General features: G+C 42.6%; 1 protein-coding gene across 1 annotated transcript; it reads left to right on the top strand.

The window, feature by feature from the left end:
• Positions 1 to 3,056: 3,056 nt before the first annotated feature.
• On the top strand, positions 3,057 to 33,139 carry angel1 (angel homolog 1 (Drosophila)). The gene is made up of 10 exons (XM_060829477.1): positions 3,057 to 3,148; positions 6,259 to 6,951; positions 18,098 to 18,315; positions 19,575 to 19,644; positions 21,116 to 21,558; positions 21,674 to 21,800; positions 24,210 to 24,320; positions 24,665 to 24,734; positions 29,201 to 29,364; positions 29,776 to 33,139. The coding sequence occupies exons 1-10, from the start codon at positions 3,085 to 3,087 to the stop codon at positions 29,931 to 29,933; spliced, it is 2,118 nt and encodes a 705-aa protein (XP_060685460.1). The 5' UTR covers positions 3,057 to 3,084; the 3' UTR covers positions 29,934 to 33,139.
• Positions 33,140 to 52,714: the final 19,575 nt, after the last annotated feature.

Here is a 52,714-nt window from a genome sequence, read left to right on the forward strand (position 1 = left end):
TAACCTTCCTGTGATCCAGTATGATCAGGCTGTGATCCGGTGTGATCAGATTGTTATCCCAGTGTGATCAGGCTGTGATCCCAGTGTGATCAGGCTGTGATCCTGGTGTGATCAGGCTGTGATCCTGGTGTGATCCCGGTGTGATCCAGTGTGATCAGGCTGTGATCCAGTGAGATCAGGCTGTGATCCTGGTGTGATCAGGATGAGATCCAGTGTGATCAGGCTGTGATCCCGGTGTGATCAGGCTGTTATCCCAGTGTGACCAGGCTGTGACCCCGATGTATCATCAGTGTGATCAAGCTGTGATCCCGGTGTGATCAGGCTGTGATCCCGGTGTGATCAGGCTGTGATCCAGTGTGATCAGGCTGTGATCCTGGTGTGATCAGGCTGTGATCCCGGTGTGATCCAGTGTGATCAGGCTGTGATCCCGGTGTGATCAGGCTGTGATCCAGTGTGATCAGGCTGTGATCCTGGTGTGATCAGACTGTGATCCCGGTGTGATCAGGCTGTGATCCTGGTGTCATCAGGCTGTGATCCCGGTGTGATCAGGCTGTGATCCCGGTGTGATCTGGCTGTGATCTCGGTGTGATCAGGCTGTGATCCTGGTGTGATCTGGCTGTGATCCTGGTGTCATCAGGCTGTGATCCTGGTGTGATCAGGTTGTGGTTGAGTGTGATCCGGCTGTGATCTAGTGAGAACAGGCTGTGATCCAGTGTGATCAAGCTGTGATCCTGATGTGATCAGGCTGTGATCCCAGTGTGATCAGGCTGTGGTCGAGTGTGATCCGGCTGTGATCTACTGAGAACAGGCTGTGATCCCAGTGTAATCTTGCTGTGATCCCGGTGTGATCAGGCTGTGATCCAGTGTGATCAGGCTGTGATCCCGGTGTGACCAGGCTGTGCTCCCGGTGTGATCAGGCTGTGATCCAGTGTGATCAGGCTGTGATCCCGGTGTGACCAGGCTGTGCTCCCGGTGTGATCAGGCTGTGATCCAGTGTGATCCAATGTGATCAGGCTGTGATCCCGGTGTGACCAGGCTGTGATCCCGGTGTGATCAGGCTGTGATCCAGTGTGATCAGGCTGTGATCCAGTGTGACTAGGCTGTGATCCCGGTGTGATCAGGCTGTGATCCCGGTGTGATCAGGCTGTGATCCAGTGTGGTCAGGCTGTGATCCCAGTGTGACCAGGCTGTGATCCCGGTGTGATCAGGCTGTGATCCAGTGTGATCTGCCTGTGATCCCGGTGTGACCAGGCTGTGATCCAGTGTGATCAGGCTGTGATCCCGGTGTGATCAGGCTGTGATCCTGGAGTGATCAGGCTGTGATCCAGTGTGATCAGGCTGTGATCCCGGTGTGACCAGGCTGTGATCCCGGTGTGATCAGGCTGTGATCTAGTGTGATCAGGCTGTGATCCAGTTGACCAGGCTGTGATCCCGGTGTGATCAGGCTGTGATCCAGTGTGACCAGGCTGTGATCCAGTGTGACCAGGCTGTGACCCCGGTGTGATCAGGCTGTGATCCCGGCGTGATCAGGCTGTGATCCCGGCGTGATCAGGCTGTGATCCAGTGTGATCAGGCTGTGATCCCGGAGTGATCTGGCTGTGATCCCGGTGTGATCAGGCTGTGATCCCGGCGTGATCAGGCTGTGATCCAGTGTGATCAGGCTGTGATCCCGGAGTGATCAGGCTGTGATCCCGGTGTGATCAGGCTGTGATCCAGTGTGGTCAGGCTGTGATCCCAGTGTGATCAGGCTGTGATCCCGGTGTGATCAGGCTGTGATCCAGTGTGATCAGGCTGTGATCCTGGTGTGATCAGGCTGTGATCCCGGTGTGATCCAGTGTGATCAGGCTGTGATCCCGGTGTGACCAGGCAGTGATCCTGGTGTGACCAGGCTGTGATCCCGGTGTGATCAGGCTGTGATCCAGTGTGATCAGGCTGTGATCCCGGTGTGACCAGGCTGTGATCCCGGTGTGATCAGGCTGTGATCCAGTGTGATCAGGCTGTGATCCAGTGTGATCAGGCTGTGATCCCGGTGTGACCAGGCTGTGATCCATTGTGACCAGGCTGTGATCCAGTATGATCAGGCTGTGATCCCGGTGTGACCAGGCTGTGATCCCGGTGTGACCAGGCTGTAATCCCGGTGTGACCAGGCTGTGATCCCGGTGTGACCAGGCTGTGATCCGGTGTGACCCAGTGTGATCTGCCTGTGATCCAGTGTGACCAGGCTGTGATCCAGTGTGACCAGGCTGTGACCCCGGTGTGATCAGGCTGTGATCCCGGCGTGATCAGGCTGTGATCCAGTGTGATCAGGCTGTGATCCCGGAGTGATCAGGCTGTGATCCCGGTGTGATCAGGCTGTGATCCAGTGTGGTCAGGCTGTGATCCCAGTGTGATCAGGCTGTGATCCCGGTGTGATCAGGCTGTGATCCAGTGTGATCAGGCTGTGATCCTGGTGTGATCAGGCTGTGATCCCGGTGTGATCCAGTGTGATCAGGCTGTGATCCCGGTGTGACCAGGCAGTGATCCTGGTGTGACCAGGCTGTGATCCCGGTGTGATCAGGCTGTGATCCAGTGTGATCAGGCTGTGATCCCGGTGTGACCAGGCTGTGATCCCGGTGTGATCAGGCTGTGATCCAGTGTGATCAGGCTGTGATCCCGGTGTGACCAGGCTGTGATCCAGTGTGATCAGGCTGTGATCCAGTATGATCAGGCTGTGATCCCGGTGTGACCAGGCTGTGATCCAGTGTGACCAGGCTGTGATCCAGTGTGACCAGGCAGTGATCCCGGTGTGACCAGGCTGTGATCCCGGTGTGACCAGGCTGTAATCCCGGTGTGACCAGGCTGTGATCCCGGTGTGACCATGCTGTGATCCTGGTGTGACCCAGTGTGATCTGCCTGTGATCCAGTGTGACCAGGCTGTGATCCGGTGTGACCCAGTGTGATCTGCCTGTGATCCAGTGTGACCAGGCTGTGATCCTGGTGTGACCCAGTGTGATCTGCCTGTGATCCAGTGTGACTGTGCCGTTGCTGTCAATAAAGTTGGTTGTGTAGGAGCTGGAGCGGCGCGTGCGCGCGGCCCCGGGCGGGATGGTGGGCTCCCTGCTCTGTTTCATCCTGGCGCCGCTGGCCCGGCTCCTCGGCCGGATCACAGGTCAGGTCTGGGTGCGGGGGGCAGCGCGGCCCTCTCTGAGGGCGGCGGGGGCGGTGTGGCATGGAAGCGAGTGCAGGCTCCGCCGGGCTCTGAGGCGGCCAGTGCCCCCCGCGAGCAGAGCGCGGGACCGGGGGGCGTGAGCGCGAGACCGCGGAGACCTGGCGCCCCGTTACCCGGAAACGGGGGCAGGCGGTTACCCCGGGCGCTGAGCGACTCCCTGGCCCCAGGGCCTTTCCCCGCCCAGGTGTAATTGGGTGTCTTTCTGTCGTCCCTCAAGCTTCAGCTTCTCTGTCACTGGGTCATGACATCTCCCCTGTCCAGGTTGTGTCAGGCCCAGTGTTTGTGGGCATGTCCCTAACACCACCCCAGGCTGCAGTCTGAGCCAGCCTCTCTCGCCTGTGCCTTTTTACACCTGCCCATGTCAGTGAGGTGGAAACTTGGCTGGCACATGGCTCACAGGGGAGCACGGAAATGAGCAAGAGAGCCACTGCTCAGCCATCCCCACAGTGGACAGTGTTCTTTATCCAAAGGTTTGCAGACTCAACTCCTAACATGGAGGATGTATTGTGGGCCAATGCTTCTGTGTGGCTGGAGAGGAATGTTATATTGTGGGAGTTTGAGCTTTTTGGATAAGCTGCAACCCTGTTAGTGCTCACCTGGCCAAGGAAGGGTCAGGAGAACTCTCTCTCTGGTGTCCTGGCCATCACATCTGACAATCCATGCCTAAAACCAGTGGTCACTTAAGTTATTGTGTTTATGGGGACTTTATTTCACGTTTCTAACATCATAAAAGTGACTCTTTCATGAGTGCTTTGGGATATCCTGAGGTAGTGGAAAGTGCTATAAAAATGCAAGCCCATTTTTATTTGCTTGCAGGGCATGATAGTAGCATGGCAGTAGTAAAGGGCTGGGCTGGTGATCTGCCATCCTGGCAGTTAGAGTACAAAAATTGTTCACAAATCTGGAATGGAAAAACTTCGTGTGATGGTTGTTTAGCTACAGAGTGGTGGGTATGTGGAATGAACTGCCAGTGGTGGTAGTAGAGTCTGAGAAATTAAGGACATTTAAGCAACCGCTGGAGAAGCACAGGGGTGACAGTAAGTTGAGGGGTGTGTAGCTTTGATTGATCTTAGATTAAGTTAAATGCTCAGCACACCATCGTAGGCTAAATGACCTATACTGTGCTGTACTGTTCTATGTTCTAACACTGTCAGTAAAATGAAATCAAGCTCACCTATATCCTTTAGAAAAGAAATTCTGCTGCCCTTATCATCTTTGCTTAGAAGTGTTTCCAGATTTGTGGTACTTGGTTGGCCTTAACTGCCATTTGACGTGACCTAGAAAGTTACTCAGTTGTATTTTAATGATTATTAAATATGAATTTCACTGTCATGTTTTCAAGGGCAATTGGGGATTGGCAATGAATATTGACTTTGTTAGGAATGTCATATGTTGTGAATTAATTTAAACAAAAACACTACTAAGCCAGTTTCAGGACAACATCATTGTGTTGATTGCTAACATGCTAAATTCCATAACATAGTCAGGGGGACGTCATGACCCCAGGAACTACAGCAGTTGAAGAAGTAGATTCAGCACTTTCTTTAGACAGTTACACTGGCTAGAGTTGTGATCTTGCAACATTAAATGTATTTTGTTTAACAGAGTTACCTTTACCGAAGGGTGATAGAAATGAATACTTGTCAAACTGAGAGGCAAGAGTTAGAGGATATCTTTGCCAAAAAGGCAGATTTTAATAAGATTTTAAAGGTGTTGGGGTTGAGGATTGTAAGTTCCAAGTTTAGGATTCCAGGCTGATTCGGTAACCTCTACTAAAGGTGGAGTGAAAGGAAACGTTCACACACAAAGCCATTAGTTTTAAAAGCTGCCGATTACAGTCTGGAGAAAACTGGGTCTCCCTCTCCAAGATTTATTTCTTTTCATTATGTCAGCATACAAGGATGCACTGTAGGTCAGTGAGGATGCAGGTGATGCATGAGAATTGGAAGAGTGCAGGGTGACTAGAATTTGAACATACAAGGAGAAGTGTTGGAGGCTGCAGTTGAGAACAATGGCAAAAATTTTTCACCCAGGTATTAGTGGCTTTGTTTGTGAGGCAAAGGCAGTGGATGTCTTTGGGTGAAGGGGTAGTGGTTAGGAGATCGCAGTCCGGGTGGAGTTGGAAATGCAAGTACCCAATATTCTGGTGGTATTTTGCATGTCTTTGATTCATTCCAAAGTGGCAGGGAAAGAGGTAGAATCACTGGGAAAATGGTGGGTGTTTTCTTTTGCAAGACCTGAAGTGATGGTTTTGGTACATGTCAACTTTGCATATCTTTAACACTCCTGCCTTTGAATTGGAGCCTGTGGCTTCAAAACCCAAAGAGAGTAGAGCAGAGATACTGGTTAACCATTATCACTGGCCTCTCTGGGATTATAGATATGGGTGTGTGGAACAAGGTTTTCTGAATGGAGAGCATTAAATGATGAAAAAGCATAACACTTTTTAACTTTATACTAGTCTGCAGTGAGGGAATATCGCATTGTTAAAAGTGTTGTCTTCAAGGTGCTGTAATGTGGAGGTGCCAATGTTGGATTGGGTTGGATCAAGTTTAAAAATTGCACGTAACCAGCTTATAGTCCAACAGGTTTATTTGGAAGTATAAGCTTTCGTAACGCTGCTCCATCATCAGATAGCTGGTGGGACAGGATCTCAAGACACAGATTTTATAGTAAAAAATCAAAGTGTCATGCAATTGATGCAAAGTATTGAACAAACTTAGAGTACCGTTAAGTCTTTAATCGCTTAGAATGGGAATCAAGGTTTCGAGTGGTCAATATGTAAATCCCAGAACTTCTTTAAAGAGGTAACTTAGGTTTATTTTTTTTAAAAGTGACATCTCAGTTCAGATAATGTATTAAAGACACAAGGTTACAGTCTGCCTGTATTCCATGCTTGAGTCAGACTGGTTTTATTTCCAAAATAGGAATTTATAAAATTCACGTGGACTGACTGCCTACAGATTATGTGCTTTTGGAACAAAATGAATCTGCAAATGCAGAATGTTTATATAAATACAGCAAGTTATTTTAATTTTTTTTTCTGTCAGGCCCTTACATTGAGGATGACTCTTCAGGGGAATGTTCAACAGCATCATTATTGGAAAGTGACAGACTATCTGATGGAGATTCTGCTCCACGGCTACCACTTAGCAAAGACCAGACTGCTTTGCTTCAGGATTGGTTTCGGGAGAAGCCAGGTGAACCTTCAAAAGGGGAATCAACAGGGGAGACACCAGTGAGTGTTGACATGGAGAAAAAGACCCAGGATCAACCATCAGAGAGCTGGGAGGTGGAAGAGGCCACCATGGCATGGCAGCAAACTAAAAATGTGCCAACATTGTCCCAGCAGTCAGAACAGTGGCAGGCTGCTGCTGTAGAGGGTATCAATCAGGACCAGAGTATTGTGGGATGGCAGTTGACCTCTACATCTGAGACTGTCACAGGCTGGCCCACATTGTCAACCCAAGGACTGAAGGCTGAAACTGCAGGTTGGACACCATCACCTGCTCAGAATATGGGTGGGTTTGAGCTCCCAACAGGCTGGCAGTTTCAACCTCGGCAGCATGATAGCCAGCGTGGTGGTATTATGGAATGGCAATTGATGCCAGCACACATGAATGAGCCAGTTGCAACTACAGGGTGGCAGTTTCCCACTCTGTTGGATGTGAATGCAGCAGCAAACGACCTGTGGCAGTTTCAAAGTGAAGGCAATCTTGAAATGGGCACAGACCCGTATCAAGGTAAGGACAGTGAATGATTGAATAATGCCTCTCAACTAGAGACCACTTTTATTGAATCACCAAAGTACCCATGTAAGTGAGATTGTTGTAGGATACTGCTGCTGTTTCATAATTTTGGTGTAACTAGAGTCCGTTTATGGTGGATATTCATATTCCATCAGGCCACCAATATTGCAGTTCTTTTATCTTTTTATGTTAGCTATTCTGCTCAGATCCCACATTATGGAGTCATACAGCACGCTAATCTCACTTGTGTCCCCTTTGCTTTTGCCTACCCTATACCAATATAAATGATTTCAAATACCAGTAGACTGGTATCTTGCTGTGCACTCCCAGAACATACATTACTGTTGAGGCAAATTCAATTTGTATTCTATCAGAGTGAGTCTTGGGTTCGGAAGCACCAACTTATTTCAATGAAATTTTTTAAAAAAATGCTTAGTACTTAGACGTGGTACAGATAGTTCTTCTATAATGCAATGGTTACATTCTTGTGCAACCCTGCATTATAAAAAAGTTACATTTTAGAAACAGTGCTTCAAGTGGTGGTGATGTAATCACATTACAGCCAACACACATTTTAAAGGTTCATGCTTTAGAAGCAGTATCCCCAATTAATGAATTGCATTACAGCAAATTCACGTTAACAAAATGTACGTTATAGCAAAACGACCTGTATATGTAAACTTTGCATGCTTCGCAATAGATGTGAAAACACAACCAAAATACATGCCCCATGGGGAGGCGATGGCCTAATGGTATTATCACTCAACTGTTAATCCAGAAACTCAACTGATGTTCTGGGGATGGGGGTTCAACTCCCACCATGGCAGATGGTGGAATTTGAATTCAATAATAATCTGGAATTAGGAATCTACTGATGATTATGAAACTATTGTCGATTGTCAGGAAAAACCCATCTGGTTCACTGATACCCTTCAGGGAGGAAACTGCCATCCTTACCTGGTCTGGCTTTCATGTGGTTGATTCTCAACTGCCCTTTGAAATGGTCTAGCAAGCCATTTGAAGGCAACTAGGGACAAACAATAAATACTGGTCAGCTAGTGATGCCCATGTCCCGTGTGAATAAAAATAAATTTCCCCAAACTACCCTCAAAATATACTAGATTTTTGAAGCAACACATTCAAAACAATCTGAGTCTTTACTGACTGGACATTGAATGTAGGCTATGATCTCCGTGTGAGTATCCCAATAGAAACTGTAATTGGAACCTCCGATGACAGCTGTCCAAGAAAATGGTCTGTAGGATACGATGCCCTGCTCAGACTAAACTTGTGTCTTCATGTTTGATGCAGCTGTTAAAGCATCAATAACCCTGGCTGGTTTGATTCTTTGACCTGATGCCAGGTAACTAAGACCAACTTGCTTCGAGATCCTATGAAAGTCTGTCAGAATAAAAGACCTAAATGCACTTGCCTCCTTCTCCTACCATAACACAAAGAAGCAGAAATTAGGCCATTCAGCCCATCGAATCTGCTCCAACATTCAATCATAGCTGATAAGTTTCTCAATCCCATTCCCCCACTTCCGCCTCGTAGTCCTTGATCTCCTTTACAATCATGAACCTATCTATCACATTCTTAAATGTAGTCAATGATGTGGTCTTCACAGCCTACTGTGGCAGTGAATTCCATAGATTCGACACTGTCTGGCTGAAGAAGCTTCTCCTTATCTTTGTTCTAATAAAAGGTCTTCCCTTTCCTCTAAAGCTGTGCCCTTGAGTCCTAGCCTCTCCTACCAATGGAAATATCTTCTCAACATTCACTCTGTCCAGGCCATTCAGTATTCTGTATGTTTTCAATTAGATCCCCCCTCATTCTTCTAAATACTATTGAGTATAGCCCCAAAGTCCTCAAATGTTCCTCATGTGTTAAGTTTTTCATTCTTGGGTTTAGAGATGCCGATGTTGGACTGGGGTGTACAAAGTTTAAAAAATCACACAACACCAGGTTATAGTCCAACAGGTTTAATTGGAAGCACTAGCTTTCGGAGCGCCGCTCCTTCATCGGGCGGTTGTGGAGGACACAATTTTAAAACACGTAATTTGTAGCAAAAGTTTACAGGATAATGTAACTGAAGTTATGCATTGAAAAATACCTTGATTGTTGAGTCTTTCATCTGTTTGAATGCCATGATAGTTTCACTTCTTCTTTCATATGTAAATCACAAAACTTTCTTTTTAAAAGTCTCCATTAACCTGAGAATGTAACCTGTTGGTAAAAGGTGAGGTCTGCAGATGCTGGAGATCAGAACTGAAAATGTGTTGCTGGTTAAAGCACAGCAGGTTAGGCAGCATCCAAGGAACAGGAAATTCGACGTTTCGGGCCAGAGCCCTTCATCAGAGCCTGATGAAGGGCTCTGGCCCGAAACGTCGAACTTCCTGTTCCTTGGATGCTGCCTAACCTGCTGTGCTTTAACCAGCAACACGTTTTCAGCAATGTAACCTGTTGGACTATAACCTGGTGTTGTGATTTTTAACTTCATTCTTGGAACCATTCTTGTGAACCTCCTCTGAACACAGTTCAGGGCTAATACATTGTTCCTGAGATATGGGGTCCAAAATTGTGCACGGCATTCCAAATGTGGTCTGACCAGAGCCTTAAAAGCCTCAGAAGTATATCCCTGCTTTTATATTCAAGTCCTCTCGAAATAAATGCCATTATTGCATTTGCCTTCCTAACTACCAACTCAACCTGCAAGGTTATTTGGGAGTTCTACTTCAAGATTCTCTCAGGTCCCTTTGCACTTCAAACTTCTGAATTTTCTGCCCATTTAGAAAATCGTCAATGTCTCTATTCTTTCTACAAAAGTGCATGACCTCACACTTTCCTATGTTGTAATTAGCTTGCCACTTCTTTGCACACACTCCTAACCTGTCCAATTCCTTCTGCAGTGTCCCCGCTGCCTCAATCCCTCTACCTATCTTTGCATCAAACTTAGCCAGAATACCCTCCGTTTCTTCATCTAGATTGTTAATGTATAAACTGAAAAGTTGCCCCAGCACTAAGCCTTGTGGAACACCACTTGTCACCGGCTGCCACCCTCCGAAGGACCTTTTTTATCCACACTCCCTACTTTATGCCATACGGAAAAGCTTCTATCCATGCTAGCACCTTGCCTATTATACCATGAGCCCTTATCTTACTCAGTCGCCTCCAATGTGGCACATTGACATAGGCCATCTTGAAGTCCAAGTAGATAACATCTATTGGTTCTCCTTTGGTCTAATCCACCCGTGACTTCCCTCAATGAAACCATGCTGAATTTTACCATACACTTCCAAGTATTCAGAAATCCCATCCTTCACAATGAATTCCAGGATCTTATCCACGACCGAGGTCAGTAATTTTCTGTCTTCTGCCTTATTCCCCTTAGAATCGATTCTAACTTTTCTCTGTCGCTCTCTCTGTCGCTCTCTCTGTCGCTCTCTCTGTCGCTCTCTCTGTCGCTCTCTCTGTCGCTCTCTCTGTCGCTCTCGCTCTCTCGCTCTCCTCTCCCTGACACTAGTGATTCCTGAAACATTACCACTAACATCTCCACCAGCTCTGCAGCCTACACCCTGGAGTTCTAAGGGAGACAGCTATCTGGTCTAGGTGATTTATTCACCTTCAGCATTCAATTTTGCTAGCACCTTCTTGGTGTTGGCCCTCGTACTCAGCTCTGCCCCTTCACTGTCTGGAATGTTTTGGAAATTACTTGTGTCATCCACTGTGAAGACTGACACAAAATAATTATTCAGTTCCTCATCCATTTTTTTGTTTCCCACTACTATCTCTCCTATGCCACTTTCCAGTGGCCCAATGTCGACTTTTGCATCTGCCATTTTATATATCTAAAAAAGCTCTTATAGTCTTCCTTTTTTATTACTGGCTAGCTTACCATCCTATTTAATCTTCTTCCTCCTTATTTCTCTTTTTGTTGCCCTCTGTTGATTTTTGTAAGCTTCCCAATCCTTTGGTTTCCCACTCTTCTTTGCTACTTTACATGCTTTCTCTTTTGCTTTTATGCTGTCTCTGACTTCCCTCATCAGCCTTGGTTGCCTTATCCACCCTGCACCATGCTTCTTTTCCCTTGGGATGAATCTCTGCTGTGTCTCCTGAATTACTCCCAGAAACTCTGGCCACTGTTGTTCCACTGTCCTTCTTGCTAGACTCCTCTCCCAGTCAGTTCTACCCAGCTCCTACCTCATGCCTCCAAAGTTGCCTTTATTCAGCTGTAATACCATTACCTCTGATTCTGTCTTCTCTGTCTCAAATTGCAGAGTAAATTTGATCATGTTATGATCGCTGCTTCCTCAAGGTTCCTTCATTTTAAGCTGCCTTATCAAGTCTGCTTCATTGCACAACACTAAATCCAGTATTGCCTGTTGCCTAATGAGCACCATCACCAGCTGCTCCAAAAATTAGTCTCTCAGGCGTTCCACCAATTCCTTTTCTTGTTAATTACTACCAACCTGATCTCCCCAGTGCACCTGTATATTGAAATTCCCCATGATCACTGTAACTTTGCTTTTCCTACACATTGTTTCTATGTGCTGATGTATCTTGCTACCCAGTTCCTGACTACTGTTTGGAGGCCTGTACATGACTCCAGCTCTGCTTTTTTATAGAACATAGAACATAGAAAAATACAGCACAGTACAGGCCCTTCGGCCCTTTTTTTAACCTTTTGCAGTTCCCTAATTCTACCCACACAGATTCTGCACCATCTGACCTTATTTTGTTTCTTACTATTGATTTAATTTCACTTCTTACTAATAAGGCAATCTCAACCCCTCTCTCCACGTGCCCATCTTGTTGATAGGATATATATCCTTGAATATTTGGCTCCCAGTCCTGATCCTCTTGCAGCCACGTATCTGTGATGCCCACCACATCATACCTGCCAATTTCAATCTCTACCACAAGCTAATTTCTTATATTTCATGCATTCAACATCTTGACTCCTGTATTAACCATCCCTCCTCTCACTGTCATTCTCTTGTCCAGTGTACTTGACGTTTGATTGCTAACCCAGCCAGACACATGGTTCTATTCATACATGCTGGAGATTTTTAATAACCTCTCCTGAGTTCTGTATCTTACCTCCTTTTTAATTCAGGTTTTCTAATTTTCCCTTTTAGAGAAGCCTCTGCCCCCCCCCCCCTCCCCAATTTAAAGCCCAGTCTACAGCCCTGGTTATGTGATTTGCTGGGACTCTGGTCCCAGCACAGTTCAGATGAAGACTGTCCCATCGGAACTTGTCCCTTCTTCCCCAGTACTGGTGCCAAGGTCCCATGAATTTGAACCCATTTCTCCCACGCCAATCTCTGAGCCACGCATTTACCTGCTAAATCTTATTGACTCTGTGTCAATTAACTCATGCCTCAGGTAGTCTTCCAGAGATTATTCGGTTTTTGGTCCTGCTTTTAAATTTAGATGTTAGCTGTTCATGCCCCCTGAGCAGACCCATTGCTCTAGTATTATCTGTGTCATTGGTATCCTCCCATTCCAAGTTTCTCTGCAGCCCAGATGAGGTGTCCTGAGCTCGAGTACCAGGCAGGCAACGTAACCTTCAGGACTCTGTAATCTGGTCATAGGACAGTGTCTGTGCCCCTAACTATACTATCCTCAATTAAAACAACATTTCTCTTCTCTCCCCCTACTGGAATGGCTCCTTGCACAGTATTCCAACAATGCAATAGAAAGATGGGCATCGAACTGGCACTTAAAGTTTTATGTATTCATCCACCCAGCAGTAAAATTAAGTTGATCTTTTTACATTTGAATTAATATTGGCATACACTTTTCTCTTTGTCAAAAACCAAGTCCCCAGCCAACTACTAAAACAACTGCACATTTCTGCACCTTTCAGCGATAACTCTGAAACCAACAATTAACCTGCTATGTATTGTTAACAGTGAAAAGAATTCAAAACAGTAATATAAAAGTCAAAAATACATTGTCTTCTGAGTAGTAACAAATCAGACTGTCAGTAAAGTGTGCAGGTTGGTTTTTAAATTTATGTAGTTTAGTGCCGTAAACGCCAATCACGCTCCCAGCAATACAGATATGGTTATTTGACCTTGAAACTTGAGATAAATCCAAATACTTCATGTGAGCACTTGAGTGATTTGCTGGTCATGATAGAAACTGTTCGGTAATAGATTAGGGCTGCATGCTAATCTTATCAGTATTGTTTTTCCCCATACATGCAGTAAAACCATAAGACATAGAAGAGCAAGCACAGGTTATTTGGTCCATTGAGTCTGCTCTGCCGTTTGTGATGTGGCTGATCTGATAATCCTCAATTCCACTTTGCTGCCTTTTTCCTCATATCCCTGATTTTCTTCAAAAATTAAAAGTCTGCCTATCTGATTCTTCAGTGTACTTAATGAATCAGTCTCAAGAGTCCTGTGTTCCATAGATTCACTACTTGTTGGGCGGCACGTTAGTTCAGTGGTTAGTACTACTGCCTCACAGCATCAGGGACCCAGGTTCGATTCCAATCTTGGGTGACTGTGTGGAGTTTGCACATTCTTCCCGTGTCTGCATGGGTTTCTGCACAGATGCTGCGGTTTCCTCCCACAGTCCAAAGATGTGCAGGTTGGGTGAATTAGCCATGGGAAATGCAGGGTTGCTAGGATTGGGGGGATGGGGGTTGTTGGAGGCAGAGCACGCTGAGGGTGGGATGCTCTTCGGAGGGTCCGTGTGGACTTGATAAGCCAAATAGAATACCTAATGGAAGTAGGTTATGATTCTATACTTGGAAGAGAAGAAATTCCTCCTTATTTCTCCTTCATGTACAACCCTTTATTCTGAGATTATGCCCTCCATTTATAGACTCTCTCACAAGTAGAACCAACTTTTCTGCATCTACACTGTCAAATCCTCTAAGAGTCCTGCATATTTCAACAAGGTCTCCTCATTTTTCTATATTTCAACAAGAATAGGCCCAAATATATTCCACCTCTCCTCATGAGACAGTCTGTCTATACCTGGTATCAACCCAGTGAACCTGAAAACAACAAATGCTCGAGATCACAGTGGGTCAGGCAGTATCCGTGGAGAGAGAGCAAACTAATGTTTTGAGACCAGATGACTCCTCACCAGAGCTCTGATTTGCTGATAGATAAGATATACATGCATTTGGAAAGACCAGGGTTTGATTAGGATTTGTTTGCAAAGCTTTGTGCATAGGAGATCATGCCTCTAATGTTTGTTAGAGTTCTTTTGATGAAGTGACCAGGAAGGTTGATGAGGACAGGGTGGTAGATGTAAAATGTGTTGCTGGAAAAGCACAGCAGGTCAGGCAGCATCCAAGGAGCAGGAGAATCGACGTTTCGGGCATACGAGTCGATTCTCCTGCTCCTTGGATGCTGCCTGACCTGCTGCGCTTTTCCAGCAACACATTTTTCAGCTCTGATCTCCAGCATCTGCAGTCCTCACTTTCTTCAGGGTGATAGATGCAGTTCATATGGATTTCAGTAAGGCCTTTGATAAGGTTCCACATGGTAAGCAGCTCTGGAATGTTAGATCTCGTGATCCAAGGGAGCTGGCAAATTGAATACACATTGGTTTGATGGTACAAAGTAGAGGATAACAGTGGGAGGAGTGAAGGCTTGTCTCGGGGATTGGTGCAAGGCTCATTGCTGTTTGTTACCTGTATAAATGAAAACATACAAGGCATGACTAGTAAGTTTGCAGATGACACTAAAGTAGGAGGTACTATGTACAGTGAGTAAGGTTATCATAAATTGCAACAGGGCCTTGATCAGCTGGAGAAGTGGGGTGAGAAATGGCAAATGGAGTTTAATATAGGTACGTGTGGGGTCTTGCATTTTGGAAAATCAAATCAAGACAAGAGTTTCATGGTGAATGGGGAGGCCTTAAGGAGTCTAGCAGAACAGAGAGACCTTGGAGTTCAGGTGCACTGTTTTCTGAAAGTGGAGTCACAGGTAGACAAGGCAGTGAAGAAGGCTTTTGGCACATCGACCTTTATCAGTCAGGGCATTAAATATAGAAGTTGGTATGTTGAAGTCGTACAGAACACTGGTGACACTACACTTGGAATATTGTGTTCAGCTTTGGTCACCTTGCTGTAGGAAGAATATTATTAAACTGGAAGGAATGCAGAAGAAATTTACAAGGATGTTGCCAGGACTCAACAGCCTGAGTTATAGGTTCAGGTTGAACAAGCTAGGACTTTTTTTTCAGAGCGTAGGAGACTGAGAAGGGATCTTAAAGAAGTGTATTATATCATGGCAGGCATGGATAGGATAAATGCACTGTATTTTTTTTCCAGGGTTGGGGAATTGAGGATTAAGTGCCATCAGTTTAAGGTAAGGGGGGGGAGAATGGAAAGGAACCTGAAGGGCAACGTTTTTACAGAGGGTGCTACACACGGAATGAGCTGCCAGCAGAAGTGTTTGAGGCAGATACATTAACAACATTTAAAAGGTATTTGGACAAATATATGGATAGGAAAGATTTGAAGGATATGGGTTAAGAATGTGGTGCTGGAAAAGCACAGCAAGTCAGGCAGCATCCAAAGAGCATGAGAATCAACATTTCATGTAAAAGACCTCGATGAAGGGCTTTGGCTTAAACGCCGATTCTCCTGCTCCTTGGATGCTACCTGACCTGTGTTTTTCCAGCACCACACTCTCGACTCTAATCTCTAGTATCTGCAATCCTTACTTTCTTCTTCGAAGGATATGGGCCAAGTTCAGGGAAATGGGGTTAGTGTTGATGGGCATTTTGATTGACATGCACCAGTTTGGGCCAAAGACCTGTCTCCATGCTGTCGGACTTTGTGACTAAGTCACCTAGACTCTAAACGTTAGCTTGCCTTGTCTCAATGGACGAGGAGAAAGTGAGGACTGCAGATGCTGGAGATCAGAGCTGAAAATGTGTTGCTGGAAAAGTGCAGCAGGTCAGACAGCATCCAAGGAACATCCTGAAGAAGGGCTTATGCCCGAAACGTCAAGTCTCCTGTTCCTTGGATGCTGCCTGACCTGCGCTTTTCCAGCAACACATTTTCAGCTCTGTCTCAATGGACACTGCCTGACCGGCTGGGATTTCCAGCACCTGTTGTTTTCAGTACAGATTCCAGCATCTACAGTAATTTGTTCGTACTAGTGAACCTTTTTTGGATAGCCTGCAATGCCTTTTTATCTTTCCACAGATAAGGGAAGCAAAACTGTTCAAGTTAATAGTTTCAAGTCAGAATGGTGCCTGCTTTGGAGGGAAACTTTTTAGATGGTGTCAGGAGCCTACTTCCTTTGCAAACCTTGAACTCTACCACTTAGAAGAACAAAGTGCTGTCAGAGGTTCCTTGGTGCAATGCTGTAGCGCATCTTGGAGATGTTACACATGGTGTTGCCGTGCAACCCTGGCGGATGGTCTGGCAGTCAAGCAATTGTTTTATCCTAGCTGACGTGTGTTTGAGTATTTTTCAAGTTGTACTCATCCAGGCAAATGGGGAGTATTCCATTGCACTCCTGCTTATACTTTGTAAACATTGGTAGGCTTTGTGAATGAGAAAATGTTGTACCACAAAACTCCCAGCCTCTAACCAATGCTTTTAGCTACAATATTTATATGGCTTGTCCAGCTCAGCTTCTGATTGATAATTGTCATTAGCTGTCCCTTGATTGAAGGATGAGATTTATTCATAGTGGTGAGTTTCTTTCATGGGGCTTCACATCACTGACAGGTTAATTCTCAAACTTGGGCACATGGGACAGGATATCTCATGAGGTAGTGGAATCCAGAGTGCGGGTTTTATTTTGTTTTGCTTTTTTTCTATGCCTCATCATTAAGACATTAGTATTCAAATCCAATGCAGCTTGTCAGACTATCTTTCATCATTCTGTATGATTTGCAGCAGCTTGTCCCAGTCATTAATGTCAGTGCTACTGTGTTTCAAAGATAAAAGTCACATAACACCAGGTTATAGTCCAACAGGTTTATTTGGAAGCACTAGCTTTCAGAGCACTGCTCCATGGGATGGTTGTGTCCAGAAAGCTAGTGTTTCCACATAAGCCTTTTGGACTATAACTTTATACATCCCAGCCAATTTCTGCATTTCCAAATCGTGTTTCACAGAGACCTTTTAGAGTCTATAATGTACCTGATAGTGGATATCCAACTCATCAAAGATCATTAGTCTTCTTTTAAATACCATCTAATTAGAAATCTCTTTACTTTCAGTTGCCAAAAGTAAACTGATATACATGATGACTGTTTGCAATGAATTTATTGCTCACTGTTTACAAGAATTTGTCATTTCTTGATTTCTGCAATTCTATGAAGAAGCGGACTCTGAAAGCTAGTACTCCTGAATAAACCTGTTGGACTGTAACCTGGTGTTATGTCATTTTTAAATCTGTGAAGTTGGCCATGTGGGACTTGGGATAGGCAAAGTTAGAAGTTACACGACATCAGGCTGTAAAAATCGCAAGCTTTCAGAGTACTGCTCCTTCGTCAAGTGAAGTGCATAAGAGAAGTTTGGCCTGGCCTTGAATTTTGCTGAAACAAAACCCTTGAAATAACTCTGACCTGGTCAGTCAAATATTTCACCTCTTGTATACGTTGAAAGAAGAGACTCTCAAATTTTTTAAGCACTTCCCACCCAGCAGACACCTCTCTGAAAAAACTGGTCTGTTGTAAGGAAGTAGATGATGCAATGATGGTAATGTTGAAAAATAGATGGAGCTTGTTGTAAATGGTCATTGCCTAATATTTTAAACTTGAATGTGGAAGAGAGAAAGTGCATATCTATTTGGAAAAATAAACCTATGTCCAAGATGCTTTTCAACCATTTGATCTTATTGTATACAGTTTCTGCCCAGAAGGACTAATGGGTGACCCATTGTTTCCAGGTCTCTGCTGTGTTTGTGTCTATCCAGCTGATATGAATTCCTTGTGAGTAATGCAGAGTAAGGAGCTCTGATTCACAGCCTGTGTGAATCTACTATGGAATTAAGACTGAGATATGTGTTGCCAATTACAAAATCCCTCTCTCCAAACCCCAAAGTGACAAATTACAACTGGCCAACAAACAGCAGCTCACTCTTAAACACCTCTCCTATCTTAATTAATATTTGCTTATGTATTCTTGTTTACTTTTTCTCCCTCCTAGGTCTTCTTGCCAGAGTATGGGAGGATTTGTCAAGATCCCAAGTGGATGGCAGTGATGTCAACAAGTCATTTGAGTTTACCATAATGTCGTACAATATTCTGTCACAGGACCTTTTGGAGACAAATTCTGATTTGTACTCTCATTGTCAGCCTGAGTTCCTGAAATGGGAATTCCGATTTCAGAATATTCTGCAGGAGATTGAGACCTGGCAACCTGATGTGAGTACAGTCCAAATGAACCAACATTTTGTTAAAACTAATTAAATGTCTGATTAAAAAGTCAGTATGACTCTCAAAATACTGGATTGTTGTACTCCCCATTGTGTTCTGTAGGAAAGAAAATTATCTTCCTGAGTCCATTTTTTTTCGTTGTCCCTCCCACCCACATGATTCCAACCCGTGCTCATGATATTGACTACTAACTATCCTCTGAAGTGGTCTCACAGGCTGTTGAGTTGAATTCAAGAAAGTCACCATCTTTTCAACCGCTATTTGGAATGGTCTGCACATGGGGCAATTATCAATGAGCATCCCCACTTTAGACCTTTATGATGGAAGGGAAGCCGTTGTTGAAACAACTGGAGATGATTGGGCCAACATCCCATAGAGAAATGACATTCTCTGTCAAATGGCCTAATCATTGGTTGCTGTCTGCCTCACAAAAGAATGGTAAATATTTAGTCAGTGAGTTATCGTAAATCAATATCCTGTCGACCCTGCAATCTGCTATGATTGGGTCCTTTGATGTGTTTTGATATGCAGAATTACTCACTAACTTACAGCAAAAGTCGGTTATTTTTTGGGCAAGAAAATGGAAAGAAAACAATGCTGAATCTCACTGTGGGGAATCCAGGTTAAATTGTAAAATTTGTACAGACAGTTGAGAGATTTTCATCAACTCAATTCTCCTGCCTGAAGGTTCACTTGGATGGCTTGTTTTCTCTGATCAGCGGTGTCAGTGAGCATACCTGTTGCCATAGTTCCCCACACCGAACAGTGTATTTGACTTGATGTTCTGACTGTTAGTTAGAAATAAGAGCATTGCAAAACATGGCTTAATGTTTGCGCTGCATAAAATGAGGGAATCTTTTTGAACTGAAAGGATTCTGAATTAAATGATTTGGTCAGCTTCATCCAAATCCTTGGTTATGTTCATTTAAGAGATCAATTGAGAGTGAATTGACTATGTAATTCAGGTATACTACCTGCTGTGTGAAATGTGTAACTTTTTCTGAAGCAGCCTTTTCTGAACTTAAGTCTGTAGTTGATTTGTACACCTGATCTTAAATATTTCACACTAGAGCTAGGTTATATTCCAGGCCATGTATTCTGACTATGACATTACTGCCAGATCAAATGGGTGTCTTTTCATTTCTGTGCAGTTACTGTGTTCAACTAAATATGAATAAATATTTTTAAAGTGCAAACCAGGTACTAATAGGTCGTGACAGCCTGACACCTTGTGGATCCTGTTTCAGATTCTGTGCCTCCAGGAAGTTCAGGAGAATCACTACCATCAGCAATTTCGACCAGCTCTCCAACTGCAGGGTAAGTGTTGTAGAAACAATGAGGAATGAAGTGTCAGCATTAACTTATTTATTTTTCCTTTTGTTTCCTTTTCACTTTATTGGAATGTCTCCATGTCTGAGTCTCAGCAAAGAATGTTGAGAGATAGCAATAGAAACTGTTGGAAATGCTCAGTATGCCTGACAGAATCTACAGTATATCACCTTTTATATTAATGTAGAGAGTGCTTTGAAGTTGTTTGTCTTGGGATACCTCACTGAAAAAACTACATGTGTGCATTTTCCAGCAGTGACCACTGAATGGAAAACAAGAGTAGCACCCTGGTTAATTTAGCACTCCAAACTGCTAGATATTAAAAATCCCATGGCACGATTTGAAAGCGAGTGGAGTTTTCTTTTGGTGTTCACAATAGCAATTTTTTCTCAACCAACCTAACCATTCCCAAGGCTAAGGTTGATAGACATCTGCTAAATTTAAAAACCTAGGGTGGGTAGGTGCAATTATTGTAAAGATCAGCCATTCTAGCTGAATGACAGGACAGATCTGGAAGGGCTGAATGGCCTCCTGTTTTTCAATTCTGATATCCTCGTCATTTACACAATTGCTGTTGAATGGGTTTTTCTGGTGTATTTTAACTTCTGTACTTCACTGTATTGCACCAGAAGTACTTTGAGCTATGTCAATAGGGTAATGTAAATATTTTATTATCATAAATTGTGACCTTCTGGAGTTGTGCCGGCAATAACTCAAAGTCATTGAGCTAGCAATGGTGAGAGCAAAGGTCTGGATTAACAGGAAACGGGAGCTCTCCTTATGATTACCAATTGTGTACTTAGATACCATGAAACATTTATTTTTAGTGGCATTATTTGAAATTCCCCATTCATAAATTGTCCACTTTTATTATATACGACCAAACATCAAGTTCATTTGTTCAGCATAAACATGAACTTGAACTTGAAAGTTACTGTGCTTGTGATTCATGGAAAGAGAGAGTTCCACAAATGCAGTGGAGTGTTGTTTCTTGTTACTGTCTATAAATGGAAGAACACAGAATGGAACAAAAATGGAAATTGCTGAGAAAACTCAGCTGAATTCTTCACTGGTGAAAATGTGTTGCTGGAAAAGTGCAGCAGGGCAGGCAGCATCCAAGGAGCAGGAGAGTCGACATTTTGGGCATGAGCCCTTCTTCAGGACTTCCTGGATGCTGCCTGCCCTGCGCATTTCCAGCAACACATTTTCAGCTCTGATCTTCAGCATTCGCAGTCCTCACTTTTTCACTGGATCCATTACAGGTTCCTTTTTGATGTTCTTCCATTTACAGACCATAACAAGAAGCCGCACTCCACTGTATTGGTGGAACTATCTCTTTCCATGAATTATGAGCAACTTCTGTGTTTTTTCTTGTTTATGATTTTCAGCATCCATGGTTTTTTTTTCTAAACAATCTGAATGGGTTACCCGAGTGCTAGTCTTACTGTTTTCTCTGCAGGTTACGAGTGCGTTTATAAACGACGCACTGGTATCAAGACGGATGGGTGTGCTGTGTGTTACAAAAAGGAGCGGTTCTCCCTGGTTTCCGAACACCCTGTGGAGTATTTTCGACCCATTGTGGAAACGTTGAACAGAGATAACGTAGCGCTGCTGGTTCTCCTCCGACCCCTGACACCAGACTGTGTCCAAGAAAACTCAAAATTTCCTGACATCTGTGTGGCAAACACGCACCTGATTTTCAATCCCAGACGGGGTGATATTAAACTCACCCAACTTGCTGTGTTATTTGCTGAAATTGAGCAATTAATACACACAGCAGGTTCTGATGGTAATCGCTGTCCAATCCTTCTCTGTGGTGATCTGAACTCTGTCCCGGAATCTCCTCTGTATAAACTCATCCAAAATGGAGAGCTTTACTATTATGGAATGCCAACCTGGAAGGTAAATTATATCCGGCCAATTTCCAAAATTAGATTTTTAAAAAAAAATAACCTGCTGACTGTCTCCAAGAAAGACCAGTGACCATTTTGAGCTGTTCTATTTCATGTTTTGGCAGGTGTCAAGTCAGGAGGACTGTTCTCACCAGATGTGTTCAAGGAAACTCTATGGCCCTTTGTGGCCAAGCAGACTCAGGATAACTGACAATTGTCAGTATGTTGATATGTGTGAAAAGAAGAGAACAGGTTAGCTGCAATTTTGCTTATCTCCTCCATGTGTTCTGAACTTTTACCCAAGAACTGGAATTTTGCCCCTCATGTACATTTAATTTCTACTTTGTGTCATCCTCTGTTGCTTTGTTTTACATGCTTTCTGATGCTCCTTGGAGGGTCTGTGTTGGACTTGATGGGCAAAAAGGCCTGTTTTCATAATCGTATTATTCTTACATATATCTGAGATTTCTCTACATACTTGCTTCTCCCTTTCTCGCTGACCACTTGGAAGGCTCCCAAATAGAACTAGAAAATCTCCCTGCCAGAATATTGGTCCCCTTCCAGTTCAAGTGAAACCTGTCTCTTTTGAACAGGTCTTTTTGCCCCAGAAGAGATCCGAATGATCCAAAAATTGGAGTCCTTGCCCACTGCACCATCTCTTCGGGCATTGATTTATCTTCCTGGTCGTCGTCTTCCTACTGTCTCTAGCACTTGACACCGGGAGTAATCAAGATATTACTACCTTTTGCAGAGCAAATATAGGAAATGAGGAAGGAGTATAAAAAGCAGAACCTCAAAGTCTCGAACCTAACTATGCCTTTCTTACCAGTGCCTTTGCAACAGCTTCAGGCTTCTCACATTCCCTTTGACAATATACTGCAACCACTTTGAGGTGTCTTTGACCCTGGCACAGGTAACATATCATCCTGAATTCTCTCTCATGCTGCAAAATCTGCTGTCTGTGTCTTTGACTGGAGAGTCCCTGAAACAATTGCTCATTTGAACCTTGACACACTCCACTCAACAGAAAATTCATTCTTGGTACCCAAGATCTGGTTTCCACTTTTGGTTTCTGAGAGATGGCTCAATTTCTTCCCCACCCCACCCCACCCCACCTCAAACCAAGGGTAACCAAAATGTATATCTGTTGAGAGAGGAATAGCCACACTCGTGCACTATGTTCCTACCTCTCGTGATAGTCATCCATCTATCTGACTTAGTTCAGTTATGGGCACTGGACCTTGGAAACGATATATTCGTCTTGGAGATGGTGCAATAAGAATTGGCCAGAATGATATCAGGGTTGAAAGAGTTAAATTATTAGGACATGTATACATTTGGCTTGTGTTCTCTTGCATTTAAAAGGTTGAGTGGTGATCTCGTGAAGGTGTTTAAGATGATAAAGGAATATAAAGTTACAGAGAAAGTATTACCTCTAATGGAAGGGTCCAGAACAAGAGCACAGTGTTGTAAGATGACAGGCCATTCAGAAATAAAATCAGGAATACTGCTTTATATAAAGTACAATTGTAAACTGAAATTCTGTTCTGATAGAAGCTATGGATTTCTTGAAATTTGCAATATCTTTAATGAGTAACGTTATAGAATGTAAAAGCAGGTAAATGGAGTTGTGGTGTAAATTAACTGTTTAATGTTACAACTGACCTATTGAACTATTATTCTGCACACTTGAGGCCTTATCATGGTGCTGACGTCTTTTGGAATGTAGTGTGTGATGTAAAACCAGGATAGTTTGACACAAGTCCTGTTTTGTGATGCTTGAATTTATGATGTGGCAGAACATTACAGATTGGTTGCCTCCAAACCCTTAAATAGTACATTCAGCATAGGTCGCACACTGAATAAGGTGGCACGGTGGTCCTGTCACTAGCACTGCTGCCTCAAAGCATCAGACACCCGGGTTCATTTCCACCCTCTGGCAACTGTCTGTGTGAGTGTATTCTATGATTCTATGAACTCTGCAACATTACACTGAGGGCACAGTTTTGTCGAATCCATTTTGTCTGAATGAACTCCAGTAAGAAACATATTCTGAAGTAGGACTTCCTTAAATAAGAATTTTTCTTTTCTCTTGCTGTTTAATGTGTAACTTAATGTTGAGAATGTTCTATATTACTACAGTTTACAGTCAGTACATTTTGTGAAAATTCAAAATAATAGAAATAAAACCCGAACTTGGCACAGCCATGCATTTTCCCAACCTCTTCACAATTATTGTTGCAATTTAATGGACATTTAACAAGTTTTGAGGAAATGAATTGTTAGTTTGTACTACTGTGTGAAAGTTTTGGAGTTGTAACCAATTTGATTACCACCATTTATGCTTTTGTCATTTGGATTTAAGGTGTTTTCATTTTCAATATTTTGATTGCTTTTTCTCTATTGGATGGATTTGGTGTATGATCTTCTTTCTTGCTCTGTAGCAGACTGTTAAAAGAACAAGTACAAGATCAGTTTGGAAATTCTCTTTTCAAACCTGTTGTCTTGTAGGCTGTGCTTAATATCTGTTTAGTGTATCACTGCCAAATTTGGAAATTCAACGTGTCCTATATGTCTCTCACTTTGCAGCTTTCTGCCAAGTTTCACTACTCAAGTGATATGTTTGCAGTGCTTGGTATCTGGTTTTGTTTTCTCATTTAGGAAAACGCAGATATGGTCGTGAGTTTCTCCTCCAGCTTCAATATTCCACACCAGCTCTTGAACGTCCAGAGAATCTTGTCTTCATTGAAGGTGTAACTGATGCAAAACCAGGTACAGTAAAGCTGAAGTTCAAGTCTAATCTGTTAACATTCCCCTAATAGTGAAGCTCTGTTCCTGACATTAATGTGGAGATGGGAGGGAACGGCAAAGATACATGGTTGTGTGTGTGTCTTTGTGTTTGTCTGAGAGGTAGGGATGGAGTTCGGGCCTGTTCAGTTGAAAAGGAGATGCCCAATTATCTGTTCTGGGTATTGTCTCTATAACCCATGTGAGTGGCCATGTGTGGATCAGGTTGGACGATTTTTTACAGTTCCTCTCTGATTTGTTTTGTGATGGAGTTTAATAGTGAGGCCATTGTTTCTCAGTTTGCCAATCTTATTGCTATCTCCATTCAGAGCCTCCAGGGGATGGTTCAGAACGCTACGTCAGTGTGTCCGAGCCAGAGGATGAACTCTTCTGTAATAGGTATGTATTGTGTTGTCAAACAGCATTTATAAAATCTAGCTGTAAGTGTGGCAACTGGAAATGTTGATGGTATCATTTACAGTGCTGAAATATTGGAACCCTTGTCACCATACTTTCTTGGAATGTGTTTCTTAGGAAGGTTGGCACATTGCAAACTTAATCTGTCACAGTGTTTTGAACATTTCCATTAAATATTGCCTTTAAGGTTCTCTGTAAGAAGGGTAATCCCAACTTCTCCAGTCTCTTTTTTAAAGCTTCTAGTAAATGTGTATCCTTTCCAAACCTTGGAATGTGCCATCTTGTGAATTACCTTAAATTAAATCATAATATTTGTACTCTCATAGAGAAAAATCTTCCAGCACTTGTATTGGATTTTGGTCAGGCAGTGGACTTTGTAGATTTCCTAAAATTTGCAAAAGGGTGAGTTTTGTTTAAAAGTGTGCCTCGATTGGTGTTTTCAATTGGCTTTTCAGAATTTTAGCAATATCCTGAGCAGATCAGAACTGTGTAGATTTGTGATCATTAATATCTATTTGAAGATAATTTTTCCAGCTTATCCATAAATGAATCCTAGCATTGGTGACGTTTGGATACAATTGAGCTATTATCTCATTTACGATGAATGAGATGTGAGAGAGTGTCCTTATCTATGGGTGAAGAATGTTGTTCTTGTAGTGGTTATGCCACTGTATTAGGTTTTGTAGAGGTTTTGAATTCGGTGTCCATTCCCAGCAAGTTATGGAATCCAGTTTATTAATCAGACTTTCAGAGCTATTACAGTGCAGAAGATGGCCATTTGGCCCATTATGCCTATACCATTTTTATTATTGAGTGTCAATCTCAAGCTAGTGTGCTTCCAATTAAACCTGTTGGACTATAACCTGGTGTTGTGTGATTTTTAACTTTCTACATTTTCTGCATTGCACATCATGCCTATCCAAATAATCATCCAATGCCCTCTCTCTAATATTTGCTTCTTCCACATCTCCAGGCTGTGCATTCCATACTCTAACTACTTGCTGTCTGACTTGTTCCTGTCGCATTTTGCCTTGTGTTGTTTGCACATTACTATAAGTCTAGGCCATGTTATACTTGTTTCCTTTGAGTGGAAACGGTTTCTTGTATCTACTCTGTCCAGCCTATTCATGATTTGTAAACCTCTATCATACCTCCTCTGGATTGCCTTCGCTCCAAGGACAGTCCCAGGTTCTTCAGACTATCCTCATTACAGAAGTCTCTTAATCCTGGAACCATTCTAATAAATCATTACTGCACTCTCTCCAATGGAATCACATCTTTTCTAAGATGCAATGCCTGTAATTGTGCTCAATGTTCTAGCTGAGGTGTTAGGTTTTCAGTACAAGGTCAACCACCTACAATGTGTTTTATTCTATGCCACTATTAATAAACTGAGAACACTATGATTACTAACTGTCTCCACCCACCCTGCCATCTAGCTCCCTCTACTCCTGCACCTGCTTTAGAATTGTACTCCTTAATTTATATTATCTCTCAATATTCTTCTGACCAAAGTGCATCTTTTCTGCATTGAACTTGAGTTCCATGCTGTCGTCCTCAATGTATAACATTCTTCCAAGGTTAGTGTTACCTGCAAACTTTGAAGTAGTCCCCTACACAGCAAGATCTAGATCATTAGTATATATCAAGAAAGGCTTGGGCCTCAATAACAACCTTTGGGAACTCCATAACGAACCTTCTTCAAGCCTGATAATTCATTGCCTGTTACTCCGTTTCTGATCCTTCCAGCCTATTTTATTTCCACATTGAGAATGTTCCTTTCTCGTCATGACCTAAATCTTTTTTTCACAAGTCTGTGTGGTCCTATATGAAATGCCTTTTGAAAATCCAAGTTCACCACATCAATAGCATTACCGTCATTGAGCCTTTCTGTTACCTCTTCAAAAGAAATCCAGCAAGTTAGTTAATTACTATTTTTCTTTTAGAAATCTGTGCTGACTTTTCCTAATCCATCCTCCTTTTTTCACATGACTTCTAATTCTATCCTGAATGATTTCTACAAGTTTTTACACCCTGTAGTTGCTGGCAGGGTCCTTCCAAAACTTATAGCCTTGTTCAAGAAAGATTGTAATAGTTTGGCAATGGAATAAGTAACTATAACAGCTGCTGGATTGTTTTAAATTAACATCTTATTCCACTAATATCCTTCACAACTTATTGTGGAATTTGAGTTCTTAACTTCCAGTGGGCTTCCTATTCATAGAACAAGAACAATTCAGCGCAGAACAGGCCCTTCAGCCCTCGATGTTGCACCACCCTGTGAACTAATCTAAACCCATCCCCCTACACTATCCCATCGTCATCCATATGTTTATCCAAGAACTGTTTAAATGCCCCTAATGTGGCTGAGTTAACTACAGTATCAGGCAGGGCATTCCACGCCCTTACCACTCTCTGCCTAAAAAACCTGCCTCTGACATCTGTCTTAAATCTAGCACCACTCAATTTGTAGCTGTGCCCCCTCGTACAAGCTGATGTCGTCGTCATCCTAGGAAAAAGACTCACTGTCCACCCTATCTAATCCTCTGATCATCCTGTATGTCTCTATTAAATCCCCTCTTGGGTCTATTCTCATTAGAGAGAAGAAAGCTAAGTCCCTCAGCTTTTCCTCATAAGATCTTTGCTCCAGACTAATGAACATCCTGGTAAATCTCATCTGCACCTTGTTTCCACATCCTTCCTGTATTGGGGTGACCAGAACTGTACACAATATTTCAAGTCAGGCTGCACTAGTGTTTTATATAGTTGCAGCATGATGTCATGGCTCTAGAACTCAATTCCTCCACCAATAAAACCTAATACACAGTGTGCCTTCTTAACAGCACTATCAATCTGCATGGCAGCTTTCCGGGATCTATGTACATAGATACCAAGATCCCTCTGCACATCCACACTATGAAGAATCTTTCTATTGACCCAGTATTCTGCCTTTCTGGTATTCTTCCCAAAAGTGAACCACTTCCCATTTATCTACATTGAACTCCATTTGCCACCTCTCAGCCCAATTCTGCAGTTTATCCAAGTCCCCTTTAGACCTGCAACATCCTTCCATACTGTCCACCACTCCACCGACTTTAGGGTCATCTGCAAACTTACTAACCTGTCCACTTATGCCTGCGTCTAAGTCATTTATAAAAATGACAAACAGCAGTGGTCCCAAAACAGATCCTTACGGCACACCACTAGTAACCAGACTCCAGGCTGAATATTTTCCATCAACCACCACTCGCTGCCGGTTTCTAATCCAATTGCTAAATCACCCTCCATTCCTTGCCTCTGCATTTTCTCCAAAAGCCTACCATGTGGAATCTTAACAAAGGCTTTACTGAAGTCCATGTACAGCACATCAATTGCCTGACCCTCACCCACATGCTTGGTCACCTTCTCAAAAAACTTCAGTGAGGTTTGTGAGACACGACCTGCCCTTGATGAAACCATGTTGACGATCTCCAATCAAATTGTTGCTTCCTGGATGATTATAAATCCTATTTGTTTGAATCCTTTCCAAAACTTTACCTACAACAGAAGTAAGGCTCACTGTTCTATAATTACCTGGTTCATCTCTGCTGCCCTTCTTGAACAAGGGCACAACATTTGCAATCCTCCAGTCCTCTGGTACTAAACCTGTAGACAATGACGACTCAAAGATTAAGGCCAAAGGCTCCGCCATCTCCTCCCTAGCTTCCCAGAGAATTCTTGGATAAATCCCATCCGGCCGAGGGGACATCTCTACTTTCACACCTTCTAGAGTTGATAACACCTCCTCCTTGCTAACGTCAATCCTTTCCTGTTTAATTGCCCGAATCTCTGTCTTCTTCTCTACAATATTCTCTTTTTCCGGAGTGAAAACCGATGAAATCATCTTTTAGTGCCTGTCTGATCTCCACAGGATCCATACGTACCTTCCCACTTCTGTCTTTGACTGGCCCTATTCTTATCCTAGTTATCTTTTTTATTCCTCACAAACCTGTAGAAAGCTTTAGGGTTCTCCTTTGTTCTACCTACTAATGACTGCTCACGTCCTCTCCTTGCTCCTCTTAACTCTCGTTTTAACTCCTTCTGAGCTATTCTGCAACTCTCCATCGCCTCATCTGAACCATCCCATCTCACGTCATATAAACCTTTGCTTAACAAGCGATACAATTTCTTTAGCAAACCATGGTTGTCTTACCTTGTCACTTCCTCCCTGCCTGACAGGGACATACCTATCAAATACCACCATATCCATTCCTCAAACCAGCTCCACATTTCCACATTTTAATTGTCCCCATCCCCTGCATTTTGCAACTCCATTCTATGCCTCCTAAGTCTTCCCTAATCACATTATAATCGCAGATATAATTCACTACTATATTATCTACATTTGGCTTCCTGAAATTAACCATGTGACAAACATGATGTTGTTTGGTTTCTTTCTGTCCCCTCAGGTCTCCAACCACCCTCCGACACAACCTCAACCTAACATCAGTCTACAATCATTACCTACCTGATACAGGCCGGCCTGAGGTTACAACCTGCTCATCTGGTTTTGGCCTCACTGTGGATTACATCTTCTACTCGGCACAACCAGTCACCGATAAGTGTGGAAAAGGTTTGTCTCCTGGAAAGTGGCAGAACGTGGGTGGTGGAAATGTTGATTTAAGAATGCTGCTCTCTTTTGATATAGGGATTGCATTCATGCATGCGAATATTCCACCAGCAGAATGATAACGTGACATATTCCACTTTGCTTTCCCTGGTGTGTACAACGCGCTTGGTGTCAGAAACTATTGAGTGCTATATACTTGTACCTTGTTATTGAGCTAAGCTTATGGCAGGGTCATGGAAGTAAAGTGGAAAAAGCATCGTCCACAATCCAAGGCAATTTGTGCATTTAATGTGTGGTAATCGCCATAACACAGGTTTAAATTCTGCCTTTGAAGTGATCAGTGTGAGCACTCAGCTCTCATCCCATTCTGCCGGCATTATGACACACTAATTTCACTCCTTTCCTTCCTAATAGGGCGTAGGCGGTACAAGGATGGACCCCTCAAACTACTGGGCCGACTCTCCTTGTTGTCTGAGCATGACATCTGGTTGGCCAACGGGTTGCCCAATGGCATCTGCTCTTCCGATCACCTCTCGCTGCTTGCCAAGTTTGGATTGAAACCCCTTGGTTGATTTTTAAAAAAACAACTAGTGAGACTTGCATGTGGCAAATGAGCCCTCATGAAGCTTCAAGGACAAACACTGCCTGCTGAGCAGAATGAAGTTCTGATGTAAGATGCCCAATCTCCGTACACAGTCTCCATTGTTAGGCTATTTTAATACTTGTTTCTTTTAATGAACTAGAATTTCAAGTGTGCTGCTTTTAAGATAATGGAAATGCCAAAGGAATATTGGTTGGATGAGAGGCAAATCAGTTTGTGATTTTACCATCTAGAGCTTGCAGAATGTGACTTGTGTAATTTTGTTCCAGGCAAGCTGTCCCACCAGAGCCCTTTTAGAAACCAATGTTATCGTAATTTGCCATTGGAAGTTTTTTTTTAAAATGGACATTTCCTTCATTTCTTCTATCTTTCCCTTAAAGACGTCAGGTAACCACAGCTTCATGGACAGGTGCTGGTTGCCCTTCTGAATCTGTGTCAAATTTGAAACTGTGTCTGGGAAATTATTCATCTGAGGAGGGCATCACTTCAAACTCTAATCCTACCCTTACCTGTTATCCAATCAAACAAGAAGGTCCTGATCGTTACCAGCTACAGAAGCCCTATGTAATTTTGTTTCTCATGTTGCCCCTCCCATAGTCATGATTTTTCCTGATCATTATGGCCTCAGCTGTTTGCTGCCTTTCCTACCAGCTGGATCATCAGTGAAGTATTGCCAAACTATTGAATGTACTTCTAAAGTGTAACTGTGTTTTTGTAGCTAAATACAAGGAGAAACTGGCAACATGCATCAGAAAAATATTGTGCACTTGCTCAGATCTTCTCACCAGGTTAGGATGTGATAACCAGACATTGGTGGCTCTTGTGCCAATGGCTCAAAACAGTGAGTATTAATAATTTATGTTGTAGTCAAAGGGGAATCTCTCCAGTAGATGCTGTTTGGATGCTCACCTTGTTGTTGACACTCCTACTTCATTCATGTAATCCTCTGTGTCGAGTCCTTTTCAGGCTAAATGCAAGCTGACTTTATTTCATTTGGTTCAACTGTTTTCCTTTTGATCATTTATTAAGTGAACTTGCAGAAATGCTTTTTGCCCTTCTGCCATCTCTTTGTGATTTAGTTTATTTTCCAATGTCTTTCCCACCTCTTAGCCTGAACTTGTCATCAACTGATGCTCAGCCTATATTTTCTAGCAGAATTCAATGGATTTGGGTTGGGGAGGGATGAGACAATTCTTAATTGCCTCCATAATTTAGGAAACTGAGACCATTTAACATGGATTGGGTGCCACTGGCCTTTATGGTTTTACTGCCATTCAAGGTGATTCTTTCATCATAGAATCAGTGGGAAAATCAACTAGCTCCCCCAACCAAAGCCATGAAAACAGTCCCCTAAACTATCAGCCCAATTCTCTGAGCTGATGTTTTGAGCCATGCGTCTGTGTTGCCATTTCTCGTGCCACATCTCAGTTATAAATTGTCTTTCTATTGCATCAGGGTGTGTCACCTTCTAGTTTCTGTGAACTGTAAAACAATATTGTCACTCTTCGCCTCAACCCTTCCCATTTACCACCTTGTTTTGTTTTTGTTTGCTTTCTTGCCATCCTAATAGTGATGACTCTTGGCAATGAAACCCTATATTACTTGGGAGAAATTAAAAGCTTGACTTTTCAGCTTTTGTTGATGGAAGGTGTTTGTTGGGAGGATAGGGATGTTTGAGGTGAATTTCCAGCCCTGAGCATCCTGTCAGTCAATCTCTATTGCAGGTTTTGAATTAGGATCCAGATTAAACTGGTCGCAATTGAAGTGGGTGCTCCCTGCTGTCCCTATCCCCACGACATCACCATGACTTTAGGATTACAATAAATTGCATTGGGAAAAGCTATTTTGACATCAAGTTTAAAAACTGTTTCCTTACTGCACTTCCTCTCGCTTTAAAGTTGGACTTTAAGATGCAGTACAACTGGTGAATGACAAGACAAACTTATCTGAAATACTTTGGTTTTCCTGGTGAGTTGGAACCTGCATCCTGTGCTTTAGGAGCTGTGGCTTTTTATGTTGTCAGTGGTTAATTACAGATATGAGTGGTACTGTCTTCAGGAGCTGCTAAGCAGAGACCAAGGGTTACCGTTCCGGGAGTCTAAAGGAATGGGGACTGGTCGTCTTTAGCTGTGGTCTGCAAAATACATTTTGAGTAGATGGAACTGGGAAATAAAATGACATGAACTTAATTGGAAAGGGGAAATATTTTTTGAATACTTCATGCTCATCCACCAAGTAAAAATACTACAGTTGGCCTGGATCATCCTCTGCTATGGAGATGAGGGAAAATATCAAGCGGAGTTCCTGGTGCTGATGGGTTTGTATCAATCCCTGCTGGGATTAAAATTTGGTGTCACTCAGGTTTTGTGCTTGTGAATATTTGGAACCTTGATATTCCTTTCAGGAAATATTTTTTCATCATTGCTCTTTGTTTAAGACAGTGTGAATCATAACACTGGCAACACCTCTCTTTCTCACCTCCCACTACCCCAAGACTAAAAAGATACCTCCCACCACCCCAAGACATCCTGTGAGCGGTTGCTTTGTATGTCTTCTGCCTCCATTCAGGATCTGTTTCATGATGATCGTTAATACTGAGAAACTCTGTTGCATTATATGTGAATGCAACTTGGTGATATCAACTGTACTACAGACCATGGGCAGTGCAGTGGGACAGAGCTGTTGTTGTTGGTCAGGACATCATATTACAGCATTTGAAAAACACCTGTCTTGACAGAAACCAATGCGGTGGCCTGTGATTTTTTTTTTAAAAAAAAGAACGTGAAGAAAATTCGTCCCATTAATTAAAGACAGAAACCCTCAAACACACAAGGTTGTTACCAATTTGTTTATCATTGTTTGTTTTTCTTTGTAAATGTGAGTGTAACTAGGCTCCATACTTCTCTCTGGCTAAGTTCGGTAGTAGGCTGTGGACCCCAGATCCACTGGCTAAAGGACCAAATTCTTCAGTCAGCCGGAATCATGGGATTTATGAACTTGTGTCCATAGTTATTTTTTACAGTTGGTGTGTAAGAATAGCTTGGAACAGTTGGGTGGCACTATCTGTAGATAAAGTGTATATTCAAATAGTGTAATTTTTAAAGGCTTTGTTTTGCCTAATATTTTTGTGAAATGGTTCAGTAACATTTTGATTAAATAAACGGCTTGTTTATTTGACAGGTGGTGAGATTGTTAATTTCTATTTATGTACATGCTGCTGGAATTAATACATGCAGCAAGGAACTGTAGAATCAAAATTTGGACCAAGGCACGTTGTCCAGAGATGATGAGAGCACACTGAGGCTTGAATTTAGTAAAATTAGGACTAATTCTGACATTGCAGCACACTTTTTAGAATGCAAGGTTGAGCAGAGTGTTTTAATTTTCAATGATGATGTGCTTGACACAGCTCAAAACTCCATATGTCGTCCCATCAGTGCCTATTTTTGCAGCCATGATATTACCCATCTCCAACCTTTTACACACTGCCATTTTGAATTATTTTCAGATTACTTCATGGTCTTTCTCAATCTTCTTTTGATTAAGTAAACTCCTCCAGTCCTACAGCTCTGAGAGTTCTATCTTTCTTCAATTCTGGTTTCTTACACATTCTCACAATCTTTGTTCCACTTTTGACAGCACCTTCAAAAACTGCAACCTAAACCACTCAAAGGCAATTGCAGATATACAGGATGCCACCATCCTGACTGGAAATCATTGTTTCTTACTGTTTTGGCACCAAAAACCTGGAACTCCCTCCCTCTCAGCACCATGGGTGTAAGTCCACTCGTGGACTACAGTGGATCAGGAAAATAGTTTACCAGCACCTTCTCACAGGCAATTTGGATAGTTAATTCACCGACGTCCACGAGCAAATATTAATGAAAAGCCGTGCCTTCAGCTGCCTCCGTCTTGGTTGCCTCTGGAAACCCCTCTTGCCTATCCTTAGAGCCTCCTGCAATGTGTAACTTGCCTTGCAACTCTCCAAAGATTGTTAGCCATTTACGATGCACAAGTCAAGAGTGTGGTGGAATATTTCGCACCTGACTAGATGAGAACAGCTTTAAACAAGAATCCAACACCATCCAGGACAAACCAATCCACAAAACACCTCCAGCCAGCTTTGCTCATTCAAATCTTTGGCTTTGTCCAAATTCTGCCCATATTTGAAGTTGCATTGATCTGTTCTCTCATCTCCACTGAATTTGAAAGCTAAACACAGTTAAGTCTCATCCTTGTTTTCAAATCCCTCCATAGCTTTACCCTTACTTGCAATAATTTTGGCTGACGCAATAAGCTTAAAATTCTCTCTGCTGCTCTCCTTCTGGCCCAGTGACCTTAAGATGTAAAGTAGAAAAAGATCAGCCAGCCCATTGAGTCTGTTCTCTCACTCAATGAGTTCATGGCTGATCTGATAATCATCTTATCCACTTTCTTACTTTTTCCCATAACCCTTGATTCCTTTGTTTGTTAAAATTTCAGCCTTTAATATACTTAATCATTCAGACTTGCCAGCTCTCTGTGGTGAAGAATTTCACAGATTCAGTAACCTCTGAGAATTCCTTCTCATCATTGTTTTAAAAGGCAACTTTTCAATTATGAGATTTTGCACTTTAGTCCTCGACTTTCCCATAGGGGAATCAACCCTTCTATATCTACCCTGTCAAGTCCCATAAATCCCTTGTATATTTCAATAAGGTCTCTTCACAAGCCAATCTCCCCATACCTAGGATCAGCCTAATTAACTTTAGCCAGACTGTCCCAATCCCAAACTTTCCTTCGATAAGGAGCTCAAAACTGTTCACCATATTCCTGCTGTGGTCTGAGTAGTGTCTTGTATAATTTTAGCAAGACTTCCTCTATTTTGTACTCTATTTTCTTTGAAATAAAGATCAGCATTCCACTTGCCTTCCCTATTATCTGCTGAACATTGTATGCTAGCTTTTTGAGATTTATGCACAAGTACTTCCAAATCCATCTGTGCTGTAGCATTTTTCAGTCTTTCTTCATTTAATAACATGGAGCTCCTCTATTCCTGTTGCCAAAGTGTATAACTTCGCATTTTTCCACATTATGTTCTATCTGCTAAGGTTTTGAACACTCACTTAACCTGTCTGTAGAATCTGTGTTATCATCACCAACTGCTTTCCGACTTATTTATTTTATGTATCCCACAAACTTGGCTATATTACTTTCTTTCCCCCCCCATCCAAGTGATTATATTGTAAATAACTGTGACCCCAACACTAATCCCTGTGGCACTCAGTTATGTACAGGTTGCCATTCTGAAATGCACCCTTACCTAGCTCTGTCTTGTATAACTTTGTCAAATCTCTATCCACACTGATGTACCACTTCTAACATCGTGGCTCATCTTATTAAGTAGCCTAATGCTTGGTACCTTATTCAACATCGTCTGAAAATTCAAATATATTACATCCACTACTTCCTATTTGTCTACCTCAACAACTTGGTGCCTCAACAAAGGATTACAATACACTTGACAAGTATGATTTCTCTTCAAGCGAGCAATACTGACTCTGCTTGATCATATTATTTCTAAGTACTCTGTTATTGCACCCTTTTGGTAGGCTTAACATTTTTCCAATAACCGATGTTAGTCTAACTGACCTGTTCTTCGTCTCCTTTGCTCCTTTAAAAGTGTCACGTTGGTAGTTTTCCAGAATCCAAGCATTCTTGGAACATTACGAATTGTGCATTCACTATTTCTACCCACTTGTTGTAATATCCTAGGATCCATTCCATCAGGTCCAGAGGATGTATTGTTCTTTCGCCCCATTAGTTTCCTTTGGAAAACAACTGACTTGCTGAACTCAAGCAAATGACCTAACAAACTGCAACTCCCAGTGTTGCAAATAGTAGTGATGAAAGGCATCAAGGATGTGCCTGTTGCTGTGATACAAATTTACAGCACAAAGATGGCATATTGTACAAAGAAAACTGTCATTATCCCAAATTAGTTCAGAGGAGAAATGCCACAGTATATCCAAGCAAGCCAATTGAGGCAAGTCTGAGGAAAGCAAGAGATGTGCTCTACTGGCCGTACATGAGTAACAACATCAAGGATCATGTCAGCCAGTGCAGTGCTTGTAATGAGGACCAAGCTACATTTGCTTTAATTTTTTTTTCTGCTGCTTGTATCCTTGTCTCAATTCATTCTCCCAGCTTTGTGTCATCTGCAAATTTGGAAATATTAATTTAGTTCACTCATTTAAATCTATATATTGTGAATAGCACTGAACCCTGTGGTATACCACTCGTCCCTGCCTGTCATTCAGAAAAGGTCCTGTTTATTATTACTGTTTCCTGCCTGCCAACCAGTTCTCTACACTGTCAGTACACTACCCCCAATCTCCGCGTCTCAATTTTACTTGCTAATCTCATGTGGGACATTATGAAAAGGCTTCTGAATATCCAAGTAAACCCCATTTGTGGGCTCCCCCTTATCAATTCTACAAGTAACAGTCTCAAAATTCAAGTAGATTTGCCAAGCATGATTTCCTTTTTGTAAATTATTGTTTCTGAGTAGGTAACTTATATCCTCAATGTGTGTTCAATAAGCAAAACTGCTTTTAGCCTGCAAAGAAACAGCACCTAAATTTCTGTCTCCTCTGTCGCTCAATAACAAAATCTACTATTAGGTGTTCCGATTCACGTTTTCCTGTAACTGCTCTCTCTCCAAATTCCCCTTTGGAGAATTTCCAAAGGAAAAGGGAGAAAGCAACCTATAGAGGAACTGAAAAGATGAATCCTTAACCAGTGTGAATGAACGAGCAAGAATTGTTATATCCATAACCTTGTGTTATTAGCAAAGAATCTGAAGGAGTTTAAAGAAATCTGAAATAAAACTTCTTCAATGTGTGATCCAGACTGGTGCCAGAATTGTACATGTCTAACTTTAACCCCCTCCCATAATACTTGTCTCGTTGCTTGTTTGAATGTGTATTGGAATTTTAACATTTTGTTAGAGTTTAAATTATAAAATTATGTATTAGTAATTCCTATATCTTGCTATTGGTTAAAAGCAGTTAAATTTACAATAGTCATTTTCTTGTTACTGGGAAAAGCCTGGTATAGATATTTCTTGAACCTGAGTTAGAGATGTAAAGTTGGGCAAGTCACTGAATTTCACATTTGTGACAACTCCAGGAAGAGTGGGGCTTGATTTCCAGTGCACTATGATAATGAGTAATGGTAAAACACTATTGAAGAAGCCTCGGTGAATATCTGCAGTACAACCAGTTGTTAGTATACACTGCATAATCTTTGGGAATTATCTACCTCAAAGAGCTGTGGCCGTGCTGTCATTGTGTATGTTCAGGATTGGCAATGATAGATTTTTAGACTCTTGGGGATAGGATGAAGATTTCAAGAGGAGATACAAGATCAGCTGTGATTTTATTGAATGGCTGAGCAAGCTCCAGGGGTCATGTGGCCTTCTGATCCATTTCTTATGTTGTTAACAAGCCACTCTGCATTGATGGTGGAGAAAGTGTACTTTCACTGTAATTGAGATATTTGTGGTTTCCAAGGAAGGGGATACTAGGTAGGCACAATACCCACCTTTAGCTGTTCCTATTTTTGGGAGTTCTATGACTTGCACTAATCTTCCAGGAAAAGTTGGGCTAATGGCCAAATCAGGAATCAAAGGCATCTACTGGCATCTTGTGGATAAATATGGTATTGCATGATATATTGCCCAAAGACTTTTTACTGGAAAGTACAGTCTGCTCTGTTGCAATGCTATAGTTCAGTTCCTGTGTTATGAGAAAAACACACAATACCAGCACCATTTAAGCCAATAGGACTGGAATCTCACAATATCCAATCAAGGTAAGGAAAGTTTGCATTCTACAAATAATGATGATCTAAATTCTTCAATCACGTTGTAGCCAATTCACATTGAAGAAACTCTGTTATAGCAGAACCGACTTAACATTGAAAGGAGTCCTAATCTACGTACTGGAGGAAGTCATTCAGCCCTTTGAGTATGTGTCACTACCTACCACTTTAGAATATAGAACATTACAGTGCAGTACAGGCCTTTCGGCCCTCTGTTGTGTTGACCTGCAAATTTAATCTGATGCCCACCTAATCTGCACTGTTCCATTATTATCCATATGAATGTCCAATGCCCATTTAAATGCCCTTAATGTCAACGTGTCTACTACTACTCTGAGTGAAGAAACTACCCCTGTTATCTGTCCTAAATCTAACACCCCTCAATTTAAAGCTATGTTCCCTCATGTTAGCCTTCACCATCTGAGGAAAAAGACTCTCACTGTCCACCCTATCTAACCCTCTGATTATTTTATACATCTCAATTAAGTCACCTCTCAACCTTCTCCCCAACGAAAACAGCCTCCGTTCACTCAGCCTTTTCTCATAAGACCTTCCTTCCTTCCATACCAGATAACATCCTAGTAAATCTCCTCTGAACCTTTCCAAAGCTTCCACATCCTTCCTATAATGTGACCAGAACTGCATGCAGCACTCCAGGTGCAGCCTTCCTGGTGTCGAGTACAGCTGAAGCATGATCTCATAAGCTCTGAAACTCAATCCCCCTACCAATAAATGTCAACACACCATTATTAACAACCCTATCAACTTGGTGGCAACTTTCAGGGATTTATGCACTTGGACATGGAGAGATCTCTGTTCATCTACACTGCCAAGAATTTTACCATTAGCCCAGGGCTCTGCATTCCTGTTACTACTTCCAAAGTGAACTATCTTTCTCTTTTCTGCATTAAACTCCATTTGCCAATTATCAGCCCAGCTCTGCAGCTTATCTATGTCCCTCTGTAACCCACAATATCCTTCGGCACTATCCACAAGTCTGCCTACCTTTGTGTCTCTGCAAATTTACTAACCCGTCCATCTATGCCCACCTCCAGATCATTTATAAAAATGACAAACAGCGGTGGCCCTGAAACAGAGCCTTGCGGCACACCACTGGTAACTGAGCTCCAGGATGGACATTTCATATCAACGACCACCCACTATCGTCTTTCAGCTAGCCCAATTTCTGATCCAAACTGTTAAATCACCTTCAATCGTAAACTCCTTATTTTGTGCAATAGCCTACCATGTGGAACCTTATCAAACGCCTTACTGAAGTCCATGTACACATTAGCTGCCTTACATTCATCCGCCTGTTTTGTCACCTTCTCAAAGAACTCTATAAGGTTAGTGAGGCACGACCTACCCTTCACAAAATCATGTTGACTATCCCTAATCAAATTAATCCTTTCCAGATGATTATAAATCCTAACTCTTATAACCTTTTCCAACATCTTACCCTTGACTGAAGTAAGGCTCACTGGCCTATAATTACCAGGTTCAAAGTTTGTGAGAAGATTTGTAGCTCGGGTGCTCATTGTTGTGGATCTGTTCGCCGAGCTGGGAATTTGTGTTGCAGACGTTTCGTCCCCTGTCTAGGTGACATCCTCAGTGCTTGGGAGCCTCCTGTGAAGCGCTTCTGTGATCTTTCCTCCAGCATTTGTAGTGGTTTGAATCTGCCACTTCCGGTTGTCAGTTCCAGCTGTCCATTGCAGTGGTCGGTATATTGGGTCCAGGTCGATGTGCTTATTGATTGAATCTGAATCTGTGGATGAGTGCCATGCCTCTAGGAATTCCCTGGCTGTTTTCTGTATGGCTTGTCCTGTAATAGTAGTGTTGTCCCAGTCAAATTCATGTTGCTTGTGATCTGCACGTGTGGCTACTAAGGATAGCTGGTGTTCATGGATGCGGATCGTTAGCTGTCTTCCTGTTTGTCCTATGTAGTGTTTTGTGCAGTCCTTGCATGGGATTTTGTACACTACATTGGTTTTGCTCATGCTGGGTATCGGGTCCTTCGTTCTGGTGAGTTGTTGTCTGAGAGTGGCTGTTGGTTTGTGTGATTGGCTGTTGGTTGTTATGAGTCCTAGTGGTCACAGTAGTCTGGCTGTCAGTTCGGAAATGCTCTTGATGTATGGTAGTGTGGATATCCTAAACAACCTAGTCCCACCTGCCAGCACCCAGTCCATATCCCTCCAAACCCTTCCTAGTCATATACCCATCCAAATGCCTTTTAAATGTTGCAATTGTACCAGCCTCCACCACTTCCTCTGGCAGCTCATTCCATACACGTACCACACTCTACATGAAAAAGTTGCCCCTTAGGTCTCTTTTTATATCTTTCCCTACTCGCCCTAAACCTATGCCCTCTAGTTCTGGACTCCCTGACCCCAGGAAAAAGACTTTGTCTATTTATCTATCCATGCCCCTCATAATTTTGTAAACCTCTATAAGGTCACCCCTCAGCCTCTAACACTCCAGGGAAAACAGCCCCAGCCTGTTCAGCCTCTCCCTGTAGCTCAGATCCTCCAACCCTGGCAACATCCTTGTAAATCTTTTCTGAACCCTTTCAGGTTTCACATCATCTTTCCAATAGGAGGGATTCCAGAATTGCACGCAATATTCCAACAGTGGCCTAACCAATGATCTGTACAGCTGCAACATGACCTCCCAACTCCTGTACTCAATACACTGACCAATAAAGGAAAGCATACCAAACGTCACCTTCACTATCCTATCTACCTGTGACTCCACTTTCAAGGAGCTATGAACCTGCACTCCAAGGTCTCTTTGCTCAGCAACACTCCCTAGGACCTTACCATTATGTGTATAAGTCCTGCTAAGATTTGCTTTCCCAAAATGCAGCACCTCACATTTCTGAATTAAACTCCATCTGCCACCTCTCAGCCCATTGGCTGATCTGTCCAAATCCTGTTGTAATCTGAGGTAACCCCCTTCGCTGTCCACTACACCTCCAATTTTGGTGTCATCTGCAAACTTACTAACTGTACCTCCTTATGCTCGCATCCAAATCATTTATGTAAATGACAAAAAGTAGAGGGCCCAGCACTGATCCTTGTGGCACTCCACTGGTCACAGGCCTCCAGTCCGAAAAACAGCCCTCCACCACCACCCTCTGTCTTCTACCTTTGAGCCAGTTCTGTATCCAAATGCCTAGTTCTCCCTGTATTCCATGAGATCTAACCTTGCTAATCAGTCTCCCACTGGGAACCTTGTCAAACACCTTACTGAAGTCCATATAGATCACATCTACTGCTCTGCCCTCATCAATTGCCCATCCCTAATTAGCCAGAGGACAGTTAAAGGCCAACCACATTGCTGTGGACCTGGAGTTGCATGTAAGCTCGACCAAGTAAGGTTGCAGTGTTCTTCCATACAGGACATTAGTGAACCAGATGGGTTTTTCCAACAATCAACAACTCTTAATTGCAGACATTTATTAGATTCAAATTCCACCATCTGCAATGGTAGGATTTGAACCTAAGTCATTACCTGGCTGTCTGGATTAATACCCTTATGCCATCAATTTCCCTTGTCTTCAATATTCTTCTAACAATATCTGTCTTAAACATTCCAATTGACTCCTTGACTGCGCTCTGTCAACATCCACCGGTTTTCATGGCGGAGACTTCCAGAATCCCCCCTACTTGGCTTTGTTTGGAAAAAAGTAGGAGGAGAAAGTGAGGTCTGCAGATGCTGGAGATCGGAGCTGAAAATGTGTTGCTGGAAAAGCGCAGCAAGTCAGGCAGCATCCAAGGAACAGGAAATTCGACGTTTCGGGCATAAGCCCTTCATCAGGAATGAAAAAAGTACTCTGATTTCATTGCTAAAGTGCTTAGTTCTAATGTTAAAAGTTTTGAGGCAAGTTTAGAACAAAGCAGAAATAGGGAAAATTGTTTATTTATATATCATGGAGCAAACGTTAATATGAAAAGAAATTATACAAAGTAGGCTTATTTTCTCTAGAATTCCTAAAGTTAAGGGGTGACTTGATCCAAGACTTCAAAATATTAGCAGGAAAAGACGATAGATAAGGATGAGTTATTTCCTGGTTGGGGATTCTAGAATTAAGGGAATAGTTTTTACAAAAATAGGGCCTGATCTTTTAGGAGAGATGTTAGGAAGTACTCCCACCACAAAGAGTGATAGTTGTTTTGAACTCTTTCACAAATAGCAGTGGATACAGGGTCAGTTATTAATTTTTAATGAGATTTTGTTTTCAAAGCAAAGATTTTAAGGGATATAGGCCAAAGGCAGATATATGAAGTTAGGCACAGCTCAGTCATGATTTAATTGAATGGCAGAATGGGATTGAGGAGATGAATGGCTTACTCCTGTTCTTATTCTGAAGTTAACAATCTCACAATACAACGTTATAGTCGAAAAGGTTTATTTGGAAATACTAGCTTTTGGAGCGCTGCTCCTTCACCAGGTGGTTGTGGAGCAACGCTCCGAAAACTAGTATTTCCAAATAAACCTGTTCGACTATAACCTGGTGTTGTGATTTTTTTCAAACTTTGTACACCCCAGTCCAACGCCGGTACCTCTAAATCGTCTATCTCTCAATGCTTCGATTACAGGCAGTGCCCGGGCTGTGAATGACTCTGAGTCTGTTGGCAAAGTAAGTCAGAACACAATGCAGGATATTCAGTCATTGGGGATCTCATTTGGTACGCAAGTAGATCAAGGCGTGTGCAACTTAAATGAAAACGTGGAGTTAGGATACAGATCGGCCGTAAAGGAATTTCCACTGACCAGGAGACCAAACGCAGAAGCCAGCTGTATAAGGTTGCCACTAATTAATAATGAGTGAGTTGGAGAGGAACTGTTGTTAAATGTGAAATTTGCTGTCACAAACATTAATTAGGATAGATGTACTTAAGGGAAAGCTGGCCAAATTCACCAGGGGAAAGAATATAGTTTCAAGCTAAATGAAATGGAAAGTGAAGATCATCTTGTGAAGGGTCACCACCTGAATACAGCAGGCGGGCCGAATAGCCTGACTGTGGGCTGGACACGTACTGCTGTAAAATCTAGCAGGATGCTGGAGAGGCTGAATAGCCTCTTCTTGATGCTTTTGAGCCATTTTTTAAAAAAACCCTGTAGCTGCAACTAGTGCACGAATCCCCTCAGAGCAGCTTGTAACAAACGAAAGATCACGTCCAAATTTTATAAGGTGAAGGTGATTATACTGTTTGTTTTTACACAGACCTCTCCTGTGACAGTTCTGTAAATCTCAGTGTCGAGCTGCATAAGCTTCATAACAAATTAAAGCCTTCAGTCTGACAGCACATCGGTCTGCGTTGGCTTGACGTTGATTCCGGGCCCATTTCCTGCCCAAAACCTCATTTCAGATTTATCTGGAGGGATGACAAGACTTCAGGTTTTCGTCAGTCCCGTGATTTGTAAACTTGTCAGCCTGAAAAAAAACTGCACGGCGCGGTTGATTAGGTCAGCGCTCATTGCGACGGGTGGAAATATTCTGTCAGAGCTTTGTACAAATATATAAAGGTTCTCTTCCAATTACTCGCTTGGCACTAGCAGACCCAGCTTTAAGCAACTGGCCAACAGTTTGCACAGGACCTCAGACCTCCCTCCCTCCCCATGGCGAGTCCATTGAATTTAGTCAGCAGATCCACTCCCCGTTTGGTGTTTCTCGCTGCAGAGTAGAGGCTGGGAAAAGAATTACAATTGTTTCCTAAATATCACAACCGCACCCCCACTTCGCCAGCTCATTTCCATGTCAACTTATCGCACGATCAACATCTCTCACGTTGAAGTAATTATAATCAGACCAAGTCTCCTCCCCCCCCCCCCCCCCAATACACACACACAAACACCCCCTCTATCTCGGGCTCACACCCTCTCCTCCCCACCCCCATCAGGGACTCTTGCTGTCAGGTTTGTTTTGGCTGAGACTTTTTTTTGTTATAAAGAAACTGCACCACGGTGTATTTATTTTACAAATCTACATGCTGTGGAGAATTCAGAGCTCACGTTTCTTAGTGGTCACTTGGTGAGCAGTCAATGCCAGAAAGTTAAACAATGTCGTGAGCATGGTGGGTGTAGAAAGCAACGTTTTCCCCACTTTCATCCCAAACCTACCGAGAAGGGCAACATTTTACAATTAGCAGCAAGCTAAGTTCTTTTTTCCCCAATAGGCTGTTTTTAACTTGAAATATTTATTTGCAGTAAGGCACAGCGCGTAGTCACACCTCATACATTGCCCGCATCAAACACTCCCGAAACAGGTAGGGGCTGGGCTTAGATACAGAGTAAAGCTCTCTCAAACTAAAATTAAACCCAAAGTTTCCTTCACACCATCCCCATCAACAGTTCGGAACAGGGACAGCACGGGATTAATACAGGGTAAAGCTCCCTTCCCCTCTTTGAAGTAAAAGTAAACTGAGAGTAAAGTTCCCTTGACCATTTTACTGAAACAGGAAGTCAACAATAATAACGAAATAGTCCCTACTGGGCCACAGTACTGAAGTAAAACACAATTTAACAGTCAAATGGAAACTTATAGAGCAAAACGGAAACTTACTAAATTAAAATAACGTTATCTGAGGTGATGATGCAAATCTCCCAACTCCTGAGACATTTGTAGCACTGGGTTAGATAAAGATTAAAGATTCCTCTCTACACTGTCTTTATCAATTTTGAAAACCTTTGAACTATCAATTGTACATATTATGATGTTCGGATCCAGGGTTAAAAAAAGATTCATTGATCAATATATGACTTTATTGACTCAGCTTGCAGAATTATTTTCATTTGCATAACTACCAGATGATCTGATTAAAATAAAATGGTATTATACACAAGAGATCCTGCATTGAGAGCATGCCTACTGAGGGAGGACAAGCTCATGCTCAGGAAAGCTGAGTTTTTTTTTATTCAGCTGCTAGAGTATATTCATGATAGAATAGACCAAGTCTTGCATTGTAATAATAGACACTTCAGTCCCAGTGGGCAAAACAATTGCAGAGAAAAGATAGGATGCTCCTCTTGTGGAGGAGATCATCCGGATGAGAAGAACATAGAGTCATAGAGATGTACAGCATGGAAACAGACCCTTCGCTCCAAACGGTCCACGCAGACCAGATATCCCAACCCAATCCAGTTCCCCCTGCCAGCACCAGGCCCATATCCCTCCAAACCCTTTCTATTCATATGCCCATCCAAATGCCTTTTAAATGTTGCAATTGTACCAGCCTCCACCACTTCCTCTGGCAGCTCATTCCATACACATATGACCCTCTGTGTGAAAAAGTTGCCACTTATGTCCCTTTTATAGCTTTCCCCTCTCATCCTAAACCTATGCCCTCTAGTTCTGGACTCCCAGGGAAAAGACTTTGTCTATTTACCCTATCCATGCCCCTCATGATATTATAAACCTCTTTAAGGTCACCCCTCAGCCTCCGACGCTCCAGACAAAACAGCCCCAGCCTATTCAGCCTCTTCTTATAGCTCAAATCCTCCAACCCTGGCAACATCCTTGTAAATCTTTTCTGAACCCGTTCAAGTTTCACAACACCTTTCCAATAGGAAGGAGATCAGAATTGCACACAATATTCTAACAGTGGCCTAATCAATGTCCTGTACAGCCCCAACGTGACCTCCCAACTCCTGTACTCAAGACTCTGACCAACAAAGGAAAGCATTCACTAAAATCAAACAACAAGTGATGACAGTGCCAGTGCTAAAATACTATAGCATAAGTGATGAAGTCACCCTGTAGTGAAACAGAGTTGGAGCAGTCTCAATGCAACAAGGACAAATGATCACATTTGCGTCCAGGACATTAACACAAACAGAATGTGCTATGCACCGATTGAGCATGTGACTGACTATTGTTTTTGCTTGTGAACATTTTCATCAACACCTACCAGGAAGAGGCAGAGGGACAGTTGAGTCCAACCACAAGACACTTTCAAAGCTTTTTCCTTCAGTTGCTACAAATGCTCCAAAGCATCTTTAAAGGTTGTTACTCCAGTTACAGTGATACCATCTGGATGTAAATTACAAGCAAGTGAAGCTGATGTATATTGCGCACATAGTCTTGAAAGTAGCACTCCCAATAAAGAAAATAGAGGATACTATAATAAGAATATGAAATCTTCCATACTTGGCATCAAGTAGGTGTTTATCATACTCTGGAAGACATCAACCTGACTTGAAAATTACAGAAGAGCTGAAATCAAGCAAATGACCCAACTGACTCCCATAGTAAATGACATCACCAACCCAAAGAAACTCAAACATATAAATGAAAGGCAGGAATTATCTGTAGTGCTTCATCCAGAGGCTCACTGAAGATGTTACCTAGTATGGTAACATCTGAAAATGAACCCTCCAGCTCAGCGAGAACACCTACATCCAGAACCTCAACCTGAACTACGAATCTTCTCAAAACTCACTAAGGTCCATGTGTGGCAGAAACGAATGCATCGACATGCTGATTGAGGTAATCCTTCAATCGGTGTGTAGCTCAAAGGAAATGTTGGTATCAAGCCAAAGACCAGTTAAAGACCAGTGAAAATCCAGACTTTGGATGGAGCTGGGAGTACACACTTCATGTGGGTTGGAGCAGATTTTTCTGCCACAATAGACAATTATCCTGATGTATTAGACCAGAACAGCCCCCTCAATATCGTCTAGACCCTAACCTTTTCTTATTTTAAAGAAATGGTGTTGTGTTCCAGGTGTAATTTGATTGGTCAAACTACCAGATTTAAAACAAAGCACACTTTATTCATCCACTATAGTTGAAATACAACAAAAGAAAGAAGGAATTTGAACATTTTAATTCTATTGGAAAACTTAACTGAATAATAACTATTACTAATTAACTGTTCCAATATAGTAACACCCCATAAACATAACCTTGGCAAAAGGCAAATTCAGAAAACAGATTATCTTGCATGCAATTCTCCAATCCAGGAGGAAATAATAACAAAAGACAATAGAGGGAGATAGAGGGAGAGCGCCAGCTCTCTGCTGTGGCAGTTTCTCACAACCCAAGCAGCTTCTGCTGAAAGCTAAATTAAAGATCCTGGTTCTGTGGGAGTTTGACCCAACTCCTTCAGGCTGCTTCTGTTGTTTCTATTTTTTAAAAAAACAAGGCCTCACAATTTGTTTACCCTAGTGGTTTTTGTAGACTGCTCATCACCTCTGCCTTGAAATCTCTCTTCATAAAACAAGAACGGTGGAAAAGTTGACATCCACCTTTGCTGAATCTGTCAAATACCATGAGGGAAGAATTTAGTTGCTCCATAAATGATTGGGAAATTCAACACCACGCATCATCTTCATAGTCAAAAGGTGTAGTGCTGGAAAAGCACAGTTGGTCAGACAGCACCCGAAAAGCAGGAGAGTCAATGTTTCAAGGTAAGCTCTTCGTCAGGAATGAGACATTCCTGATGAAGAGCTTATGCTCAAAATGACAACTTTCCAGCTCCTTGGATGTTGCCTGACTGACTGTGCTTTTCCAGCACCACACTTTTTGACCTGGATCTCCAGCACTTGCAGTCCTCTCTTGTTCCCACATCATCTTCATGATGTTCCCACATCATCTTCATACTTTCCCCAGGCAATTGGAAAGATTGAGATGACAGTGAACATTGCCAAAAGAATCATAAAGGAATCAAGCAGATCTCATACAGGTGTATGCAAGGCAATCTTCTATTTACTCTGTCCATTCCTCAGATAGTTTTTGAAACCTTTATCAGTTCCCACCTGCCCACCCTCAGCCGCCTTCTCTCCAAGGAAAATAATCCCAACTTCTTCAATCTATCCTCAACTGAAATCTTTCGTTCCTGTAGGAATTATTGTCAATTGCTTCTGAATTGCCTCTAATGCATTCACATTTTTCCTATGTTGTGGCATCCACAACAGTTCTTAAGTATCAAGGGTTATGGGGAAGAAGCAGGAGAATGAGGATGAGAAACTTATAAGACCATAAGACATAGGAGTGGAAGTAAGGCCATTCGGCCCATCGAGTCCACTCTGCCATTCAATCATGGCTGATGGGCATTTCAACTCCATGATTGAATGGCAGAGCAGACTTGATGGGCTGAGTGGCCTAATTTCTGCTCCTATGTCTTATGGTCTTGTACCCTATTGCCCCTATTAATAAATCCAAGGACACTGTCCCCACCTGTCCTGCCACCTTTAATGATCTGTGCACAAATACATCCAGGTCCCTCTGTTCCTGCACCCACTTTAGAATTGTATGCCCTGTGTTACATTGTCTTACAGCGTTCTGACCAAAGTGCATCACCTCATGCCTCCCTGTTTTGAACTTTATCTGCCCACTCCACCAACCTGGCAATGTCCTCCTTTTGGAGTTTTGTATTGTCCTCTTCACAATATAACAATCTTCCAAGTTTAGTGTCATCTGAAAACTTTAAAACTTTTCCCCTGAACAGCAAGATCCAGATCATTAATGCATAGCAGGAAAAAACTGAAGTCTACCTTTGCCTTGTACAAGTTCTCCATCACCTGCATGCTATTGTACTCTGTGCCTCTATTAAAAAAGCTGAGAATACAGTATGTTCACTAACTGCTCACTCAACCTGTTATGCCACCTTCTATGATCTGTGCACATATACACCTAGGTCCCTCCGCTCCACTACCTGCTTTAGAATTAAATGCCCTATCTATATTGTCTTTCAATGTTTTTCTGATCAAAGTGCATCTTCTCTGCATTGAACTTCATCTGCCAACTCCACCAACTTGTCAACATCCTTTTGGGTTTCCAACTGTCCCTCTCACAGTATGCCATTCTTCCAAGTTTAGTATTTTTTGCAAACTTTGAAATTATCCCCTGCACATTAAGATTTAGGTCATTAATATAGATCAGGAAAAGCTAGGGCCCCAATCCTGACCATGGGGAACTCCTCAGACCTAATAAAAATCCATTGACTACTCTCTGCTTCCTATCCCTCTCTCAGTTTTGTATTCACATTGTTACTATACTTGTTTTCACCATGACCTGTAGCTTTTCTCACAAGTCTGTTGTGTGTCACTGTATGAAATGCCTTCTGGCAATCCAAATTCTCCACATCAATGTGTTCTCTACCTGTCTGCCATCTTCAATGATCTGTGCTACCAAGATCCCTTTGCTCTTGCACCCTCTATTTTAGGTTGTCTTTCAATATTCTGCTGAGTCAAGTGCATCACCTCACACCTCTCCGCATTGAACTTTATCTGCCAAACATCAGCTTTCTCCACCAAGTTGTCAATGCCTTTTGGAGTTCCACTTACATGCCCTTCACACCATGCACGGGTCAACACCTTCAAGCTCTTGATAAAATAAACATCAGGCCAAATGTCACCCAGGGACCTACATAGGGGAACTAGTTGCCCAGATCATTTGTGGTGGAATTACGTTTAAAAGGCATCTGGATGGCTTCATGATTAGGAAGGGTTTAAGAGAGTCAAATGCTGAGAAATGAGACCAGGTCAGATTGGGATATCTGATCAGTGTGGATGAGTTGCACTGAAGGGACTGTTTCCATGCTGTATGACTCTGACTCTACACAATGACCACATATGCCATGCAACCTGGTGAAACCAGTGTTCAATTTCTGGCAGCTAGTCAGGAAGGTATGAACTCATCATGTGCACAGTTTTCAGATTAACCAACAGATCCAGAGGTCCCTGGCAACATGACAATGAAAATGGAACAATAAAAGGTACTATGGCAACAACAGAGGACAGAGTAACAACATTGCCCAGTGAAGAAACATTACTTAAATGAAAAGCCAGCAACAACACTCACACACAAAGCATTAAGAGGCCATGATGATTAAATAGTATGTATGAAATGCACATGCAGAGCTGATGAGAACAGCAAACTGCTTCTACATGAGAATTGCTGTGTACACAATGGGTAACTTGGGTAACCCAAAATCTTCCAATTTTTTTGTGTAAAAAGGAGGATGTTTGGATTGAAATGCAATTGTGTACAAATTAGTTTGCTGGTTTAATGTGGCCATGTGACCTGTACCGTGAGCCACATACTGCAGGCAGCCATCTTCCCAACACTTCAACAAATAGCCAAATTGCTATTTGCTGAGCTCAGAACAGGTGTCATGGCACATGTCTGACCTGATTAGACTGGATTTGCATGTCATTGAATCCTAAACTAGTTAGACAAGGTAAGTTACCCAGCAAACTACTGGGCTAAAATTTAACGTTTGGTGGTGTAATCCAGGTAACATTAGGTCAGCTGCCTGTTACGCACTTACCTAATTTTCAGCTCAGTTGACATGAGGCAGCATGATGGCTCAGTCGTTAGCAACTATTGCCTGACAGCACCAGGGACACAGGTGCAGTTCCAGCCTTGGGTAACTGTCAGTGTAGAGTTTGCACTTTCTCCCCATGTCCGCGTGGTTTTCCTCTGGATGCTCCGGTTTCCTCCTCCCACAGTCCAAAGATATACAGGTTAGTTGGATTGGCCATGGGAAATGCATGGTTACAAGGATGGTGTGGGTGGGATGCTCTTCAGATGGGCGGTATGGGCTGAATGGCCTGCTTCCACAATGTAGGGATTTCATCTAGTATTCTATGTTCATAAACACTCCACATTACATAGGATTACCTGGAGAATGTAACACAGACACACATCATTTGGCTCAAAAGTCCTTGATGCCATTTATGATTCTCTCAATTCTGCACCAATCCTTCTTCAATGCTCTATCAACTTAATCCTTTATTCCCTTGTCTCTTGGATGTTTATCTAGCCTCCCCAGAATCTTCAAACTCTGCCCATCGTGGTGAATGCTGCAATTTAGGCGTTCTTTCGGGAAATCTTTTCTCCTGACTCTTTTCTTAGATTTATTAGTGACGGTGTCTTGTTGGTGGCCTCAAATTTAGTCCATCCCTACAAACAGAAATGCTATCTCTCTCTCTCTCTCTCTTTCTCTTTCTCTAGGATTTAGAAGGTTACGGACTTCAAAAGATCAACAGGAAAAGACAGAGTAGATAAAAGTGTTTCCACTGATTGGAGTTTCTGGAATTATGGGTTGTATCTGAGAATTAGGGCCAGACGTTGCGGAGAAACATTAGGAAACACTTCAACACATCAAGGGTGGTAAGAGTTTGGAACTCTCTTCCACAAATAAAGAACAAAGAAAATTACAGCACAGGAGCAGGCCCTTCGGCCTGCGCTGATCCAGATCCTCTATCTAATTCTGCTATCTATTTACTAAGGATCTGTGTCCCTCTGCTCCCTGCCCATTCATGTTTCTGTCCAGATGCATCTTAAATGATGGTATCGTTCCAGGCACCCACCACCTTCTGATTAGATTAGATTCCCTACAGTGTGGAAACAGGCCCTTCGGCCCAACAAGTCCACACCAACCCTCCGAAGAGTAACCCACCCAGATCCATTTCCCTCTGACTAATGCACCTAATACTATGGGCAATTTAGCATGGCCAATTCACCTGACGTGCACATCTTTGGACTGTGGGAGGAAACCCATGCAGACATGGGGAGAATGTGCAAACTCCATCCAGACCATCGCCCAAGGCTGGAATCGAACCTGGGACCCTGGTGCTGTGAGGCAGCAGTGATAACCAATGAGCCACTGTGCCATCTGTGTAAAGAACTTTCCACACATATCTCCCTTAAACCTTTCCCCTCTCACCTTGAACTCATCATCCCTAGTAATTGAGATCCCCACTCTGGGCAAAAGCTTCTTGCTATCCATCCTGTCTATACTTGTTCATGATTTAGTAGACCTTAATCAGGTCCCTCCTCAATCTCTGTCTTTCTAATGAAAATAATCCTAATCTACTGAACCTCTCTTCATAACTAGTGCCCTCCACATCAGCCAACATCCTGGTGAACCTTCTCTGCACCCTCTCCATAGCATCCACATCCTTGTGGTAATGTGGTAATACACAGTATTCCAAATGTGGCTGACCCAAATTCTTATATAACATGACCTGCTAACTCTTGTACTCAATACCCTGTCTGATGAAGAAAAGCATGTCATATGCCTTCTTGATCACTCTACTGATCTGCATTGTCACCTTCAAGGTACAATGGACCTGAACACCCAGATCTCTCTGTACATCAATTTTCCCCAGGGCTTTTCCATTTATCATATAGTTCGCTCTTGAATTGGATCTTCCAAAATGTATCACCTCTCAATTGCCCAGATTGAACTCCATCTGCCATTTCTCCGCCCATATTCTGCTGTATTCTCTGACAGTCCCCTTTACTATCTGCTACTCCACCAACATTAGTATCATCTGCAAACTTGCTAATCAAACCACCTATACCTTCCCCCAGATCATTTATGTATATTACAAGCAACGGTGGTCCCAGCATGGATCCCTGTGGAACATCACTGGTTACAGGTCTCCATTTTGAGAAACTCCTTTCCACGACTGCACTTTTTCTCCTATTGCCCAGCCAGCTCTTTATCCTAGTTAGTACACCTTGGACCCCATGAAATTTCACATTCTCCATCAGCCTTCCATGGGGAATCTTATCAAATGATGTACTGAAGTCCATGTATACGACATCTACAGCCCTTGCCTCATCAATCAACCTTGTCACTTCCTCAAAGAATTCTATTAAATTGGTAAGACATAACCTTTCCTGCACAAAACCATATTGCCTATCACTGATGAGCCCATTTCCTTCCAAATGAGAATAGATCCTATCTCTCAGTATCTTCTCCAGCAGCTTCCCTATCACTGGTGTCAGACCCACCAGTCTATAATTATCTGGATTATCCCTGTTACCCTTCTTAAACAAGGGGACAACATTAACAACTCTCCCGTCTGTTGGGACCTCACCCGTATTCAAGGATGCTGCAAAGATATCTGTAAAGGCCCCAGCTATGTCCT

The sequence above is a fragment of the Hemiscyllium ocellatum genome, chromosome 8, assembly GCF_020745735.1.
Source record: "Hemiscyllium ocellatum isolate sHemOce1 chromosome 8, sHemOce1.pat.X.cur, whole genome shotgun sequence".
Lineage (NCBI taxonomy): Eukaryota > Metazoa > Chordata > Chondrichthyes > Orectolobiformes > Hemiscylliidae > Hemiscyllium > Hemiscyllium ocellatum.

Excerpts from the sequence above, each read along its gene's own strand:
- angel1 (XM_060829477.1), top strand. The coding sequence starts at position 3,085 with ATGGTGGGCTCCCTGCTCTGTTTCATCCTGGCGCCGCTGGCCCGGCTC. Across the intron at positions 19,645-21,115 it reads ACCAGCTCTCCAACTGCAGG|GTTACGAGTGCGTTTATAAA; the intron begins GTAAGTGTTGTA and ends TTTTCTCTGCAG. Across the intron at positions 21,559-21,673 it reads ATGGAATGCCAACCTGGAAG|GTGTCAAGTCAGGAGGACTG; the intron begins GTAAATTATATC and ends ATGTTTTGGCAG.